General features: G+C 38.4%; 1 protein-coding gene and 1 pseudogene across 1 annotated transcript; one reads left to right on the top strand and one right to left on the bottom strand.

Moving 5' to 3' along the window:
- Nucleotides 1-11,525: 11,525 nt before the first annotated feature.
- Nucleotides 11,526-50,802, top strand: LOC139461629 (adhesive plaque matrix protein 2-like; annotated as a pseudogene).
- Nucleotides 50,803-58,990: 8,188 nt separating this feature from the next.
- Nucleotides 58,991-66,396, bottom strand: LOC139462485 (protein jagged-2-like). Its single transcript, XM_071244244.1, has 9 exons — nt 66,330-66,396; nt 65,933-66,079; nt 65,631-65,645; nt 65,419-65,520; nt 63,873-63,989; nt 62,311-62,427; nt 60,058-60,175; nt 59,373-59,485; nt 58,991-59,168 (listed from the first exon to the last, which is right to left on the bottom strand). The coding sequence occupies exons 1-9, from the start codon at nt 66,394-66,396 to the stop codon at nt 59,086-59,088; spliced, it is 879 nt and encodes a 292-aa protein (XP_071100345.1). The 3' UTR covers nt 58,991-59,085.
- Between the last annotated feature and the right edge of the window lie 5,281 nt (nt 66,397-71,677).

Below are 71,677 nucleotides of genomic sequence, written 5' to 3'. Positions count from 1 at the left end.
GACATTTATTAGTAACATTTAATACTTTATTCGTAACATTTGACTATTATTGCTTATTTTTGTCCTTTATTTTAACTTTGTATTTTTTGACCGAATGGCCGCCCATACATTTACGTGTACCAGTAGGGAACATAATTTCATTAATTGATTAAACATACGTGAAGGAAAGATAGAAAAAGCGAAATAACGACAAATGTTGAGTTTGGTTGACAATAGTTCAATTAATAATGCCATACATTTGTACTGATATATTCACGTGTATGAATTGTGGATATGTATCCGTTGAACTCCACCCAAAGAACACACCGTTTTATCAATTATTATCAGGACATCATGATAAAATATAATCCAAATCCAAAGAGACCTACTTCTCTTTCAACACTGAGCTGCGTGGTTACCAAGGCGTTTTGTGGTAGAAAGGCTGACACACAAGCAAAAGATAATTTGATAACACGAGGCGTGTAGATTACTCAGCCTGCAAGTTTTTATGAATATTTAATTCGGTTTATCTCATTCATGACACATTGCGTGGTACATTTCTGGGGTGTTCCTTCTTGTCCAGTACCTATTGTTATAGGTACAAATTTGCCCGATCGTGGTAATTGGAAAGACAGTAGGGGATTAAGGGGGCATCTCTATGACACGACCGATAAATAAATATCTCACAAAAATAATCGACACATCTAATTGGTGAACTATACTCAACAACAAAAGTTCCTGTGACACCAATATTTTAGTGTATTTTTCAAACAAGTAAAGTTTGGTTTTCAATATTGTAGTACATGTATGTACGGAAGCGTAGAATGGTCTCGGTTTTACCTCAGCCACAGCGATGGACGGATTCGAGTGTACCGACATCGAGGTGAACGTTACGTCAATCATTGTGTTATGGAAGAAGATCGGTTCGGGGGCTTCAGCGTTATTGTATAGACAGAGGACCCGTTTGATAGTGGTAGAGGGAAATCACAATGAACAGCTCTACCGCAACAAGATCATCGGCCCTGCTGATTTTTGCGTCGTCATGGCGTATATGGTCATTGAACGGAAAAACGACGTTATTTGACATCGGAATTTACTGGGAGAGAACGATGTCATCAAGCTCCTCCCTTTCTTGATTGACATTGTCAATCAATCAATTGACATTGTCAATCAAGCAACAGCGTCTACCGGTATTTCTACTTCTCAGATTTCATTGGTCAGTTCTCGCGTGTTAGATTATAGGCCCGCGTTTGACGCTGCACTCGAGGCGCTTAGCGGAAGTATTGAAATCAATCGTTCTGCGCATGCGGATTACTTAATGCCTTGTCCAATTTTCCGTTATGTGCATGCGCGATTTCGCGTATTGACTCCGAGATTTTATGTCACCACTATCTGACAGTCTCGTGAAAGTTCGGAATCGTTCAAGTCCAAACTGGTGATGCCTATTCACTAATGCTTAGTCACTAAAACTGTATAGTTTTGAAAGAAACAAGTAACTCAATTTAAATTGTAGACGAGCCCCAGTGATATGGGAGATTCCGAGATGAACCTATTCTATGGCTATCAAGGCTGCCACCAAAACCGATCCAAACTGTATCGTGATGTCTTCAGAAATACAAATTTCTTTCAATTTATATACTACGAGATAGTAAGGCTAACGCTTACTCACCGGTGGAACGTAGACAAAATCGCTAATACAGATATAACGTATTTGAATGTTAACACTAAAGACAAACACTCATTATTTTTGCAGTGACGATATAACTCTTATACACGTAAATTTGTTTTCACATATACATATAGCAACACCCGACAAGCCTGTTATACATAATTATGAGGCAGATTTCAATCTTGTACTAACTTACTCTGGTGTTCCTGAGCGAAGCTTATTGGTTTGGATGTTACACCCCGTTTTTCTGGTAATCCTATTGTTACTTTATTTTTTATGCGATTACACCTTGCTGTGAGGTTTGATTACACACTTCTACCATGTCGAACATCGTGGATCCTCATTTTGTACCCGCAGATCGAACATCGTGGATCCTCATTTTGTACCCGAAGAGAATCATAGTTCTTTTGCTAATCCAACTGCGAATACCGTCCCGCTCAAGATGACCTTACTTGTTGCTAAATCTATCATCTATACCCCACTCTCACTCTCACCCCACCCCCACCCCCCTCAAAACACCTTAATAACCAGGACAGGAAATACTGCTGATAACCTCGGGTCAACTCAGCCGCGCTACCGCAGAATGTTCATCCAAATATGCAGGGGGCATTCTAGGTGTCTTCAAACACGCTGAAATGTTTTCGCCTTGCATCCAAGATGGTGGACAAGCGTAATCGTATGAAATTTGGCTGTTATAAGTCGCTGTCTCTTTTGTGATTACCCAATAAAGTCAAATCAACATTCAATTTCCGATACAAGTAAATGAATAAGAGTGTTTTACGACACAATCAGTCAAAGACCAACGTTGTCTGGTTTGATGACACACAATCTACCAGGGAACACATTGTGTACACCCTATCCCCATTTAAGTCTCCATTGTGCGTAGTCCTGGTGACGAAAAGGCCCAATGTACCTAGGAATCTCATTAATACATTCATGCGCGGCATTCCCTACAATGTACCTCTAGAAGATTATATAGTTAACATGCTTATCAAACTCGAACTATCATCCCGCTAAAAAGTCCAACAGGCCCCCACATCCACCGCACCACCCCCACCCCCACCCGACAACCCCTCCCCGCACCCACCCCACCCCGCCCCCCAAACACAGAACGGACCTAAATAATCTGGACAGGAAATAGTGCTGATAGCCTCTGGTTAACTCAGCCGCGCTACTGCAGATTGTTCATCCAACTATGCAGGGGGCATTCTCAGTGGCTTCAAATGCCCTGAAATATTTTTGCCTTGCACCCAAGATGGTGGACAAATGAAATCGTATGATATTTTGCTATTTTAGGTCGCGATCTAACCCATGTTTACCCAATAAAGTCAATTCATAGTATACGCTTGTGAAGAAGCTTACAACTTTGCAACACATATTCATCTCATTCCAATAGAGCTACTCGTGCTCACATAAAGTTGTAGTTATTATGTCACTGTTTTATTTCTTTAAAAATATATTACGTGTTCATGAATAACAATTAAGATGAAGATTCAATTTCCGATACAAGTAAATGAATAAGTGTGTTTTACGCCACAATTAGTCAAAGACCAACGTTGTCCGGTTTGATGACAATGTGTACACCCTATCCTCATGTGCGTACTCCTAGTGACGAAAAGGCCCCATGTACCTGGGAATCTCTTTAATGCATTCATGCTCGGCATTCTCTACCTTAAGAAGATCATAGTTAACATGCTTATCCAACTCGAACTACCTTCCCGCCCCAGATGAATTTTGATTTACCAATCCCTGAATTGAGAAGACGTGCATTACGAAGCTTCTCCAAGTCGTCATCAATATCCGTAAATGTCTGTGATATTATTACCCATCCAAAGCCGAATATACATTTATTGTGCTTTCTTGACGACAAATGTCATAATTGGGATAACACTTTCTTAGTAAAGTACAGATTCTCGTACTTTTTTGGGTTGAGTCCCGTCCGGGATTTGAACACACACTGTGAGTGAGCCACCCAATCGCCAGCACACAAAGTCAGCGATCTAACCCATTCTCAGTAAACTACATATTCTCGTATTTTTTAGGGTTGAGATAATAGACTTTGATGGACAAATTAAAGCCAAAACTTAACTTAGTAATGATTGGTAATGGGCAATGGACAATGGGCAAACGGGAGGCCGGGGTTATCAGCGCTAATTATCTGTTGGCTTCCCTTGTTACGTTTCCTTCTTTGCTATCTTTTTACTTTTGTTGTTCTTACAGGTACATATATATGTTCTCTGCCTCATAGCATTTATTCACCCGATGAAGGAGTAAGTATATACTCCGAAACGTTGTGTTCCTCATAATAAAGACGTTGACATTCATATTTTTTCCTTATGTGTATCACTTCTTCATGCCCTTCAAAGCCTCAATCTAGCTTTCTTTTTAAATGTGGAGATATTTGCTTAGAATATAATATGGCCATGCCTATAAACATTTGGGTCTTTGTCTACTTGAGCATTTAGACATAAATTTTATAGCTGATGACATTGCTAAATCTGCAGGAATGCAGTACACGTCATAGCAAGCTGTGATCTTTATTCACACTTTAGATATTCGTAATGGAGATCTGTAAGTTCATCGTAATCTTCCGCAACTCTCACCTCCAGACCAGTTGAACTTCTTAGTGCATTCTGATGCCATTGGAAAATTCCAGGCTGCCCTTCTTTCTGTGATGTTTTGATGAATGAAATCTATTGCGTTATGATAATCTCTGTTTGCTGATATTTAATATGTACATATTGTAAAATATTTACGATATTTTAAACGTGTAATACGATGCATGCAATGCAATGTGAACATGAGTGCGGATGCACTAAGGTGGTTATAGTCATAGTTATAGTGCGATGGATATAGGAGAATGGTAGGAGGGTGTATGTATGTAAGCACGAATACCGATACATGAGGTCGGATATACATTGATATGTATTGTTCGATGGATGTTGGGGAATGGTGGGAGGATGGATTATGTATGTAAGCATGCGCATGGATCCATGATGGCTAACATAGCCTGTTCTGATGTCTTTTGTTTCCCTCACTTGTAGTGTTTGCTCTTATTCCAAAAAATGTTTTACGGATTTTAATGACTGAAAATGTAGTGTCTCAAAGGTCATACTGACCGGGCATTCTACATATCTACCTGAACTACGTAGCCATTTTTATGCTGTACAACTCTTCTACTTCTTCTTCTTCAAACACACACACACGCGCAAGCACACACACACGCACACACACACACACACACACATTCATATTAATTGTTTTATTAAATGTATCATCGAGTATCAGTAAGGAACTAGAAATAACTGCCTTTGTTCCGAAAATATCACCATGTTTCAGCTTTCGCCTCTTCCTTTGTGGAATGAGGTTTCACATTTGTAAAATGATCTCTCTTATCTGTCTGTACCATCAACTTAACTGCCCTCACCCCTGCAGTTTTCCCGTCCCATATTGCCAAGCCAGGTCACCCACAAGAAGGAATACGGCCCTCCCCAAGTCCAGTTATACCGTGCCTAGCCCAATATGTTGTGTTGCCTTGCTGTGGCCAAACATTTTGTAACAATTTGGCAAACTTTGATATGTAAACAGCAAATATAATTCAGTTTTATTTCAACAAAAACGGAAAAGAATCCTACTGATTTTGTGGATACCATAACAATAAATCAAACCAATAGATCGTTTTAGCTAGCATGAATATCAAAGATAATTAGCAAGTCGATAGTCATAATTCCTACTGTTGGTCCCATGTGAAATGTTCTTCATGAATACTGTAAATCATGAAATTAACGCAACAATAAGTCAGCACATTAATGCGAGTATAGAACCCTGGCTTAAAATGCGTCATTACATTTATGAGAGTAGCCTTGCAAAAATCACCGTAGACTCACAATTCAATAATGTAGTATTGGCTGATAGACGTCCGACCGAATAATATCATTTGCTAACTTTAACTGTTCATCTAATTTCCATTAATGTATACATAGTTATTATGTTCACGGGCTTCATCACTGAATGTATAGTGTGGAGGACTACTTCAGTTGAGGATAAATAACATAAATAATGATGTTATTATGATATTATTGTCATTATTATTCCTTCCGATTATTAACAAAAGTTATCACTATTCTTCCTGCTTGTGAGTTCACCTGCCTGATATAATATATAGCACGTTAAATTAAGGCACAACTGCAGTACATTAACGGAGATACATTTAGATTTTGTCTGGTAAGTGCTCGTTCCTCTTCTTGTAAATATGTTCATTTTTTAACGTTATAATTATGAAACAAAACAACTTAATTTCATCCACAAACCTGACAGTCACATGAATCCAATTTTAGATGAAGCGAAAGTGTCCGATATCTTTTACAAATTTTAAGTAGACCTAACAACATATGTTCTAAACTGTCACTTTTCACTTAATTAAGCTGTGATCCTCTCCTGTATGGTACACCCATCCCCTTCTATTCCTGTAATGATAGACCCGTGAAGATTCCGGGGTAGAACAGGTCTTCAGCAACCCATGCTTGCCGTAAAAGGTGACTATGCTTGTCGTAAAAGGCGACTAGCGGGATCGGGTGGTCAAGGCTCGCTGACTTGGTTGATGCATGTCATCGATCCCAATAGGGTGGATCGATGTTCATGATATCAATCACTGGATTGTCTGGTCCAGACTCGATTATTTACAGACCGCCTATTGTTGAACAAGAAATCAATCAATCCATCCTGTAATGATGAGTACAAAATGTATGTGTGTATATAACAGTGTCTCTGATGACTCGGTGGGGAGAAGGTAATATTACTCATATTTTGTTGTAAAAATATCCGCAACGAAGGAATATTAAATAGATGTGTGTGAAATAAATGTGGTAGACAAATGTATCTAATACAAGTTGTGACACTGTTATATACACACATACATTTGGGGAATGGCATAATAATTATAAATAAGAGTTTCATTTGTTGTTTGGGATGTAATATGTAACAACATAGTACGAAATGGCACTTTGCATTCAGGATAATTGATCGGGAATTGTTGGAAATGTAAAATTAAACTTCAAATCCATTTTTTTAACGAACACACTTTATTTAAAGGCCTAGCTATCATTTTGTATTTATTGACTACATGCACATACTGAACTTGGAGTTATGGATAATTACCATGAAAGATAATTACATTTTTTCATTTTCGATCGCGATCGGTGTAATGTGTAATTATCACACACTTTTGCAGTGTTTGTGGTAGCATTGATACATATTGTACTTGGCTCATTTTAACAGCAGCAATTAATACTCTTTGGGGAGGAGCTAGGTTCTTCAATTAGTCACAACTGATAGGTTTGTTCACACTAAGAATTTCCCTGTCTGACTGACTGATATAGGAGATTTAACGTGCGCTTTAATTTCCGACTGTAGCGTATTTCGCACACGGGCCTGGACGGGCCATTTAGTGTATTGCGAAAAGGGTGAAAGTGGTGAGTGCAACCCAAGGGGAGGCTTTTAGGGGTTGCTTATATTGAATTTTTTGAATTTTTAAATTTGGACTAAATGCCGAGGTGTTTGGGGTGGGGTGTGGGTGGGGTGGGGTGGGGTGGGTGGGTGTGGGTGTGGGGTGTGTGGTGTGGTGTGGGGGAGGATTAAGGGGGCCGGGTGAGGTGGGTGTTTGTATGTTTATTTGATTTTGGATTGGTAGATTAATGAATTTTTAGATGCGCTTAGTTAGATCTGTTTTGATTAGGAATACGCCTAGGGCATTGAAGTTTTCTAGTTTATTTTGAGGGTTTAGTATTTCATCTAGGGTAGGAACCTTATTTAGATTGAGGGTAGTTTGTAGTGTGGTTCTGTGTGTTTGGTAGTGGGTGCAGTGGCCATGGATGAGTGCGTGTTCTGTGGTTTCGGGTTGTTTGCAGTGGGGCCAGTTGCCTGTGGTGTGTCTTTTATGTTTTTCTAGGTGGTTATTTAGGTTCCTGTGTCCTGTTTGGAGTTTTGTAATTAATCTGTCAATTTTTTTTAGATGGGTGTAGGATTTTAGGTTTGGCTAGTGGTTTTCTGAGAACTTTTTTTTATTTGGCTATTTGAGGTTTGATATTAATCATGCCATTATTTGTTTATTTTTTGTTTGTTTACACTTTTAATTTCTGATTTTGAGATGGGTAGGTTTAGGCTTATTTCTGTTTTTTTGAGAGATAATTTAGCTGCTTCATCGGCGCTTTCGTTGCCGTAAATTTCTACGTGGGCGGGGATCCACAAGAAGGCTATTTGTTTGCCTGCTTTTGTTAGGTCGTTGGAGCTTTTAAGTATTTGGTTTATTAATGTAGGTCGGTTTTGGGTATTTTTGTTTTGGACGGCTTGTAGTCCACTAAGGGAGTCGGTGAGAATTAGAATTTTATTGTTGTTTTTAGATTGTTGGTTATGCAGGGCTGAGGCCATGCCCATAAGTTCGGCCGTGAATATAGATTGGTTGTTAGGTAGTCGGTAAGATTGTGTGGATATAACTGGTTGTGTGGTATGGACTCCGAAGCCTGTGTGGTTGGAGATCGGGTCTGAAGATCCGTCCGTGTATATAAGACACCAATTTGGCCAATTTTCGTGTATGTATGCAGGTGTGGTGGTTTTAGCTATGTTTGGGTCGGTTTGTTTATTTATTTGGTTAGCTAGCGTTGTGTCTATGTTGGGTATTTTTAGTTTAGGGGTGAAGATATTTGATTTTTTGCAGTTTTGTTTAAGATTTTGAGTTTGGTGTTCATTGAGGTAGTTAGTTATTCTTTGGGATATTGGGGTGAGTAAGGGGCGTTTGCGAGCTAGGGCTTGGTTTCTTGGGGTAATGTTTTGGTTAAATAAGTTATGGATGAGAGGGTTTGTTTGGGACGCGGCCCAGAAATTAAGGCTTAGATGTTCCCTGCGTAGATTTAGTGTCATTTCCCCTGTTGGGTGCGTGTAATTAGTTTAAGGGCTTGGTATTGTATTGAGTCAAGTTTTTTAGATAGAGAGTTGTTTAGGGTATTGTATATGGCGCAGCCGTAGTCTAGTTTTGATCTAATTAGTGCTGTATAGAGTGAGAGGAGGGTATCTTTGGAGGCTCCCCATTTAGAGCCGGTGAGACATCTTAGTGTGTTTAGGTCTTTGCTGCATCTAGTTTTAAGGTTTTGGACGTGAGCCTCCCAGGTGAGGTGTTGATCGAAAATGAGTCCTAAGAATTTGGTTTGTTTTTGGAATTTGATTGTTTGGTTGTTTAGCTGGAGGATTGGGTAGGCAGGTTTCATGTTTTTATGTTTGAAAACTACTCCTGTTTTTTTCTGAGTTAAGGGAGAATCCCCATTTGTCAGCCCATTGCTGTATTTTATTTAGAGATTTTTGGATTAAGTTTTCTGCCATTTTAATGCTTTTAGTGCGGATCCATAGGGCTCCGTCATCCGCGAATTTTGAAGTGCTTAGTTTAGGGATAAGCCTTCGAATAGATCATTTATCATTATATTGAAGAGGGTTGGGCTGAGGATGCTGCCCTGGGGAGTGCCATTTTCTACGGGACACTGGTCCGATAGCGTATGGTCTATACCCACGGTTATTTTGCGATTGTTTAGGAAATCTTGGGTGAAGTTTATTATTTGGCCTTTCAGTCCTATTTTTTTTAGTTTTTGTATTAGCCCGTGGTGCCATACCATGTCAGAGGCTTTAGAGAAGTCGAGGAATATGCCTAAGGTGTATTGCTTGTTTTTTAGTTTTTTAGTTTATCTTGGAATTTCTTACTGAAGTTACTGTTGCTACTAACTTTAGAGAAGTGTATGGCTAGGTTGTTGGCCTTTTGGGTTGGGTTAGTTGAGTTGTTTATATTGGGGCTTTTTTGTGCCGTTTGATGCCTCTGATGGCGTGAATTTTGCGCCACACCTTCCTAGCGTCGGTGTGGTGGTTTAGCTCCTCACAGAATTTTATTCAGTTTTTGGTTTAAGCAGTTTTGACTAGGTTTTGGACTTGGTGGTTAAGTTCATGGGCTGTTTCGAGATGAGAGGGGTCTCGTTTAGCTCTGTTGAAAGCAGATTTGCGTTTTAGTCTAGTTAGCTCTATTTCCTCATTCCACAAAGGGACAGTGGGTTTTCCTGGGTTGGATGATTTGAAGGGGATTGCGGATTTGGCTGCGTTGATTATGAAGTTAGTTAGGTTTTGACAGAATGTTTCGGGGTCTTTTGTTTCTAAATCGTTTAGATTAGCTTGGTTGCATAATTCTTGGAATTTGTCCCAGTTGGCGTATTTGTACTTAAATTTAGGTTCCTGTTTAGGGGTTTGATTTGGTATTTTTAGATTTCCTGGGATTATATTATGGGGTAAAGTGGTCGCTGCTTAGAGGTACTGGGTGGACGTCCCACATCAGACTTTGTGCTAAGTCTGGCGTACATATTGTTAAGTCGATAGCCGGCATGGGGTGGTGGATTTTGTCGTATTTAGTTGGTTGGTTATTGTTTAATAGTATTAGGTCATTTATTTCCGATCCACTCTGATATTAGTTGGTTGTCCATGGTTGTCTAGTTTATCTACAATGCCCCAGGTAGGATGATGGGCATTGAAGTCTCATAGGAAGATGGTTGATTTATTTCATAATTGGTAAATGATGTCTAGGTATGTATCTTTAATTGGTTTCAGTGTTGATTGATAGATGTTAATGATTTATTTTTTTTTGGTTATTGATGGTGACTTGGATTCCATTAGCTTCTAGATTAGGAGTGTTTACTTTAACTTCCTCGTAGTTGATATCCTCTCTAACGTAGATGATTAGACCTCCTCCTGTTCTGCCTGGGATGGTTTTGGACCTGTTGGTTCTTACTGCGTTATAATTTGGTAGGTTGAATTTAGTTTTATGTGAGGATTTGGTTTCTTGAATACAGGCTACATGGGGGCCTTTATCTATTTTGAATTTAGCTTTAAGTTCAGAACCATGGCCGGCGAGGCCTTCCATTGGGAAACTGGGTGGATTTATGTTTGGTTTATGTTTGGTTTAGGTATTTACTGTAGTAGGTCATTAAGGTTGCTGCTGAAACAGTCGAAAGGGTTGGCGACGAGTTTTAGTTTATGTGCTACCCCAAAGAAGGCTTTGGAGCTGGCTTCTGGATTAGACTGCTTTAACATGTAAGCTAGAAGGAGGACTAAGTTGTTTAGTTTTTTTGCTTGCTACGTTCTGGGTGAGTTGTTTTCTGTAGCTTTTGGTTTTGGGGGCTGATAAGGTTAGATCGTTTATTTGCTCTGAGGATGTGTACTCGTCCTCTTCGGTTAAGTTATTTCCCTGTCAATTGACTTTCCGCTAAATAGTGTTGTTGCCCAACACCCACTTCAGAACGGTAGAAATCAACATGTTTCGTTTTCATCCAATGCTCGCTGGTGCAGGTAAGATTTTCTTCAATTAAACAAATTGGCATCCTGGTGCTCATACCGAACATGTATGTAACGTGTATAATAAGTGATGAATGTACAAGACAAGACAAGACAAGACAAGACAAGACAAGACGGCGTTGGAGCTGGCTTCTGGATTAGACTGCTTTATCATGTAAGCTAGTAGGAGGACTAAGTTGTTTAGTTTTTTGCTTGCTACGTTTTGGGTGAGTTTTTTTCTATAGCTTTTGGTTTTGGGGGCTGATAAGGTTAGATCGTTTATTTGCTCTGAGGATGTGTACTCGTCCTCTTCGGTTAAGTTATTTCCCTGTCAACTGACTTTCCGCTAAATAGCGTTGTTGCCAAACACCCGCTTCGAGCTGATTGGACCGGCCCAATCCCCAAATGGCGAGATCCATGCCGTCAGTCGTGTCGACGCTATGATAACAGCTGATATATAACAGATGACATTGTTGTTGAGTTCGTATAGCTGCGCGTTGATTTCAGAACGGTAGAAATCAACATGTTTCGTTTTCATCCAATGCTCGCTGGTGCAGGTAAGATTTTCTTCAATTAAACAAATTGGCATCCTGGTGCTCATACCGAACATGTATGTAACGTGTATAATAAGTGATGACTGTACAAGACAAGACAAGTCAAGAAAGATAAGATTCAAACGTATCATAATATTTTGATATATAAAAGTGGATAACTGCAGACATGGAAAGACTAGCTAGAAGAATGCCAAGATTCTGTTAAACAAAGGCTAAAAGATGTTTTTTTCCAAAAGAATGAACAAATCATTTGCTCAATCTGATACTGATTGTATCTAAACATACCTGAACATATATTAGCAAATTACGAGTGCATTTCATTTTTATATAGAAACTGTTAGTTTTATAAAAAATGATGTAGAAAGTATTATAATTATTTTCCTATTATTGTGATATTGTTAGTTTACGTCATTGTCCACCGTTTACTAATACGAGGGGGAAATATTTACCCAGATATGAATATGTTAATCCACGGACAAACACCATCAAATTGCTTATGAAAATGTCAATGATACTGATATTTACGAAAAATTATTTGTATACCGAAACTGCATGAAGAAGCAATATGTCAGAAAGTGTTAAATGATATCGATAGTCTACCAATGATCAAGACTTTATAGACCTATATCTCGTCTATATGAGTGCGGGGGCACGGGTTGCCCAGTCGTCTAAGGCGCCGTGATTCGCTGTGCAGAGTTGCGTGCCTTGGGCAAGCCAGAAACCTATGATTGTGGGTTCGAATCTCGGTTCGCCCCGATTATGTTTCTAGGTTTGTCAGCACCATACCCGTGCGCGTGGGTTTCACCGAAGTGGTAAACGTCTGAGACCCGCATCACTTGGGGTTTTCCTCCCACATTAAGCCAACACGCCGTGATATAACTGGAATACATGTACTGTTAAGCGGCGTGAAACCCAACTGACTCACTCACTCACTATATGAGGGCTGACATCCGAGATTGGCAACTCCTTTATTTACGATGAATTTATTTTCAAAACTAAACTAAATGAACTCTTTCTGTTAGTCCATAACCTTGAAATAACCCTAACTGATTTGTTGTGGTCACAGTCAACCTGTTGTAGTGGTTTCTCTGACCTAACCATGCCTATTGATCCTCATCTGTCATGCTTTGTCTGGCCATATGTCCACAAAATGAACTGTTCCCGCTTCACAAAACATTACAACAAGACACATACTGTAGTATGAACATATTACGGTTTGTGTTTTTTCAGCTTTGTGACCCTTGTTTATAAGTTCTAACGTTTTGTAGATAGTTGAACAGATGTGCTGTGTCTTAGTAATGATCTTCATTCTTCATTTCCAGGTATTTTTGTGTGCATAGCCTTATGCCAGGGTGCGATTACTGACTGTGTCGACAACAGTAGCTGTAACGGACACGGCACGTGCCCCATGAAGTGTTCAGCTGAGTGTTCGTGCACGGATGGCTACGATGGTTATGACTGTACTATCCGTAAGTGATTAGCATGATGAAAACACACCAGCAGCGTTATCAAATCTTAGAAACAAAGGAAATACAATGAATCATCGTAACCTCAAACTCCAGTCCACGAATGAATGTCAAGCTACCCGAAACAAAGATATCAAAGCATGCTGTTGTTTAAGATTCTACCGGGTCCATCAAATAAAATTATCTTGAACGACATATCTAGATAGTTAATCCATGATAATTAGCGTTCATTTATTTACTCAATAATTATTTACTTAACATTTGAAATCCTAACAAACGTGTGCTTTTGAAGGTTTCAGAACTTTATCACATCATTTATTTTAACAATAAATTGTACTGTAAAAGTTTACGTTTACACTAACTGACTATTTGCTTTTCATACAGCACTACAGTTACAGTCTGCACTACAATATTCACCATAACATTTCATCTCTGTTGGAGTTTGTTCGGGTTAAGTGTACAATTAAATATAAGAGAAATAGTTGAAATATTTGTGTGTGTATTTCTACAGCCCCATCATGCACTATAGGCGGAAAGGAGTGTGGTGCCCATGGCAGCTGTATAGCATCATCCAACACAAACTTCTGCGATTGCACGGACGGATATTCAGGGCGTACGTGTACCATAGGTAAGCAACGATGAATCCTGTCACGATCGGATCAAACGAAAATGGTCATTTCATGTGTGCAGTGAAATATAGTGAATATCACAGTGGCGTTGGAATGGCGTGGAAATGCATTGTGACTTTTTTGTATATGGGTAATTACATAATACTAACTGCCCATCGTGTATATGTCGATTTGTGCATCTGCGATTGTTCTTTTATTATCCAATAAGATTACATTTAGATATATTTATGAAATTAATGATGTGCACACCAATTCCACATCCAAATTGTCGCCTTTGTGGAGATCCTTTAAAGAATGTAGTAAGTCTATTTCCTGTTACACTTTGGGCTTTCCTTTCACATCATGGCCGACAAGCTCTAATTTGGTTAATATACATAATGTGTAAAGCTTTATAACCCAATTAAAGGGACTAAAATCTGGTATCACATCCAACAAAGATATAGTTATGAACTTAATGAAATACACAACATAAGAACATGTCTGTTATATATAGAAAACGATGTTAATATTAAAAACAAAATTGCTAAAATCACTCAGGAATCGAAACCAAACCCGTTGTCCGAAATGCTTTAAAGAATGTACATGCCCTGTTACACTTTGGTCTTTCCAACAACATCCTGGCGGACGCGCCCTGATTTGATGTGTATAATGAAAGTGTAAAAAGCATTACAGCTCAATAATAGGGACTAACATCTAGTATCACATGCAACAAACCTGTGTCTGTACTGATAAATGGCAAGAGTATTCTCTATGTGTTCACCTTTTGGCACCAAGGGCATATTGTCTATGGTCTCGGGTGTACAGCTATTTTGTTAATCATTACAGCCCCAATCTGCACTAGTGGCGGAGCAGAGTGTGGTCCCCATGGCAACTGTACATCATCATCATACGGCCCAAATCGCTGCATATGCACGGACGGATATTCAGGGCCAAGGTGTACCACAGGTAGGTAACGATGAATCCTGTAACGATGGGATCAAACGAAAATGGTCATTTCATGTGTGCATTGAAATATATTGAATATCACAGTAGCGTTGGAATGGTGTGGAAATGCATTGTGACTTTTTGTGTGGGCACTTCAATAACACCTCTGTAAGTCGTGTAGATATCGAGTTGTGCAGCGACAACTGTTCTTTTACAATACAATCTGGAAATTGTTGCATCATGTGTGCAGAGAAATATATTGAATATCACAGTGGCGTTGAAATGGTTTACAAATGTATGTGCAGCTGCGATTATTCCTTTACGATCACACTAAGATTACATGTTATATTTATTAAATTATTATAATAATTGATCTAATTATATAATGAACAACAAAAGTTCCTGTGACATTGAATAAGATTTAATGCAAAGTTATGTTTTTAACCAAATCTGAAACAATTTCGTTTTGCAACAGATATAAGACTCCTGTAAGTGCTCAAATGGTTTAATTTGCCATGCTGACTTAAAAAAATAAGTGATTTCATAAAAAAAACCATGAACATGCCCAAATGTCAATTTACAAATCAATAACGTGTGTGTCCACCTCTGGTTGCGATGCAAACACATCTTCGTCTCATGTAATGGACCAGACGTCACACAAAGTCCTGTGGGATATCTGTCCATATCTGCTGGAGCATGTTTCGAAGTTCTTGGAGTGTCTGTGGAACACGTGGTTGACGTCGAAGGCACCGATCCATCTTATCCCACATGTGCTCGATTGGTGAGAGATCAGGGGATCTCTCATGCCTGGGCCATGACGACGCAAAAAACGGTAGAACAAAAGGGCCGATGATCTCGTCGCGGTTGCGCTGTCCATTGAGTTTTCCCTTTACAAATATCAAATTGGTCCTCTGTCTTGCTATAATCCCCACCCCTGATACCATAACGCTGAAGCCCCCGAACCGATCCTCGTCCATGACACAATGATTGACGTAACGTTCAGCTCGACGTCGGTACACTCGAATCAGTCCATCGCTGTGGCTGAGGTGAAAACGAGACTCGTCAGTGAATATAACTTGTCCCCACTGCTGTCTGCACCTCTGTAGACGTGCTTGACGGTGGTTTCCTGTCAAAATTGGACGTCTGGTGGGTCTTCTGGCGACAATCCCTGCACATCTGAGGTGGCGACGTACGGGTTGTGAAGATATTCGTTGAAGGCCAGTGATGCTTCTTGCAGTCACTGTTGCTGGCTGAAATCGATTTCGTAGGTGTGTTGTTCGAATCTAGTTGTCTTGTCGATTATTGGTTACGCGTAGCCTGCCACTCCGGGGATGGTCTCTGACTGCATTCGTCTGTTGCCAACGTTGCCATAAACACCAAATGGTGTTTCTGTGGACGTTAAATTGTCTGGCAACATCACGTTGACTCGATCCTGCTTCAAGCATACCAATGGCTCGCAGACCCCTCATTTTCGGACAGGCGTGGTATTTCGTAATGTTGAATAATAGCCTAGTTTTGTTATTTTTCTGAGTGGTTGTTGTCAGCACGATGTTAAATAATGCATATGGAATCCCGTTAACGCACATGTTTTATACCCGTTCTTTGGTCGTGAAATGCATGGGGCTTGCATAATAACGGATAAAAGTCAATTTTGCATGGAATGCATGCTTTTCTGTAGCAGTTGCGTTTTTTGTGGCTTGATTCCATACATGTACTTCAATATTGAAAACCAAACTTTACTTGTTTGAAAAATACACTATAATATTGGTGTCAACTTTTGTTGTTGAGTATATTGATATGTTTATTTTGGCTATCACAATTACCACGTCACTTAGGAATAAAACACAAACCCTTTGTCCGAAATGCTTGAAGAATGGAGATCAGCATTATATATTTCAGCCATATAGCGACTAAGGAGACAGTCTGTGTCCCGTTACACGTTGGGCTTTCCAACCACATCAAGCCCACTTGCACTGATATGAGTCACTCTCTGCACCCCTGGACACTCGCCAGCTAAAGATCTTTCTGTTCCGAAAATACTCCTGTATATATTCAAATTCAAATAGCTTTGTCTGTATATTTGTATGTTGTTATGTCTGTCGTAGCACTTTGTACACACATAATGTATGGAATCTAGCACGGTATAAGTACACTTATAAATAGTATATACTGAATCTGTAAAGCATTGATAGATTGAATAAAAGGGACTTAACATCAAGTATCACATGCCGCACATTTGTGTCCCTGTCGATTAGGGGCAGGGATGGATTTCTTATGATTATGAAAGGGTTCTGTTACTTTTACTTGCAGAAAATGGGGCTTCAATTCGATATGTTTCTAAGATAACATATAATCATCATAAATATTACCAAAGCCACAGTTGCGTTTGCCTTAAAGCATATATCTTTTGACTAAAATGCAAACATTAAGATTGGTTGGGATGGGATGAATTAAAATTACCTTAATAGTGGCAAAATGTTCAAGAAATGTGCTGTTTTCATTGCAATATTCCAACTTGTTTTTAACACATCAAACATGACTGGGGCTCAATATAATTTGCTTCCACTTCAGCACAAGCAGTCTGCACAGCAGGAGGGAACGAATGTGGGGCCAAGGGAGGCTGTAACACATGCATGAATCCCTCTGTCTGTCAGTGTTATTTCGGCTATGGCGGAAATACATGCACCATAGGTATGGAGGCACTTTTACTGAAAGGGAATATCAGAGAGGTCAAGGTCCAGTGTCAAGGTCATCACCGGTCACCGTTCCATGTGTGTTGAGGACTGCCCCTGACAACCCCTGTTTTTCGAACCATTCAGAGCACGTGTCACACCCTGCGGAATAGTGGCCCACTCTTTCTGCAATGCTGGAACCAGGCTGTGGTTGTGGTTGTCCTGTCGCAGGCGTCTGTCCATCTCGTCCGATGATGCTTTGGATTTAAGTTCGGCGCTGGGACATCAATGTTGTTGTTGTAAGAAGGCAGCCATTAGTCGTGGTGTGTGAGGCCTAGCGTTTTCGTGCTGGTATACGAGGTTGGCGTTAGCCATAACGGGAACAACGTGTGACTGCAGTATCTGGTCCATATGGCGATGACGCACGTGTTATGATCACATGGTTTGCTCGTGGCTTCGTTTTGGCGAACTTGCACATTTTGTATCTGAATATTCCGACGACTGCGAGGAAATATGAGGGGTCTCCCACATGACATTCGATTAACAAATGCTGTACCACTAAGTGGAATAATTTTACTTTGAATCCCGAATGCATCCCTTTTGCGTTTCTTTGTTTTGAAGAGTTTACATGTACATGCGTCATTGACCTGCTTCTTGGAACCTATGCAATCATAGGAAATGATTGTTACTTTTGTTACGTGCTGAATCTGTCAATACGAATGAAACTCTCTTGCAATGATCTTGCTGAAACACCAAACTCATTACAATATTCATTGCCCTTTACAATCAGTCGTGTTTCGTTTGTGATATTCAGGTGTTCTTGCAACATCCATGTTTTCTCTTCTACTATTATTTAGTATGTTGATGAATTTCAAAGCATGACAAATTACAGTGATCATAACACGAATAACGGTGTGCTTTCATTTGTATATTTGAATCGGAGTGGAATGCTAATAAATGTTGATGCTATATGTTCAAACTGTCTTTGTCTAATTGGAGCTTTATGTGTTGGTGTTTTTTCTTGACACATGCGATATTGTTCCAGCAAATGGCCTTACAGTCTTAAGTGAACGAAAGTATTAATGACGAAACAGATTTAATCAATTAAACCAGGCTCACATGTAAGGTGAAGTTTGATTGTAGTTGTTACGAATGGAATGCTGGTTTACTTGCACACCTCTCCCTGCCCTGTTGTTAGTAGCAAGATTGACATCAACCATAATCTAGCAGATCTAGAATGTTCATGACGTCTAAAATATATTTTGAATGTTAGTCTCATTTAATTGTGTCATTTGATGTCCCAAAATGTTTCTTTAAATACTGCTCCTCTATCTTGCTGCACAATCTAAAGTAGCCCCCAGCATCCCAGTGACGTAGCAGAAAGAACTAGAATCAAACTTCAGTCTACAGGTAAGCCTCGTTTAATTGATTAGTTCTGACCACACCATGAGCATGTCTTTATGAATCACTTTCGACTGAAACTGCTGCCTGCCATCTCAAAGGTTCCCGGACAGTGCAGCCCACGCAACTCCGAGGGTATCCCAAGCGGAGTCAAATGACGTTACTCACTCACGTACACGAGCAGGTAGCCAACCATCACTAAACGAGGTCCATTGGGTAAAGCCACAAAGGACTCAAAAGCGATACATATCACCCCTAGCAAACGAGTATTCCGCCACGGGGTGTTTACGAGTCACAAAATTGTCAGCACATGCCCTCCCACATTAAGCTGACATGCCGTGATATAACTGGAATACTGTTAAAAGCGACGTTAAACCCAACACACTTTTGAACTTTCGTAGAAAGCGAATGGTCGATTGTACCTCAAAAGTTGTGAAATGAAGACACCAAAGCCTGGGGCTACTGGAATATTGCCCGACAAAAAGGGAATGTTGACTGTTAGAAAGTTATCTTGACATACATTCTTGTGGAAATCGTTTATGCTCCTCTTTATTCATAGATATAAATATGAAACGAATATGGCGGTTAATGTTTCATTTATTTCTAGTTCTGGGGGTACGCCAAAAGACGGGAATTGGCTATTTGACCATTATTAAACGATATTGGATCATCGATATACCTGAGGCTTAAGTTAAACTTTTTGGCCATATTCCCTCGTTTTAATTTTGCCACTTATAGCAGAAATTCCTATTCATATGCATAAGGAAACAAAGCAGCAAGAAGGGGGAGCCCAAAACAATCTCATGGGTTCTGAAGGAATCTTCCTGTATTGGTCATTTGCTGTATATATGCTGAATATATACTTATAACGAACTACGGTTATAACGAACAGAAATAAGTGGTCCTTCTGAGTTCGTTATAACCGTAGTTCAATGTCAATGAGAACGAATGTTCTAAGACAGATTACGAATACCAAATTTTGAGTTGATTTTGACTTTATTTCGCCATATAGATTTCCTAGCTCGTTAATCACATTGATACAGCCTTTGCGCTCCTGTCCTACATAGATTGAAGGTTTAGTTGTTATTAAGAGGGAGGTTGAAGGTGTGCGCTTCTGTATACATTCAGGAGTGTTATAGGGATTAATAATGTTATATGCAGATTTCCAAATTGAAACAATATGTTAACCCAGAAATATGTACTTAAAACCAACGAACAACCAACAAATGGTATGCAAACAACAAAGGTATTACAATATTCACTAGGCTTACAAATCAATACAAATTACTGCACATCAATTACAATGACAGTACACACTAGAGTGGTTGTACACTAGTCAATGAGTGTATATAATATGACAGTGGTCAGTATCAAATACAAAATTACAGTGGTAATAGCAAAAGTCACTGATAATAATAATAATAATAATATATATATATATATATATATATATATATATACATATACATATATATATATATATATATATATATATATATATATATATATATATATATATATATATATATATATATAATCGAGCAGCGACAGTTATCAAGCTTCCGAGAAAGGCCCAGGAAGAGAATATTGGATGATGAGTGATCGTCACACGAAAGCTGGTCTTGATGTAATCAGATGTGTGAGAGACACGAGCGGCACTCCCTTGTCCCCTTACATAAGTCTAATTAGACTAACAACGGCCAGGGTAACAAAAAGTCCGCTCTCCAGTATAGGCGAAAGTGCGATAACCTCCTGTGTCGACGCCAGCAGCTGTAACGGACACGGCACGTGCCCCATGAAGTGTTCATCTCACTGTTCGTGCACGGATGGCTACGGTGGTTATGACTGTACTATCCATAAGTGATTAGCATGATGATCGTTACAAAACACAATACAATGACACCTCGTTACCTCAAACTCAAGAGGCCACGAATATATGTCAAGCTACCTGCAGTTCGAAACACAAATAGTAAATATATCAGAAATTCCCGCAGATATAGATGCTACATACATTTAAAACCATAACATTTACTAGTCTTGAACGACATACCTAGATAATTGAGTTCGAGTTAGCGGAGTTTCACATTTATTTACCTGAATTTGTTTAGAGTCATAACCCAAAATTTGAAATCATAGCAAGTACGTACCCTTGAAGGTCGCTTTCAAGACCGCTTCATCACGTCATTGTATTTTAAAAAGCTGTAGATTACACTATAACATGGGTATGATGACATGTTCATTTTTGGTCAGAATCACACAAAATCGCATATGTTACGTGTCTTGCGTTCAATACAAGTTGGTAAGACATCATAAGTGATGAAACCGTGTGAACCTGTATTCTGTGCTTTGTCCTATGATATTGAAACCGTCCGTTTTAAGGGACCGTTTATGCCTAGAATTGTTACGGTGAATTAACTCGGGATCTCCACGCCTTCAAAAACAGACAGAGAGGTTCTCAGGAGCCGTTCTGTCACTTACACGAGTCGATCTTCTGGGTGTCTCCAGGCTGTCTCCCTGACTGACTTACTTACTTACTTACTTTGTAGATTTAACGTGCGCTTTCCGACTGATGCGTATTTCGCACACGGGCCCGGCCAGGCCATTTAATGTGTTTCCGAAAGGGGCGAAAGTGGTGTGTGCAACCCAAGAGGGGGCTTTAGGGGTTGCTTATATAGAATTTGGGAATTTTGAGATTTGGAATAGATGCCGATGGGGTAAGGGAGGAGAACTAAGGGAGCTGGGTATGGTGGATTTTTGTGTGTTTATGTAATTTTGATTTGGTGGATTATAGTGTTTTTAGATGCGTTTTATTAGTTCCGTTTTGATTAAGAATACGCCTAAGGCCTTGAAGTTTTCTAGTTTATTTTGTGGGTTTAGTATTGCTTCTAGAGTGAGAGCCTGGTTTAGATTGAGGGTGGTTTGTAATGCGGTTCGATGTGTTAGGTAGTGTGTGCAGTAGATGAGTGCGTGTTCTGGGGTTTCTAGTTGTTTGCAGTGTGGGCAGTTACCTGTAGTATGTTTTTTTATTTTTTTTAGGTGGTTATTTAGGTTGGTGTGTCCTGTTTGGAGTTTAGTGATTACTCTGTCGATTTTTTTTGATGGATGGTGAATTTTTGGTTTGGTTAGTGGTTTGCTGAGTACTTTTTTGATTTGGCTATTTGAGTTTAGATATAGGTTATGCCATTTTTTGGTGATTTTTTGCTTATTTACACTTTTAATTTCTGATTTTGAGATGGGTAAGTTTAAGCTTATTTCTGGGATTTTGAGGGATAGTTTAGCTGCCTTATCGGCGTTTTCATTACCGTATATTCCTACGTGGGCGGGTATCCACAAGAAAGTTATTTGTTTGCCTGCGTTAGTTAGGTCGTTGGAGCTTTTAAGTATTAGATTTATTAATTTAGGTCGGTTTTTGGTATTTTTGTTTTTGAGGGCTTGCAGTCCACTTAGGGAGTCGGTAAGTATTAGGATTTTATTGTGGTTTTTGGATTCTTGACTATGGAGGGCTGAGGCCATGCCCATTAGTTCTGCCGTGAATATTGATTGGTTGTTTGGGAGTCGGAAGGATTGTGTAGTTTTAGTTGGTTGTGTGGTATGGACTCCGAAACCTGTGTGTTTGGAGGTCGGATCTGAAGATCCGTCCGTGTAAATGTGACACCAATTTGACCAATTTTCGTGTATGTATGCTAGTGTGGTGGTTTTAGCTATGTTTGGGTCGGTTTGTTTATTTATTTGGCTAGCTAGTGTTGTGTCTATTTTGGGTATTTTAAGTTTAGGGGTGAAGATATTTGATTGTTTGCAGTTTTGTTTAAGATTTTTAATTTGGTGTTCATTTAGGTAGTTTGTTATTCTTTGAGATATTGGGGTAAGTAAGGGGTGTTTACGAGCTAGAGCTTGGTTTTTGGGGCTGATATTTTGGTTTATTAGGTTTTGGATGAGAGGGTTTGATTGGGATGCGGCCCAGAAATTTAAGCTTAGCTGTTCCCTGCGTAGACTTAGTGGCATTTCTCCTGTTAAGGCCTGGAGTGAAGTGTAGGAGGTGCCATGTTGGGTGCGTGTAATTAGTTTGAGAGCCTGATATTGTATTGAGTCAAGTTTTTTAGATAGAGAGTTGTTTAGGGTGTTGTATATGGCGCAGCCGTAGTCTAGTTTTGATCTAATTAGTGATATGTAGAGTGAGAGGAGGGTATCTTTGGAGGCTCCCCAGTTTGAGCCAGTGAGGCATCTTAGGGTGTTTAGGTCTTTACTGCATTTAGTTGTTAGGTTTTGGATGTGAGCATCCCAGGTGAGATGTTGATCGAAGATAAGTCCTAAGAATTTGGTTTGTTTTTGAAATTTGATTGTTTGGTTGTTTAGCTGGAGAATTGGGGAGGCGGGTTTCATGTTTTTATGTTTGAATACTATTCCTGTTGTTTTTTCTGAGTTAAGGGAGAAGCCCCATTTGTCAGCCCATTGTTGTATTTTATTAAGAGATTTTTGGAGTAAATTTTGGGCCATATTAATACTTTTTGTGCGGATCCAGAGGGCTCCATCATCCGCGAATTTGGATGTGTTTACTTTAGGGGATAGGCCCTCGAAGAGATCGTTTATCATTATATTAAAGAGTGTGGGGCTGAGGATACTGCCCTGGGGAGTGCCATTTTCTAGGGGACACTGGTCTGATAGAGTATGGTCTATCCCCACTGTTATTTTACGTTCGTTTAGAAAGTCCTGAATGTAGTTTATTATTTGTCCTTTTAGTCCTATTTTTTTAAGTTTTTGTATTAGCCCGTTGTGCCAAACCATGTCGAATGCTTTGGAGAAATCCAGAAAGATGCCTGTTGTGTATTGTTTGTTGAGTTGTCCCGTCTTTATGTCCTGTTCTAGTCGGGCGAGATTATCTAAGGTTGAGCGGCCAGGAGTGAAACCGCTTTGATCTGTGTTTATGATGTTATTTTGAGTTAAGTAGTGTTGTAGTCTATTTTTGGCCATAGATTCCATTACTTTACATAGGTTTGAGGTTAGGGATATTGGTCTATAAGAATTTGCCTGGTTAGTTGGTTTATCGGGTTTAGGGATAGGGATGACTAGTGCCTGTTTCCAGGGAGTTGGTACCTGTCCGTTTTGATAGATTAGGTTATATAGTTTAAGTAGTGCCTGGAGTAGGTTGGGGGGGAGTTTTTTGATTATTTGGTAGGATGTTAGGTCTAGTCCTGGGGCAGTTCCCTTTTTCCTATTTTGGAGTACGTACTGGAGTTCTTCCATTGAGTAAGGTTGGTTTATTTCGAGGTTATCATTATTTGGTACTTTAGTAGGTTTGGCTTCTGCTTTAAGTTTTTGTTGGAATTTTTCGCTGAAGTTATTGTTGCTGCTTATGGCCGAGAAGTGGTTTGCTAGGTTATTTGCCTTTTCGGTAGGGTTGGTTGAATTGTTTATGTTGGGTGTTTTTTTGTGACGTTTTAAGCCTCTAATGGCGTGGATTTTTCGCCAGACTGTTCTGGCATCTGTGCGATTATTTACTCCTTCACAAAATAATTTCCAATCTTTGGTTTTAGCTATTTTGACTAGTTTTTGGACCTTGTGGTTTAGTTCGTGAGCTACCGTTATATGGTTATGGTCGCGTTTGGCTCTATTGAAGGCTGTTTTACGTTTGCGTCTAGTTTGTTCTATTTCCTCGTTCCACCATGGTACCGAGGGTTTGCCTACGTTATTTGTTTTATAAGGTATTGATGCTTTGGCTGCGTTAATTATGTAGTCTGTTAGGTTTTTGCAGTAGATTTCTGGGTCCTTATTTTCTAGTTTGGTTAGGTTGGCTTGGTTGCAGATATCCTGAAATTTGTCCCAGTTAGCTTGGTTATAGTTGAATTTTGGTTCTAGGTTTTCTGTTTGGGTAGGAACGTTTGTATTGCCTATGGTAATGTTTATAGGGAAGTGGTCACTACCTAGTGGGGCGTCGTGAACTTCCCATTGAGTACTTTGGGCCAGATCTGGGGTGCATATGGTTAGGTCGATAGCCGACATTTTATGGTTTTTCTTATCGTATCTAGTTGGTTGGTTATTGTTTAGGAGTACAAGGTTATTTGTTTCTATCCATTCAGAGATTAGTTTGCCATGATTATCTATTTTTTCATCTATGCTCCAGGTGGGGTGGTGAGCGTTAAAGTCTCCTAGGAATATAGTTGATTTATTGCTTATTTGCAGTAATTTGTTTAGGTCCTCAGCTTGAATTTTTTGTTCTGCCCAGTGGTATACGTTAATGATGTTTATTTTTTGGTTTTTGAGAGTTATTTGGATGCCGTTTGCTTCTAGGTTTGGTGTGTTTATTTTGATTTCTTCATAGTTAATGTCTTCTCTGATTAGTATTATTAATCCTCCTGCGGCTCTAGCGGTTTTAGGTTTGGCTCGGTCTGTTCTAACTGAGTTGTAGTTTGGTAGAGTAAATTTAGATTTTTTTGAGAATTTGGTTTCTTGGATACAGGCAATGTGCGGGCCCTTATCTTGTTTAAATTTTGCTTTTAGTTCGTGGCCGTGGGAATTTAGTCCATTGGCATTCCACTGAAATATGTTTAGGCCTTCCATTATTTGGGCTTTTAGTGTTTGGAGGTTAGGTTTTTATTTAGGCTAGGGGTTTTTACTTGGTTGAGGTAGGGCTAACTAATTCGAGGCCTATGCTGAAGAATTCGAAGGTAAGGGTTGTCAGTTTAAGCTTATTTGCTACGGTATAGAAAGCTTTAGTGCTAGCGTTTGGGTTTATTTCCTTTAGCATGTATGCGAGAAGGATGGTTAAGTTGTTTAGTTTGTTGTTTGACATTTGCTGAGGCCTGTGTTTAAAGGTTTTGGTTTTTTGGGGGGTTGAGAGAGTTATTTCGTTTATGTCTTCCTCGGTTGTGCATTCATATTCTTCTGTGTTGTTAAGTTTAGTTTCCTCACATTCCATGGGGGTGGTTTGCGTGCGTGCTTGTGTTTGTGGTCTGGATGTGGTTTCCTTACTGTCTAGGTTTTCGGGTTGTGATTGCTTGGGATCGGTTGTTGTTGCCATAGCGGCTGTGGTTTGTATGGTGCCGGGTTGGGTTGTTGCGGGCGTATTGTTGCTTGTTTTGCGTGCAGGTGTGGATGTTGTGAATGTGCTAGTGGAGGGTTGTGGGATGGACGTGTGGTGGATGTGTGTTTTGGGTGCTGGATGTACTCTTTGCAGGATGCCATCCCATGCCGAGTTTAAGTGTGGGGTGTTGTTTGGTTGTGGTGTGGGTAGCAGAGGTTGTTTTGTATGCTGTGCTTGTCTTTTTGTTTGGAGTTTGGCCGTGTCGATATTGATGTGTTTGTTGGCCTGTTGTGTGAGGGTGTGTCTATGAGGGCAGTGGTTGGATAGTGAGGAATGTTGTATGCTTTTACAGTGTATGCACCAGGGTGTGCATGTCCCTGGGCAGTCAGTTTGGGCGCATTTCCTGCATTTAGTTTTTTGGAATTTACATTCATTGGCTGTGTGGTTGTATTGGAGACAGTTAGAGCATTGTTTAACTTGTTTTATGTATGGTTTGACTTCTAATTTAGTGGTTGCTCCGAAGGAGATAAATTTAGGTGCTTCTGGATATTTAGCTGATTTTTGGAAATTGATTATGACTATTGGTGTGTTTGAGATTTTACCGTTTCTATTTGAAGTTATTCTTCGGGTGCTAGTTATTTTAGGTTGGGGGTACATATCTTGGTTATCGTTAGCGTCTTGTGCGTACATGTCTAAGTCTTCGTTGTTTTCTTTAGGATTTACTCTGATTACGCCCCTAGTGAATAGCTGCCAGTTTGGGGTTTGATGAGTTACTGTGTATTGGAAGATTTGGGTGATTTTTTTGGCTGCGTTTAGGGAGTCCTGGTCTGGGAAAATTATTTGGAAACCTTTGTTAGCCTCTTTAATTTTGTCGAAGTGAACCATGTCAGTCAGGTTTTGTAGAGGGAGGTATTACGTAACGTGTGGCAAGGTCATTGTCCCACGTGTATGTATATACGTAAGATCCGGCGACGTAAGGATTTGTTAATTGAAATTTATAGATAGCGCTGGAGATTAAGGGTCCTGCCCGGAGGGGCTTATTATAAGAGGGCATACGCAGAATGTTTGCTGAATATATTAAACAGATAAAGGGCATAGAATTTCTGTGCACTTGGAAACATATTGAACCAGTTAGGCATTTAGATAAATAAAATGTGAAATAAAAGTATTGAAATGGTTTGCACAATTTTTAATAAAAATATTGAAATGGTTTGCACTATAACAATATGAAAGTGTAACTTAGTTTTATCGCCATATCGCTGGGGTATAAAATCCTGAATATCCAATGAGCTAAATGTCGATTGCACAACATCCAGTCCTTACGACTGTACCTGCAAGAATGAATATTCAGGGCTAACGTGTACCACATGTAGATGATATTAAATCTCATGTCGATCGGATCAAATTAAATTGTTGGTTCATGTATGCAGTGAAATATACTAGTATTGATGTCACAGTGGCGTTGGAAAGGCGTGATAAAGAATTTTATTATGCCTCAAAGAGATTGACAAATCAGACAGCAAAACTACTAACCCCATATGTTCCGGATATGGTGTTACTGACCTAATGTGAGACCGTATACTGTAAGTAACAGCCATTTTGGATTTTCCAACACCCACCTCACATATTCCGCATGAAAAATACCGAAATTTGTTATTCAACACTGTTTTGTGTTTTAATATCATAAATTGTGCTGTGTAAAGACATTTCTTTTTACCGAAACCGAGTTCGTGACTTTAATGATAAAATTATGGAGATAAAAAGCTCACAGCGGACGTCACTGATTTGAAAATAGCAACGTCATAGAACATAATATAGCCTGACGTCACAAACAAGAAATGTGACGCCAATGAATAGATAGCAGCACGTCATTAGGAAAAAGCGGGCTGCTATCAAGTTACAGTGGCCCGCAGATTTCTGATAACATGCGGGCATTTTTATGATAATAATAAATCTATCCATTTCAGCTATAATACTTGTTTAAACATTCACATTTAGAGCATTCCAGTGTTAACGTGTGTGTTTACATTAAAGCGTTGTATCGAAAACATGTACTGATCCTTAGGGGTTATACGGATAGTGTTAACTTTTCGGCGTAATATATTCGTTATGGTGTCTTTAGTTGCCGTATACGATGTCATTTTAGGTTAGAAGAAAACTACTGTGCGAGGCGTGAGGCGTGGTGTCTTAAGTTGCCGTATACAATGTCATATTAGGTTCGAAGAAAACTATTGGGCGAGGCGTGAGGCGTGGTGTCTTTAGTTGCCGTATACAATGTCATATTAGGTTAGAAGAAAACTATTGGGCGAGGCGTGAGGCGTGGTGTCTTTAGTTGCCGTATACAATGTCATATTAGGTTAGAAAAAAACTATTGGGCGAGGCGTGAGGCGTGGTGTCTTTAGCTGCCGTATACAATGTCATATTAGGTTAGAAGAAAACTATTGGGCGAGGCTTGAGGCTTGGTGTCTTTAGTTGCCGTATACGGTGTCAAATTAGGTTACCAGAAAAAAAACATCTTGGGTGAGGTGAATACGGCAACTAAAGACACCATGACTAATAGTATTGTTGATACTATTAATAATAATATTAATCACCCATCTAGTAGACATGGAGCTGTGTATCAACGATGGTGCTTCTCTTATCCAAGCAAATTACATCTTGTTAGATACATATTTTTGTTGGTAATATCAGAGACCATATAATTTTGGTCTCTGGTAATATGCAGAGACATTCTATATTAAAATCTCCCGCTTTGTCAGATCTTAACTGAATACGTTGTTAATTAACAATGCACAATGCCATTGAATAATATATAGATTCACACACGTTCGTGTCCTATGTTATGAATGTGCAGCTTGTTTTCGTCGCTGTATGGCTGAGATATTGTTGACGTGACATTAAATTTGTACTCACTCACTATTAAAGCCAAACGTCTTTAGTCTCCGAGTTGGGTCGCTTTGATTGGTTCGGTTTGATATATTTCATGTCTCAAAGGTAACTCTTTTGACATTCTCTGTCTCGCCCTTTGATGACAGTTGCTATGGTCTTGGGTGAACAGCTGTTACAGGAAAACAGCATATTATATTGTGAGTAAATGCAAGTTGTTGCTTCATGTGTGCAGTGCAAAATTACGAATGATATTGGCTATGTGTTCACCTTTTATCAACACGTGCATTATTTCTATGGTTTGGGATGCACAACAATTATGTTTATTTTTACAGCCCCAGTCTGCACTGCAACCGGAAACCAGTGTGGAACAAATGGCGACTGCACAAGAACAGCCAGCCCATACTACTGTACCTGCAAGAATGGATATTCAGGACCAAAATGTACCAGAGGTAAATGACTGTAAATCTGATCACGAATTATTACAATGCCAGATAGAATATTAAACTACTGCAGTGAAATAAGGGGAATTTTACAGTGGCGTTGGAATGGTGTGAAAACGTATAATAATTGTGATTTTCCACATGGGAAAATAAATACTAGTATTACAAATCATTGTGTAGATTATGAGTTGTACAGCTGTGATTATACATTTCTGGTCCATTAAGATTACACGTTATGTAATGTATGAAAAATATCAACATTGTCCCATTGTGGTAAAGACCAAACGTAAATACTAAAAAAACGGTTTGCTAACATCATTATCACATAACTCAAGAATAAAAATCAAATTGTTTATCCTATCTGCTTTATAGAATATAGACAGTCTATCTCTTTTGCTTTTCTTTTTGATTTGATTATTTACCCAAAGTGAAAAGCGTTATAACTGAATAAAAGGGACTAAAGTTGATGTTCCCAGGTGTGCAGTGCAATATTAGAATGACGTTGTTTATGTTTTAACCTTTTGACAATACGTGCATAATTTCTATGGATTTGGATGCAGAGCAATTACGTTCCTTTTTACAGCCCCAATCTGTATTGCTACCGGAAACCAGTGTGGAGCTAATGGCGACTGCACAACAGGCGTCTGTACCCGCAAGAACGGATATTCAGTACCAACATGTACCACAGGTAGATGAGACTATAATCCTGTCACGATCTTATTACAAAGACAGGTTGAATATTACATTACTGCAGTGAATTGAGAGGAATGTCACAGTGGCGTTGGAATGGTGCGAAAATTATTGTATTTTTCCACATGGGAAAATAAATAATGCAAATTGTCCATTGTGAAGATATAGAGTTGTACAGGTGAGATTATTCATTTCTTGTCCATAAGGATTACATGTTGTGTATTATGTGACAGTTTTGATTTGCACAGCAATTCCTCATCAACATTGACCCATTGTGGTAACAACCAAACGTACATAGTATAAAGAAATTTGCTAACATCATTATCACATCACTCAAGAATAAAAACTAAATCGTTTATCCTATCTGCTTAACGAATATAGACAGTCTGTGTCCTGTAACTCCTTGGGCTTCCCTACAACATCACGCCCTGATTCGATTATATACTGAAAGTGAAAAGCATTATAATGAAATTAAAGGGACTAAAATCTACTGTCACGTGCAACAAAGCTTCATCCGTATTTATTATGTGCATGAATGTCTTTGTTGTATGCCGATAAATCATATCGCATTGTGAGTAAATGAAAGTGATTACTTCATGTGTGCAGTGCAATATTACGAAAGATATTGGCTATGTGTTCACCTTTTATCAACACGTGCATTATTTCATTGGTTTTGGATGTACTGTAGTTATGTTAATGTATTCAGCCCCAATCCGCACTGCTACTGGAAACCAGTGTGGAACTAATGGCGACTGCACAACAACAGGCAGCCCATACCTCTGTACCTGCAAGAACGGATATTCAGGACCAAAATGTACCACAGGTAGGTGACGATTAATTCTATCAAGATCGTTTACAAAGGCGTGCTGAATATTACATTATTGCAGTGAAATGATAGAAATTTCACAGTTAGGTTGGAATGGCGTGAACATGTATTGTTATGTTTCTTATTGGTAATCAATTTATACTCATGACCCATCGCGTAGATATACAGTTATACAGCTGCGATTATTCATTTCTCATCCAATAAGATTACATTGTGTTATATACACAAAGAAAACAGTTAAGCACATCCCTATCACATTGTGAGTAAATGAAAGTGGTTACTTCAGGTTACAGTGCAATCACAGCAAAAAAGTGTAGGTTTCCGTCTTTCGGAAACCTTCCGGATACCTTCCCATTTTGGATCCGGCACGGATACCTTCCGGAAACCTTCAAAATAAAATGTTAAAATTTGGGGGGTGCATTTTGTTCACTTAAGTGTGAAACACATAAAAAAATAGCTTGAAAATACCAAGCAATTTGAAGGTTGCTGAAGGCATCTGGAAGGTTTCCGGAAGGTATCCGGATGCAAATTTTCTTCATGACTTGCTTCTGTTTAATAATGTTAGCCTGTGCATTACAGGTACCTGCTGTAATATTCTGTGTTATTTTAGTTGTAAATATCCTCCTCAATCTGAGATATGTGGGCATGCATTGTTCACAAGTTGTTTTGCGACATGGGTCCAATGTGTGAAGCTTATTGTTGGTGTCCCCCACCATGATATTGTTGCAACATTGCTAAAAGTGGCAAAAACAGCATTCTCACTCAGAAGAAAATGGAAAGTCATTGGCTATGTGCTTTGGCATTTGGCCCTGGTGAGATTAACAGATTAGTTTGGAACGGTATCAGTACTTGTTATATCGGAACAGTGTAGTTTCATGGGAATATAAAACAGAATACAATTGTCCCAAATTGGTGCATAAGACTAATGGCATCCATAGAAAACACCTAAATAAAGTACAGAAAAAATATCAATGTCATTTGTCTACTAAGGTGGAACTACAACTTTTGTTAAGTGAGCTGTATTTATAGTAGGAAAACATACAGGGCATTAGTACATTTTATATTTGTTCAGCACCTATGTTATGGCTGATCAGTATTATATTTCTTTAAGCTAATGAAGCAAAACAAATCATGTTTTTGGAAAAAAATCTTATTTATTGATTATATGGCATTTCATTGGTACATATCACACATTTAAATTCGATCAAGCAAGACGAGGAACTAGCATAAAGTAACCAGTGGTGTTTGCAAGGCCTTACAGAACAGACGCTTCAATGCCATTTTCTAAATAAACAAATTAGTCAAATCTCAGAAGAATTTTATTGAAGAAGAATATCTAAAGTGAATTATGTTTCTGCAGTAAACCACAAACGTCATTCAGATTTGTATAGTCAGCATCGGTGTACACAAACTGGACATAGTCACAGTGCTTTGGCATAAATTCATTCAGACTTCATTAGTGTCATAATAAAACCACCTACAGTAACACTGATGTGGCATTATTCATTCAGAATCCTCATTTTCTGAGGTGAATCTGTTGGTTGTTATCAGGAGTACTGTTCATCATCCGGCGAGTCCCTTGTCTGAATTGTGTGAGCAAGATCTTCTTAAATGTAGCTGGTGTCAGATTGTGAAAGGTACCTGAAACATTTCATAACATCTTTAGAAACTTGTTAGTCAAAAGTTATGAAACACACACATATTTACAAATGTTTAAAGTTGTTTTCTCGAACAGTGAGGTATTGACAATTTATCTTGCAACTGATATTTAACTAATCTTTGGACATGTAAATAAGCCATTGCAAACAGAAAAGTGTTCAGAAAATATACAAATGTATCCGGTCTTCTAAAACAATACCACAAGGTTCACCTGAATTTTGCTTGAATGTTTGCATTACATCAAAATGTAAGGAAGGGTAAACAAGACTATGCAAAACTAAGTTACATAGGTTCTTATACATAAATACATAAATTCAACTATTGATAATTATCAAAACACATGTCATGTAAGTGATCTCAAAATACAACATAATGAGCGAGTGAGTTGGTATAGTTTCATGCAGCTTGTTAGCAATATTCCAGCTATGGGCTTCACACATTGTACCCATGTGGTGAATTGAACCCGGGTTTCAGAGACTGTTTCACCCACTAGGCTACCCTTGCACACCAAATACAAAAGAAAGTATATTAGGAATTCAGACAATAGATATTCTCACCAAATTCATTAATTCATTAATGGAAGCTATATTGAAATTCAAATTAGGATGAGACTGTAGAAGCATTTATCTAAGTTATTATGGATAATTAATATCTACCGTTAATTGGTAGTTCATCATAGACAGTGATAAGAAATTCAACTGAAAAGTACAACCTGAACCATCAACTTAAAACTATGTATATTACATTAAAGGGGCCGGTCATGTATAACGGTATGTTCTCATTAATTTTTGACACAACCCTCCCTGAAAGAAAATGCAAAGCACTTTATATTTTATTGTCCATTTTGTCAAAAGCCTCTCCTAGAGACTCTCACATTTTGGGTTGACCCTCCCTGTTTGTTCTGATCTGAATTCAAATATTCATGACTCATTATCATATTTTATCATTTATCCTATCTTTTTTGAAAATTAACTAAATGAAGATTAACAATAACATGCAAATCTGCCAAAATATTGGCCTGGCAAAGTTTAAATTAATCATAATTACTGTTATAAAGTTTTGGATCCATCGTCTGTTTCTAAATACAGTGAAACCCAACTTTGACTTGTGTGGCATTGTTGAATCATCTACCCGGTCTCCTCCCATTAGTAAGACAGCCCAGTTGTTAGACACCTTAAACAACAGTGTCATACCTGGTTGCACATGTTAATCAGGCAATTAACCCCTATCATGAAAATGGACTTGTCTTATTGTAGACAAAAGAAATGACTCAAGATGCTTGATACCCTCTTTTACTTTATTTCATTCAACATTTTCATTCATCCATCCCTTAAATCCATTGTTTTAACATATTCGCCACTTAGAGTTGAGTTAAAGTTAATATCACAGTTCACATCACAGTTCACATCGAAGTTGTCACACTGACACAACCTTAATCCATCTTCAGAAGTTTGCCACCAGCATCCAAGAACTGGAGTGGTGTCTTGACACCCTGGGATAGCTGATCCTTCAGTCTGGAAAATCGATTGTCAATCTCCTTGTACACACGCTTTCTTGCTGGTTGAGCTGCACCTAGATCTGTACATGGCGCTGCCGACTGAGCTGAAGGAGGGAAATATAGCTGCAGCCTCCGGATCATGTCTCAAGACCTAGTCGTTGTAGGGGGCTGGCATAGGAGTGGTTGGTTCTTCTCTTGCTCTCTTCCTTAAGCTGCCAAGGAACTGGATTCTGCTGGTGTCTTCTGGTGGGTGGTTGTGTACAGTGAAATTTCTAACAAAATTTCCAACTGTTGTACATTTGCCAATGCAGGTCTTAACGGTACATCGCCAATGAGTACCAGTTTGTCTTACTTTGTTCTTGTAGTGGAGATATCACTGAAAGAGGACCTGGAGAGTACCTCTTTGACTGGTAATGAACTCAACCTGCTGCAAACCTGCCATGATTGCGCATGAAATGTTCACAGACTAGGGGGGATTTATATGTGTAATAAATAAGTTTTAAAACATGCATCTCAACTTTTTGAGTAAGCTCATACTAGCTCCTAACTCATTTATTTCCTGAGAAATTTCAAACAGAATTACTGGCCTACTCTTATCAATAAATCCGCTAATCATGGGCTGTGACCATTGTTAAGTGGGTAGACTGGCTGTGTTTGGTTAATTAATCCCACCTACTCCACTGTCTTACAATGGGTGTACTAATGGGATGTAACCATCTACCCAATGTTCTTTATGCATTGATATGCATCTGCACAGAGTGGTCAAAGTCTGTGTCTGACACATAGTGTGCTACAAGGGAGACATCAGTTTGTGTCTAGCCAAACTGTCTGATAATCTCAAGGGCTGCATTGGTAGCATCAAGGGATGTAGCTAATCCTAAATAAACATAAAACAAGTGACATCATCTTTTCTACAGAACACATGATCAAAGCCTGCCCCACCTTTGATGTTGATTACCTTGCTACTCTAAAAACAGCTAATTAGCAAAATGAACTCAATGTCAACTCATTGTGGACTAGGGATTAACAGGGCAATTAGAGTCGGGTGGGTATTAGTACTTGCAATAGTCTGTTAATTACTTAATTGACGGCTTAGTCAGTTGTGCCTTTACAACCACGCTGACTGCTATTCAACTTATCGGGTCAGTTTACTATGTAACATGCTTCTTGGGACCAAGGAAATGTATCTTGCTGGATAACATTTTTTTTCTAATTTATCAGTGATCAGAAATAATAATAATGACGTTTTTGATGTGCATTTCTTTGTTGTGTTCACTAGGATGATTAGTAGTGATGGTGTTTGAATTATTAGACACTATTTACTCCAAAAGAGGAATAGGGTTGGTGAAGAGGCAAAGCTTATTTGAACAACATATACATTGAATAAACAGAAACTGTACAAAAAACAGATTAACTGTATCTACAGTTGAAACTATCATGATGCAAATTTTCACTGAATCAAAGTCATATCTTTTCAAGACTCTGATCAGGTTGTAGTGATTGAAGGTCACATAAAACTTGCTAATTTCAAATCACTCATCCTGCACTTATGATTTGGTTTGTTTGTTTTATGCCGCACTCAAGCAATATTCCGGCTATATGTAAATAATCGAGTCTGGACCAGACAGTCCAGTGATTGACATCATGAGCATCGACCCATACAATTGGGATCAATGACATGCATCAACCAAGTCACCGAGCCTGATCGACACCTGATGGCGTTAGTCAACTCTTTAGACAAGCATTATCGCCCGTTACAGAAAGTATTGGGTTACTTTATATTTGTGTGTCCCAATTACGCCATTATTAGAAATAAAATGTATCATACACATGAATATGATATAAAAATGGCAAATATGGTTAACAATATGAGCATTGATCTAAGCATTTGGAGCAGAATTGTGAATATTCACCTAATGAAGGAGTAAGTACATACCTCGAAATGTTGTGATCATCATAATAAAGAAGTTGACATCAATACATTCTCCACCTTTAAGTCCTTATGAGTATAACTTGTAAATAACTTTCATAGACTTCAGGAGTTTATCTGTGATATATGTGTGCACTTAAATAAATCACTGCATCCTTACCTGAGGCAGGAATAGATAATAGGCAGGAACAGCAGGAACAGAAAAAAATAGTCAAAGTTATAGCCAAATACAGGTATTTGAAGATTTTCAGTTGTGGCGACACTTTCAGTGAAACCCATACAGTATTTGATTTGTAGTAGTTAACGGTTCTGGTATTTTCTGTCTGTAACTGTAAAGAAGTTCCGAAATTGTAGTGAGCAACTGCCCAGACATAAGGAGGAACAAGATGACATAGATATTAACCCATTTGTAAACTGTACAGCCTGAAGTATGTTTGTTGCCACATAGCAATAAAAGAGTTCCATATTGCCTGATTTATTTGTTGTAATGTAAGGGCAGAAATAGCATCAGTTATTACTGACAAATATCCCTTGTAAAACCTTTCAACATGTTCAAATGACACATCGAAAGGCTATTGTGAAAAATTGTAATCTGACAGCTTACTTACTTTGGAGATTTAACGTGCGCTTTCCGACTGATGCGTATTTCGCACACGGGCCCGGCCAGGCCATTTAATGTGTTTCCGAAAGGGGCGAAGGTGGCCTGTGCAACCCTAAGAGGGGACTTTAGGGGTTACTTATATATAATTGGGGAATTTTGAGATTTGGAATAGATGCCGATGGGGTTGGGGAGGAGAACTAAGGGAGCTGGGTATGGTGGATGTTTGTTTGTTTATGTGATTTTGATTTGGTAGGTTATTATGTTTTTAGATGCGTTTTATTAGTTCCGTTTTGATTAAGAATACGCCTAAGACCTTGAAGTTTTCTAGTTTATTTTGTGGGTTTAGTATTGCTTCTACTTACTTACTTACTTTGGAGATTTAACGTGCGCTTTCCGACTGATGCGTATTTCGCACACGGGCCCGGCCAGGCCATTTAATGTGTTTCCGAAAGGGGCGAAGGTGGCCTGTGCAACCCTAAGAGGGGGCTTTAGGGGTTGCTTATATAAAATTGGGGAATTTTGAGATTTGGAATAGATGCCGATGGGGTTGGGGAGGAGAACTAAGGGAGCTGGGTATGGTGGATGTTTGTTTGTTTATGTGATTTTGATTTGGTAGGTTATTATGTTTTTAGATGCGTTTTATTAGTTCCGTTTTGATTAAGAATACGCCTAAGGCCTTGAAGTTTTCTAGTTTATTTTGTGGGTTTAGTTTTGATTCTAGAGTGAGAGCCTTGTCTAGATTGAGGGTGGTTTGTAATGCGGTTCGATGTGTTAGGTAGTGTGTGCAGTGGATGAGTGCGTGTTCTGGGGTTTCTAGTTGTTTGCAATGTGGGCAGTTACCTGTAGTGTGTTTTTTTATATTTTTAGGTGGTTATTTAGGTTGGTGTGTCATGTTTGGAGTTTAGTGATTACTCTGTCGATTTTTTTTTTTATGGATGGAGAATTTTTGGTTTGGTTAGTGGTTTGCTGAGCACATTTTTGATTTGGCTATTTGAGTTTAGATTAAGGTTATTGCCATTTTTTGGTGATTCTTTGCTTGTTTACACTTTTAATTTCTGATTTTGAGATGGGTAAGTTTAAGCTTATTTCTGGGATTTTGAGGGATAGTTTAGCTGCTTTATCGGCGTTTTCATTACCGTATATTCCTATGTGGGCGGGGATCCACAAGAAGGTTATTTGTTTGCTTGCCTTAGTTAGGTCGTTGGAGCTTTTAAGTATTTGATTTATTAATTTAGGTCGGTTTTTGGTATTTTTGTTTTGGAGGGCTTGCAGTCCACTTAGGGAGTCGGTAAGTATTAGGATTTTTTTTGTGGTTTTTGGATTCTTGATTATGGAGGGCTGAGGCCATGCCCATTAGTTCTGCCGTGAAAATTGATTGGTTGTTTGGGAGTCGGAAGGATTGTGTGGTTTTAGTTGGTTGTGTGGTATGGACTCCGAAACCTGTGTGTTTGGAGGTCGGATCTGAGGATCCGTCCGTGTAAATGTGACACCAATTTGGCCAATTTTCGTGTATGTATGCTAGTGTGGTAGTTTTAGCTATGTTTGGGTTGGTTTGTTTATTCATTTGGCTAGCTAGTGTTGTGTCTATTTTGGGTATTTTAAGTTTAGGGGTGAAGATATTTAATTGTTTGCAGTTTTGTTTAAGATTTTTAATTTGGTGTTCATTTAGGTAGTTTGTTATTTTTTGGGATATTGGGGTAAGTAAGGGGTGTTTACGAGCTAGAGCTTGGTTTTTAGGGCTGATGATTTGGTTTATTAAGTTTTGGATGAGAGGGTTTGATTGGGACGCGGCCCAGAAATTTAAGCTTAGCTGTTCCCTGCGTAGACTTAGTGGCATCTCTCCTGTTAGGGCCTGAAGTGAGGTGTAGGAGGTGCCATGTTGGGTGCGTGTAATTAGTTTGAGAGCCTGATATTGTATTGAGTCAAGTTTTTTATATGTATTGCTTCTAGAGTGAGAGCCTTGTTTAGATTGAGGGTGGTTTGTATTGCGGTTCGATGTGTGAGGTAGTGTGTGCAGTGGATGAGTGCGTGTTCTGGGGTTTCTAGTTGTTTGAAATGTGGGCAGTTACCTGTAGTGTGTTTTTTTATTTTTTTTAGGTGGTTATTTAGGTTGGTGTGTCATGTTTGGAGTTTAGTGATTACTCTGTCGATTTTTTTTTTTATGGATGGAGAATTTTTGGTTTGGTTAGTGGTTTGCTGAGCACTTTTTTGATTTGGCTATTTGAGTTTAGAAATAGGTTATGCCATTTTTTGGTGATTTTTTGCTTGTTTACACTTTTAATTTCTGATTTTGAGATGGGTAAGTTTAAGCTTATTTCTGGGATTTTGAGGGATAGTTCAGCTGCTATCTGACAGCACCATGTTAGGATTCTTAAATACAGTTTCAGCTTGACATTGAGTACTTTAAACTTTAAAGTGAAAAATACATTCACAACAAGTGAGCTGTGTCTGCCAATCAGAGTCGGTGAGTAAATTGGACTAGGGGACTAATTTCGAAGGTAAACTTGTTTCAACGTTTAACAACTACATGTATTTGTGTTTGTATGAGACGATGTGTGTTTAATTCCACATATTTTACTTCAAAGCATGTTATCACAATAAATTGAGTCGGGTATAGGATAAGTTGGAGTAGAGGCTAATTTCTAATGTAAACTTGTTTTAACATTTCACAATTATTGGTCTTTGCAAGTTATCAATCCAAGTTTAATTTCATTTATTTTTACCAAGGTAAAAAAAAAATAAGGTGTCATTTTCGTCAAGTAATAATCGCCGTTTTCGCTTTCGGCGAGTATTTCGCCAGTCAGTGCTGTTTTGCTAAGGTGTCGTTTCAGCTATAACCCGCTTATTGCACATTATAAGCTTCAATTTATATTTATAATCATTTTAACCACTGTAATAAGTAAAAAATGAAATAAAAGCATATAGAAAATAAACAAGCACTTATAAATTGTGCATCGCAGGCAATATTTATAAGATAATCCTGCATGTAGCTGTGGCCATCACACTGAAGATGCACTTCACTTCTTTCTCATATGCCCAAATTACAATGATTTAAGACAGAATATGTACTATTACGTAAGGGATATGATCTAAATTCAATTCTATTAGGTAATCCTGAAAGGACGTCAAAAATAAACTTAGAAATTCTTAAATCAGTACAAGACTACATTCAGTTATCCAATAGGTTTTGTGATTTTACATAGCATCTTAAATTTATAAAACTATTCCTTGCCGTATATTGCAGTACACTATTACTACTAAAATGCGACCTGACAGCGCCGACAACGTAGTTTCTATAATAAGAACATGTATATAATTGTATTCCTTGACTGTACTTTTGTCATATCATATTGTATTCTAATTCTTGAGCGGTATTCAAATAAGTTTTTGCTTGTTTACCCATCCAGTTCACAAGTTGTGAAATCAATATGTTTAAAACAATATTTAATAAACAAATAATTAAAACTTATGCAACAACATAGCGTGTGGAGACGATAGACCACTGAAAAGAGCATATATATGCACATCCAATGACCCCTGACATCACAAGGCATTGTTTTGCCAGTGTGTCAGGCAACAGAATACTACGAATTACATCACAGGGTACTGTGACTGTGTTTGAAAAGTTAGGTACTGTATTCTAAAGGTAGGCCCAAGATTCTAGACAATCCAGTGATTGATATTGTGAACATCAATCCACACTGTTATATTTAGATGCCATGAACCAGGTCACCGAGCCTGATCACCTGATCTATTAGGTTATCTCTTATGGGTGAGGCTAAAACGGCACCTCAGCAAAATGTCACTGATTTCTCGGACAAAAACAGCACCTTGTTTTGGCAGAAAGGGCTACTAATTGTTGTCTGTTATCTGGAGAGACATGTTGATTGCTGGCCGAAAGATATATAAATGAAATTTCTATAAAATTATTATTTATTTCCTACTTACTAAAATAAATATGACATATATAATATATCTGTTGTCCAGTTTCTTGACATTTTCGCCAGACTCAGTTTCAACTTGACATTGAGCTAATCTGAGTAAAGCTACTTAAAACTTCAAAGCATGTGATCTTTCAATGATAAGTTTAGTTGCACCTCCCAATCAGAATCATGAGTAAATTTGAGCAGAGGCTAATTTCTAATGTAAACTATTTTTAGGTGATTAACATTTAACAATTATTTGTGTTTGCAAGTTTAATTGCATTTATTTTACTTCAAAGAAATCAAAGCATATCATATTTTCACAATATGTTTAGTTGCAACTCCAAATCAGAGTCGGCGAGAAGATGCTAGTTTTTAATGTAAACCTTTTTGAACATTTCTCAGTTATTTGTGTTTACAAGTGACCATGCAAGTTTAATTTCATGTATTCGGGCATATTCAGACCCAAAGTAAAAAAAATAACAAGGTGCTGTTTTCACCAGGCAATAGTAGGCGAGGTGCTATTTCCCTTTTTAGTATAACCCTCTCTTACAACTAGCATAGGTTGATGGGGACCAATTCCAACCCCCACATGAGTGGGTATGGTTTTACGCTGTTTTTAGCAATACCACAGCAAGGGACACCTGACATAGACTTCACACATTGTACCCATGACAAGAATCGAACCTTGGTCTTCAGAATTTCAACCACTAGGCTACCCCACCACCAAAATTCCCAATACGATAAAGTTGTCATCACGGTATTCTTCAACAAGTTCAAGTGAAAATATCCATACCTTTCAAATGTCTTATCTTCCACTTCACAATGTTCACTGTTGCAAAACTCCTGTCATTTAATTTGTTCTTGATTCTTCACACCTGCAAAAGTAGGTTTAGTCGGTACGGTATGAACTAAAAAATGAGTCACTTTAGAGTATCTAGATAAAGGAATATAAGTAAGGAAACATATTTCTACATCATATACATTAGCAAGGATTAACATAAGTTAGGTAGATTGCTTATCCTACAAAAATTAAATGACACATTTACTAACATATATAAAACAGAATAAGTGGCTTACAGAAGATGAATAACTTTATACGTGATCAATATTATTAACATATTCCTTACCTGAATCAGAGACCATATAACAGTCTATGTATTATGGTCTCTGTCTGAATATGTCACGTCTTCAGCTCCCTGCAATCGAGGTTGTGAAACATTTCTGCTGTAAGAATATTACATCCGCTGGGATATCCCTTGTCACACTGCCTGGCATGGTAGGCAAACGCATATTCCATACACCACATAGATATACTTCCTAATACACACTGTCGAAATCCCCGCGGCTCCCAATATGGCCTGTATAAACTGTAATCGGCCGACCTCGTCTCTTTCCGTAAATGCTGCAGAAATGACCGCTCGTCATTCGTGACCAACTCGTGTTATTCCGGGACAAGCAAGTCTACCCATAATTCCCGGGACTTTTAAGTGTCGTGTCCTTATTCTCAACATAACGCTGGGATTTGATGATGAGGGTTAGTTACCAAGGGTATAAATCTGGCAAAGTGCATGTCAAATCATGTGTTGCCACCTGAACCACCTGAAAGTGAGATATGGATTACAATGAATAATGACAGCTTATCAATCTTTAACAAATTCACACTGAAACATTGAAAGGCTAAAGACAAGTTAGTTGTTTTCTGTTTCAGCATGTTCAGGGTTTGTGGGGAGGTTCACAGACATCCTCAGGGAGGATACCAAGTATTGAGTGAGTATTTTTTGTGTGATAAATACAAACTACATGTATTCATCATGGTATATTTCAATGCAATGTGAAACATCACACTCACAATAGTCCAGCTCTGTGATGGCAGCCTGTAAATAATTGAACATGGACCAGGTAATCTAGTGATTGTTATTATCAGCAAAGATCCATGCCCTCAGAGTATGATGACAACCTAGTCTGACCACCCAATTCATTAGTTGATTAGTGTTTGCAGCGGTAGAAACTAACACTTTTTGTCCACTAGTCCTAAAATGATAGCATATAGCAAAACCTTTAAAATGTCAAAATGACTAGTGCCAATTTCTAACCCTGGTGTTTGAATGTTGTGTTTGTGTGTGTATGTATGAGTGTATTTAGGTTGATTTGTTGTTTGCTGAGTAACGCCGCACTCAGCAATATTCTAGCTATATGACGGCGGTCTGTAAATAATCGAGTCTGGACCAGACAACCCAGTGATTGATATCATGAGCATCGAGCCACGGAATTGAGATCAATGACATGCATCAACCAAGTCAGCGAGCCTGACCACCCGATCCCGTTAGTCGCCTTTTACGACAATCATAATGGTCCTTTTACGACAAGCATGGGTTGCTGAAGACCTATTCTACCCCGGAATCTTCACGGGTCGAGTGTATTTAACTTAAATCATGAATCTTATACTTGTTTCTCTGTGCTTTTACAATGTAACCCAAATTTTCTCGGGAATAATAAAGTATTCTCTATTTATATCATTTCTGAACAAAGTGTCATATTTAGGTTAGATCTCTGTCAAAACAGTGCCATGGAAAAGCCAAACAAATAGCCTAGAAATAAAAGTACACACTGCATTGCATTAATCTGCATTTCAAGAACATTTGGCAATAATTCATGGAATGATATTCACCTCGGTGAGGATCTCTCTGCATTGTCGAACAAGTTATTTCCTTTGTAATGTATGTGTTGAATGACCCTGACTTTGTTGTCAAAATATTGTTTTGACATTTGTTAAATATGGGGATAAATGTCATCTCTGAATGTTTGACATGAATTATTATGATTAGGGTAGTTCTAAGTCGGAATCACAACCGGGGTCTTTTCATTTGAATCAAATGTACAACATGTACAGTTTGGTAATTTTTGTGATGTGAATGCTACTTATGTTTGTAGAATGTCTGGATGAATAAAAGAGACAGTCATCTGTGCAGCATCAATGCAAAGAAAGACCATAGAAGAGCAACAGTGAGTGGTAAATATTTTGAAATTATTCTGTTTGGTTCATCTGGTTATTTTGCAAATATGTCTTCAGTTTGTTCCTTATCGCTGTGGGCACGGATGTCCTATTATCTAAGGCACTACAATTTTCTGTGCAGAGTTGCATCTGTTGGGCTTAGCAGAAACCTATAGTCATGGGTTCAAATCCTGGTTCTCTCCGATTATGTTGCTAGGTTTGTCAGCATTATACACATGCTCGTGGGATTCATCAAAGACCTGCATCACTTAGGGCTTTCTTCCCACATCAAGCTAACATGCGGTGATATATTTGGAATACTGTTCAAAGCAGTGTTAAAGCCAACTCATTTATTTAACACTGCATCCAGCAATAGTTTGGCTATATGACAAGGATTGTAAATATATATTTTTCCATGTTGATGAGTTGAAACAATCACTAAATGACATCTCTTAAAAAGATTCCCAGCATTCCAAGCCTAATTAATAGATAAGAAAGTGATTGAGTAGGCTCATTGATCGCATGTAATCATACCACAGTGATGTGGGATATTGTCCATAATAGTTATCATCGATTTGTCTGGACCGAGTTCATAACATTAGTCACTGGTTTGTCTGGTTGAGATTTGAGATGTGATTATCTTAAATGTTTAGCATATAACAAGACTCACATATGACAACTTAAGTGATTTTGCTGCCTTCTATCTGTAAGTACATGTGGCAACAATTCTTTTTGATTGCTAAACTCTTTTTACATAATGCTGCAGAAACTGAAGTCCTGCTTGAGATCCCTGGATGAGTACTCCAGGTTGACAATCTGGAAGGACCAGACAAGGGAGTCCTAAACAGAGGCTGCACCCCTTCAGATATCAGAGGTGATTTGCAGACAGCGATGACGAGGGTCCTGTTATTTCAATGGAGGCCGACCGAGAAGTTGTATGCCAAATGGTACTGGGACACACAAAGGCTGGTCTGGCTAATGTGAGAAGATCAACCAATGCCAAGCTGGAGTGGAATTCTTCAGGGACATTCAGGAAATTCTTGTCTTGAGCCATATGGTAAACACTTGAAAGGAATGATAAATGGGATTTATTGTCTTTAAATGTGGACCCAAACACCAAATGGAAAGTTCACAATTCTACTAACACAAGGCAGCAGAGATAGAGTCCAACTGGTATCCCCTCATCCTGGTTCCTGTTCATACATGGCAATATAGAAAGAAAAGGAGGATTGAGTGAAAGTAAGTTCTCTGAACTGGTGAACATAATCCGTAGGTACTGTCAAGCGAACAGTTATCACACTCTGTTATGAGTATTGAAGAATAGGATGAAATTGCATACTGCATCAGGAACCATCATGTGAACACTGTTCAATGTGCGATATACGATAGGCATATGAATAAAAGAAATTGATAATTTGATTGTTGCTTATGTTTCATTTGCCAGCTGTGTAAATGGGGATGTTTCATGATTTTGCCTCAGTTTAATAGCCACATTTATCTTATGAAACCATTGCTTGGGCATCTCAAGATAAATAACACATGTTTCCTTTGCTCTGAAAACGTCTGATGACACATTGATCTGTTATGTCAAAGGTCAAAGTCACAACCAGACAAAAAGTTTGTTTGTGGTCTAACTCTTCCTTTGGGCAGGGGTCGAAGTTGGAAAAAGGTCGTGTGTGATCTATATATACTACATTTTCCCCTAAGTTGCCTTTTCTGCAGAAGTCTTAGTAACTCTTATACATATACTGGTTACATTACTTCCATATTTTGGTCAATGATATGTTGAATTCTACCAAAGGACTGCATATTTGGTTTATGTGCTGGATAGCTCTTTGAAATGTTTTTGAAATATTTATCACTGATATTGAAGGTCAAATTCACACTCAAAAGTGATAACTCATGAAGGGTTGAAGTGTAAGATCAAGGCAATAGTGAAGGGGTCATTCATAAAGTATTTCTGCAATTATAACTAAAATGCCTATTTCTGGAGATATTTGTGAAGTATTAAGCACATAGTTGTTATATTATTTGAATACACATATATGTGCAGTGGTTACAACTCCAGTGTCAAATTAACTCTCAATCCCTTTTAATAAAAGAATTCACGGTAACTGAGGAAGAGCTTACTGTAGTACCATAAAACTAGGGTGAGGCAAATTTCAATGAAGTTAGTATTTCGGATATAACAAGTACATGTACCGTTACAAATAGTCTTATTATCATCTCACTAGGACCAAAGGCCCAAGTGAGCACATTGTCAATGACTTTTTCTTTTTCTCAGTACAAACTGGAAGTCTGGACATGAAATTTAAGGATATCATTATACGAGAACTGATGTTTGTTCATTAAATACCATTAACATCTGAAATGGACAATATATAAAATTAAACAATTGTCTTCTCCAAAAATGTTTTAGGAGGATATTTACCATTAAAGTAACCCAGAATATTACAACAGCTACCTGTAATGCACAGGCTAACAATTTTTACCAGAAGCAAGTCATGAAGAAAATTTGCATCCGGATACCTTCCGGAAACCTTCCGGAAACCTTCCAGATGCCTTCAGCAACCTTCAAATTGCTTGGTATTTTCAAGTTAATTTTTTTGTGTGTTTCACACTTAAGTGAACAAAATGCACCCCCCAAATTTTGACATTTGTTTTGGAAGGTTTCCGGAAGGTTTCCGAAAGACGGAAACCTACACTTTTTTTGCTGTGAATATTACCAATAATATTTGCTATGTGTTAACCATTTGACCACACGTGCATAATTTGTATTGTTTTGAAAGTACAGAATAATGTTAATTCTTACAGCCAAATCTGCACTGCGTCCGGAAACCAGTGTGGAACTAATTATAATGGCGACTGCATAACAACAGGCACTGTATACTCCTGTAGGTGCAAGAACGGATATTCAGGGCCCAAATGTACCACATGTAGGTGACGATTAATCCTATCACGATCTTATTTCAATGACAGGTTAAATATTACATTACTGCACTGAAATGAGAGGAATTCCACAGTTGCGTTGGAATGTTGTGAAAACGTATTGTATTTTTTATATTGGAAATTGAATAGTAGCAAAATCGCCGATCGCGTAAGTAAAGAGTAGTACAGTTGTGATTATTCATTTCTTATCCAACAATATTACATGTTGTGTTATATACAAAATTATTGATATGCACGGCAATTCCACTTTTTGGTAACGACCAAACGTTATTAATTTAAAAACGTTTGCTGACATCATTATCACATTACACAAGAATCAAAATCAAAACGTTTATCCTATCTGCTTTAAAGAATAATATTAAAAACAGACAACTTTATGGATGAAAACGTCTGGTATATTGACAAAAAAGACGTTTCGATGTGGATTCGTACACCGTTATCAAGCTGGAGTGACTACAAGCAAGTAATGAAAGATATATGTAGTTACTCCATGAAAACGGTGTGAAAATCTTCATCGAAACGTTGCTATGTGCTGTACATCAGAAGTTGTCATCAACAAAGTTTTATATTTTCTTATTTACTCACCAATTTCTAGTCTATGTCTGCTACTTCTTGGGCTTTCCTTCCACATTACGCCATGATTAGATTAAAGACTGACAGCGGAAAGAGTTACATGTATAACTGAACTAAACGGACTAAAAACTACTGTCACATGCAACAAGGTTATATCCGTATTGATTATATGCATGAATGTCTTTGATGTATAACGATAAATCAGATTACATTCTGAGTAAATGAAAGTGGTTGCTTCAGGTGGGCACTGAAATATTACGATATACTTTGGCTGTGTTTTCACCTTTCGACAACAGGTACATAATGTCTATGTCTTTTTATGTACAACATTTATGTTAATGTGTTACAGCCCCAATCTGCACTGCTGCCAGAAACCAGTGCGGAACTAATGGCGACTGCATAACAAGATTCTGAAGCTGCAAGAACAGATATTCAGGGCCAAAGTGTACCATAGGTAGATGACGATTAATCTTATCACGATTTTGCAATCACAGGCTGAATATTACATTACTGCAGTGAAATGGACATTTCACAGTGGCTTGGGAATGGTGTGAAACCTATTGTGATGTTTCATATTGGTAAATAACTGATGCTATTTTATAGGGCCATCGCGTAGATATTTAGTTGTGCAGCTGTGATTATTCATTTCCTATCCAATAAGATTATATGTTGCTTTTTTCTGAATTTATTGATATGCACAGTAATTCCACATAAACAGTGTCCCATTGTGGTAACTACCAAACGTTAGTAGTATAAAGAAGTTCGCTAAATCATTTTCACATTACATTACTCAAGAATAGATAAAGGATGGTATACCCTATCTGTTTTAAAGAATGTAGAGAGTATGTGTCCTGTAACTCCTGGGGCTTTTCTACATAAGTACACACTGACTTGATTATACATGTATACTGAAACTGCAATGCATTATGAAATTCAACTAAGGGGACTAAAATCTACTGTCACATGCAACAAAGCTGCATCCGTATTGATTATGTGCATTTATATATTTGTTGTATGCCGAAAAATCATATCACATTGTGAGTAAATGTAAGTGGTTGCTCCAGGGTGTGCAGTGCAGTAATACGAATGTCTTTGTTTATGTGTTTATCTTTATCTAACAGGCGCATCATTTCTGCGGTTTGGGATGCAGAGCAATTATGTTCATTTTTACAGACCCATTCTGCACTGCGTCCGGAAACCAGTGTGGAGCTAATGGCGACTGCATAACAATATTCTCTCCATATAACTGCAAGAACGGATATTCAGGGCCCCAATGTACCACAGGTAGGTGACGATTAATCCTATCACGATCTTATTTCAATGACAGGCTGAGTATTAGATTAATGCACTGAAAAGAGAGGAATTTCTCAGTGGCGTTGGAATGGCGTGGAAACGTATTGTTATAATCATATTGAAAATTAAATAATACAAATTGTCCATCGCGTAAATATAGAGTGGTGTATTTGTCGTGTGCCGAAAAGTAATATCACATTGTGAGTAAATGAAAGTGATTACTTCAGGTGCGCAGTGCAATATTAAGAAAGATATTGGCTATGTGTTCACCTTTTATAACGCGTGCATTATTTCATTGGTTTTGGGTGTACTGTAATTATGATAATTTATATAGCCCCAATCTGCACTGCTACTGAAAAGCAGTGTGGAACTAATGGCGACTGCACAACAACAGGCAGCGAATACATCTGTACCTGCAAGAACGGATAGTCAGGACCAAAATGTACCACAGGTAGGTGACGATTAATTCTATCATGATCTTTTACAATGACGTGCTGAATAATACATTACTGCAGTAAAATGATAGAAATTTCACAGTTGCGTTTGAATGGCGTGAAACGGATGTTTCTTATTGGTAAATAACTGATACTCATGACCGATCGCGTAGATTTATAGTTATACAGCTTTCATCCTTTCATTCATATAAAGAATGTAGAGTATGTATGTCCTGTAACTCCTTGGGCTTTTCTACAACATTACACACTGACTTGATTGTACATGTATACTGAAACTGCAATGTATTGTGACACTCATTTAAAGGGACTAAAATCTCCTGTCACATGCAACAAAACTTCATCCGTTATGATTATGTGCATTGATGTTTTATTGTATGCCGAACAGTCATATCACATTGTGAGTAATCGAAAGTGGTAACTTCAGGAGTGCAGTGCAATATTACGAAAGATATTGGCTACACGTTCACCTTTTGACAACACGTGCATAATTTCAGTGGTTTGGGATGTAGAGTAATTGGGATTTTTCATTTGGGTAAGTAAATAATACAAATCTTTCTTTCATTCTAAACTTTCTTATGCTATGATATTACATTTTTTTATAAGTACGAAGTTATTCATGTGCACAAAAATTCTACAAAACAATTTGTGGTCATTATGAAACGTTATTAAAATAAAGAATGTTGCTAACATAATCACATCACTCAATAATCAAAATCAAATCTGTTATTCCATCTGCTTAAAGACTGCAGATGCCCACCGTATGCCCTGTTTTCACGGAGGGCTTTCCTACAACATTACGACCGCATGCCCTGCTTGGATATGTACTGGTATACTAACAGTGTAACTATTAGTTATTAAACTAAAATAAGGACTAACAGTAAGTGTCAGAAGAAGCTAATTTGTTTCCCCATTAATTAGGGGCAGGAATGGATTTCTTCTCAATATGGAAAGGGCTTTGCCACATTGTTTTGTAGGATATAGCGCTTCATTTCGATGTGTAGATATGCTTCTCAGATAACATGATAAGTGCGAACATGATCACAAAAATGCCAACGTTCAAAATTGGTTGAGATGAATAAAAAATTCTTGACTTGTGGCAAAATGTTCAAGATATTTGCTGTTTTCATACTAATATTCCAGCATAATAATGACATGTTTTTGTAAACGCATCAATATTACATCAAACACGTCCAGCGTTCAAAATGAGATTTTCTGCTTTCTTTTCAGCACCAGTATGCACAGATACAGGAAACCAGTGCGGGACCGAGGGAGGCTGTAACATTTGCACGAGCACCCACAGGTGTCAGTGTTGTTCTGGCTATGGCGGAAACACCTCTGCTACAGGTATGTAGCCATTTATGCTGAATTGAAAACTTATTACTTGAGAGATAAAGTGAAATAGAGCTCAGGTAGATAAGCGGTGAATGTTTATACACACTCATCAATATATGTTTGAAAAAGAAAACACACCAAGTTCTGCTTTTAACATATACAATATATACACTCTACATCTGAACATAACGGAAACACACAACATTTCATTTTAAGATAACACAGACAACTTAACATCTAAATATAACAAACACAGAGAGGTCTGTATTCGAACTCAGCAAACACAGACAGATATATGTTTGATACAAAACACAGTCAGCTCTATATTATAACACACATAACTCTTTATCTAAATATACCACGTACACAGATATGTGTTTTCACAAGAAACACACAAAGCTTTATATTCTAACGTAACTCACACATCCCACAAAAAGCTCTTTGTCTGAATATTAATCCCCCCCCCCCCCCCCCCCCCCACACACACACACACACAAAAACACATATATTTAATAAATAAAGGCGAAGAAATCACTGCTAAATTCAGGAAGCTGATCACGAAAAATTCACCATGTAAAACATAAAAAGATGTAATCACCGGACACTATTTTCCAGCTCCCCCGTGCACCCCCAACGGAAGTAAGTGTAAGAACGGAGGATCGTGTGACACATCCACATTCCCCTACAAGTGTACCTGCCCCTCGGGTCTCACAGGAGCCAGTTGTCGTTACTAAATGACTGAAATACTGCCGAGGTGCCGTTAAATTTTAACTCACTCATGTGCTACGTTTATCCAAATTCAAGTTACATACAAGACAAATTGACTATGACTTCTTTTATCAAAAGACGTATACTCAAAACAGTTTGAAAGAGTCATCTACCATTGGAGTACAAGCTCAATTTGACCTAACGGACAGATATTTTCACTGATACTAAAACCACGCCTGTTCCACATCTTTTTCAGAAGGTACTGGCAGTCAGGTGACCTTCTTCATGGTCACGCTCATCGTCTCTGCATTGTCGAGTCTGTCGGTTCTAATCGTCGCGTGGTTTAAATACTGTAATGGCAAATGGACTATCTAAATTGACAAGGTATTTTGGAAAATATTCATTGAATGTTTTTCGTTTGTCTACTTCAAAGATCGTTACTATGTCACTGGCTTGCTTCATGTAACCATAGCACCCATTGGAATTAGTCAAGTGATGTTTCTGTCGTAATTCCGTCCTGATTAATATGAAAGAAACTGCTGCCTTACTTGATCTCCTCCCTTGTCCAATACCCCGATGACGTGTAGAGTTACTGATGTAAGTCGGTTGTTCCACTGTAATAAAAGGTACGGTTCAAGACCAATTGCATAGGTGTGGTGTGTTTTGATCATATAACACCCAATGCCGCTTTCAGCAGTATATCAGTTATATAAAGAACTATATCTCTCAATTGATTTTGTCCTATGTTTGATTTTCAAGTCTCAATTAGCGATATTAGATGAATAAATGAACTGTACTGGCGCATTCAGCATTCAAAGAATAACTGTTTCATTGGCATTCTAGAAGTTGGTGAGTAAGTACGAAAACGTACAACTTTATGTATAACAACTTCTGGTTTATTACATATATCTACTTTTCGATGTAGATTCTTACACCATTATCAAGCTGCTGCTATTAGAAACATACTTCTCTGCCCTTGATTTGCATGCGCTGAGCGGCGGAATTTCAGGCGAACATAACTCCCGTCGCATACAGGCTCCAGTCGCTTACAACAAAGTATCTTATGGTCAGAATAGAGCTTTATGGATGTTCATTCAAGCAACCTATCTGTCTGTTTGTCTTCCAAAATTGCAGCTTAAAACAACAAAATGGTCCAGAACAAGCTAATCCCTTGCCACTTCTACTCACTAAAATGCTTGTTTAATGCATGTTTCTTCTCTTTAAATCTGGTAATGGAAATTATCATGCCGGCACAACGAGAGGTTACCATTGTATAACTTGCTTACATATGTTTAACACAAAATGCTTGCGCATTTTATGATGAAAAGATCGAGCAATGTAATATCTATGTTTGACAACTTAAGATGATGGACAATATCAAACATATTCCAGCATTCTGTGCTGAGCTAAACCATATTTGGTAACACGTCTCGTCTTTGAGTTCACTATAACACTCAACTTGCAATATGTTCTTATGTGAATTGTATATTGCTTTAAAATCCAAGCATGTTCAAGCAGTGCCTTGGAATCTCCGTTCAACACAGTTCTAAAAGAAACAATGGTGTATTACGAGCTCCCGAACAGAAAAAACCAAACATTTTGCCATATCCAGATCATTTCCAGGTGAATAGTTTAGTGTACTACTACATAGCAGAAGACAGTTGTCTCTTATTATTTTATAATAGGAGTGTTCTCCTGACAAAACTTTTTACTTTGTCATTTCGTGTATTATCACATATAAAACATAAATAAATTAGTAATTTAAGTATTGGAAATCATTAATGTATTGTCAGGTGTCTGCAGACATGAATATTAAAGAATTTTCAAATCTAAAAGCAAAATGCACACCAATTTACTTGCATAAATGATCACAAAAGACAAACTGTAATCAACCAGCTTTTGGGGTCTGTTCACATTCTAGAAAGATTATCTTCGAATACTTATCTAAGTTAAGGAAAGATCCACAGCTCTCGTTTCCTAATGGAAATATAAACTCAGAAAGCATCACTACATTACGAGGAGATAGTTTGGGATCGTTATATGCAACCGTAAAAATGCGTTCCCTAAATTTTGCACCACTGAGTGACCCGTGCGCGCGCCATGTGTGTGTGTGTGTGTGTGTGTGTGTGTGTGTGTGTGTGTGTGTGTGTGTGTGTGTGTGGTTGCTTTATTCGACCACTCACCACCTCTCAACCATTCTCCACGGCAATGCACCGCACTGATGTGAACCTGTCATCAACTGTAGTCAAGAATTCAAAATGTGCCCTCCACTCCCACCCAAACCTCTCCCGCACCTATCTCACCTTTCATACAGAAAGGCAAAATATACAAAAAGAAACAATACGTAAAACATTATGCTGTGTCCTTAACGCATCAAACTCATGCGGATGTGACATTGCTGACAAACAGGTTGTGAGGTAGTTTTATGTTTTGGTTTTGTTACATATATTATGATTTCCATGGAGGTAATCACATCTCTTTAGTAAACAGTTAATAGGAATAGAAAATTGTATTTGTCAAGTATTAAATTAAAATCATAGAGTCGCACTTACTAGATTGAGATTACCATCTCATTCCCTCTGAATTGAAACTGGGAGACATGGTAGTAATAGGTTTCCCCGAGGGGAGAAAATGAATCTTTCAAATTAAGGAACAACAATTAAGTTAAATATCTATTTTTTCATTCTCGACGAAGATCTGAACTGTATTAAGTACTAATAATAATGTATTGTAATTATATTATGTCCATTACGCCAAACATCATTATGTATCTTGTGTACATTGCCAGGGGCCAAATATGTCTCGAGTCAAAACAAAGTCTGTCTTTCTGTCTTCTGTCTTTGACGGGTATTCAGTTATATCACGCCGTGTCAGCTTGATGTGAGAGAAAATTTCTTAGTGACGTAAGCATATCATTTAACCGTCATTCTAATATCCTTACTTACATAAGTAATAATGATAATTATACAAACAGTTCTATATTTCAGATATATATGGTTTAAGTAGACAGTCACGACAGGGGTATTGTGTGGTAGATACATAAATCCTTTTGGAGCATATACGAGTCCCGCGATTTTAAAGTGTTTGTCATCATCTATCTGCTGAGTGCATGGGATTTCATGAAAACGAGCCATGTTGAGATCATCCGTTCTGATCCGAATCAACCCGCAAATATATCACAACGTCTTCTCTTTTATGCCAACTGTTACCATAGCTGCCTTTAGTGTTGTAGCAACTTACTCCATGGTCAGTACAGCTGATGCTGCACCATAAGCCCTGTATCCTTGGCGACCTGTAGTTAACAAGGTAACACTTCTGTCGACATCAGCCGTTTTGACACATGGCAATTGGACCAGTCCAATGAGCTCGAAGCCGTTGTTTGGCAACAACGCTATTTAGCCGCCAGACAAACGACAGGGAAGTTTTATACAATAAAAAACTGTCAGTTTTCCTGATTCAATAACCTAGATCCGCCCAAATCATGTGCTGGTAAAATCGAGTCAAGTGCAATATCCAGCAATGCCACGGAATCTAATGATAAAACACTGGACAAAGGAGATAGGAGTGTTGCATAAGATATCAATGTTGTTGTAGGAAAACATATAAGTGACACTCGAGTGTTTTCTGAAGAGCATTTTGGAACATGACAAGAGAGTTAACACATACATGGTGTTCCTAGTAACAAAACCCCGCTGTGACCCCCTCAAATGTCTAAGAAATTATTTCAAGACGCGTAAACTCATGTACATTTATTATTGCATATCAATATTGTGCAATGTTTTATTCCTGATGTCAGGCGCTTTGTAACATGCGTATTTCTAGAAAGCGTAATGGTCTGTTGTGTATGTGTTATCTAATGCACTTATGTAGTGACAAGAGCCGAACTGATGTCCTTTTCTTCACATGAATTCAGAAACAAATAATTGTTTGCGTTTCGAAGGCAACACGACCATATGTTCAAATGAGATTGGGGTTATTTCCACAGCTTAAAACATAAGCTCTTCAATATTACACGTGAAACACATAAGTGCTGTACTGGTGCCTTTCGTTATTGATGATGGGGGGTCATTTCCGGCCCTTCAAACAATTCAGTATACTGGAGATCGGACTTCTTGTTACCCTGGCCGTTCTTGTTAGGCTAGTTAGACTGTATGTAAGGGGACAAGAGCGTGCCGCTCGTATCTCTCACACATTTGATAACATCAAGACCAGCTTTTGTATGAAGATCACTCATCATCCAATATTCTCTTCCTGTGCCTTTCACGGAAGCTTGATCACTGTCACTGCTCGATGAATATATATATTATTATCAGTGACTTTTGCTATTACCACAGTGACTGTAATTTTGTATTTGATACTGACCACTGTCATATTATATACATTCATTGACTAGTGTACAACCACTCTAGTGTGTACTGTCATAGTAATTGATGTGCAGTAATTTGCATTGATTTGTAAGCCTAGTGAATATTGTAATACCATTGTTGACTGTATACCATTTGTTGGTTGTTCGTTGGTTTTAAGTTCATATTTCTGGGTTAACATAATGTTTCAATTGGGAGTCTACATGTAACATTATCAATCCCTATAACACTCCTGAATGTATACAGAAGCGCACACCTTCAACCTCCCTCTTAATAACAACTAAACCTTCAATATATGCAGGACAGGAGCGCAAAGGCTGTATCAATGTGATTAACGAGCTAGGACATCTATATGGCAAAATAAAGTAAAAATTTGGTATTCGTAATCTGTCTTGGAACATTCGTTCTCTTTGACATTGAACTACGGTTAAAACGAACTCAAAAGGACCACTTATTTCAGTTCGTTATAACCGTAGTTCGTTATAAGTATATATTCAGCATATATACAGCAAATGGCCGGGACCAAAATATGCTTTGGCTATATCTGTCAGTTCGTTATAAACGTATTTTACTGTACCTATATGTTTATTTATCATATCCGAAAGAAAGACAAATGTTGCCATGTTAGTGTCAATTACAAAGGAAGATTCCTTCAGAGCCCATAAGATTGTTTTGGGCTCCCCCTTCTTGCTGCTTTGTTTCCTTATGCATATGAATAGGAATTTCTGCTATAAGTGGCAAAATTAAAACGAGGGAATATGGCCAAAAAGTTTAACTTAAGCCTCAGGTATATCGATGATCCAATATCGTTCAATAATGGTCAAATAGCCAATGGTCTTCTGTAGTACCCCCAGAACTAGAAATAAATGAAACATTAACCGCCACATTTGTTTCATATTTATATCCATGAATAAAGAGGGGCATAAATAATTTCCACAAGAACGTATGTCAAGATAACTTTCAACAGTCAACATTCCCGTTTTGTCGGGAAATATTCCAGCAGCTCATGGTTTTGGTGCCATCATTTCACAACTTTTGAGGTACAATCGACCATGCGCTTTCTACGAAAACTTCAAAAGTGTTTTTAGGTTTACCACATTCCAGGCATCATAAAGCTTTCAAACCGTATCATTGTAGTGAGTGAGTGTGTTGGGTTTAACGCCGCTTTTAACAGTATTCCAGTTATATCACGGCATATCAGCTTAATGTGGGAGGAAAGCCCAAAGTGATGCAGGTTTCCGACGTTTACCACTTAGGTGAAACCCACGAGCACGGGTACGGTGCTGACAAACCTAGAAACATAATCGGGGCGAACCGGGATTCGAACCCACAATCATAGGTTTCTGGTGTGCCCAAGGGACGACACTCTGCACAGCGAATCGCGTCGCCTCAGACGACTGGGTCACCCATCCACCCTTATCATTGTAGACATGTGGAGGATATTTCCAAATTTGAAGTATCAGTGACAAAAACCGATGTCCGATGCAATTGCCTATTTGGAGTTATAACGTATACAAGATACCCTCGCCTTTGGCGAAGACCTGGTATTATCACTATTTGAAAGTGATAAATAAAGACATGCTCATGGTGTGGTCAGAATCGTACGATGGACACTGCATTTTGGAGATATTTCTTATGATAAATGGAGTTTATATTTACATATAGGGTGATTTTCCGACTCATTGTAAGTGACGTGGTTTTGTTAAACGGCCTTAAACGCTCTGTTGTGGTTTGCCACTTGGTGTTTTTCAGGAACCGGCGCTTTCAGGAACCGGCACTCATGAAGATTAGAGTAAGAGTAGACTAAATAATATTGGGTGGGGATCAGGCGCTTTGACCCGATGGCGTGGTTCGTTCATTGCTTACAGTGTGCTTTTGTAGAACAGAACAGAACAGAACAATGTTTATTTCTCAAATGTCACTCAGTGATGTAGAGAACATACATTTTACAGATAATCAAATACAAATATTATATACACGGTGGAATAAATATGATACTGAATATATACATCGGTGGGCGGTATACCTACATACATTTGGATCGAATTTCTACATTTTTACTGGTCAGTCGCCTCGCTACAAGCTCTGGTAAAATTTTATTTGAAAGGATCCTAAAAACGTAAGGAAATTAACATAAGGCTTGATCATTTCGGGTCCTAAAATCATAGTCAATGTCCTTACAATAAAACGGTCACCTCGCTGGATCTCCGGAGGATTCGAATAGGCGTATTTCATCATCCACGAGGCACGCGTCAAGTCGGCCATATAGGTCCTACACAAGGTATACGACGTACCTACTCTTAATCACATATATTTAAACTCATTTGCGATACATCCTCATCACACCATGACAAAATTAGTTGTCACACTAATACAAATAGTCTCCATGAAATCAAACGAATTAAATCAGGAGTGAAAACGAACGCTGTGCTCTGAGAATGTGCATGGGGGGAATACTGAAGCAAGAATTGGGGAATTAAGCAAATACATATTACAATAATTTGGTAAATTCAACACAAATGTCACACTTTCAGTCCTCGTTTCAGATGCAACATCATTACTACGACGACGGTATTGTCGAGTTCTCCAATAAAGACACCAGTCTTCATAGGCTTCATGATCATTTTAATGTTAACTAGCGTCGGCATTGCATTGTACAAATGTCAACATGTGCTTATGACTAAGGGAGCTAATTCACTCTCACCCAGTTGCATACCGCTAAATACCTATACGCTAAAATAAGCTAACTCCACAGGTATGCGCCTACATTTCTGATCATTTCTCTTGTTTTCAATGGAAAACGGCAAAACAAATGATGTTTTAAACTGACTTAGCATTCAATCACTTTCGCTATGTTGTAGAGTTTAACTTATTATCCGAAGAAACCATGCATATGGCTTGCCATTCGTCTCATGTATTGTCCCGCAATGGTGACCTTTTCTTCAAAGCAACAATTCCCCATCCTTCTATATTGTTAGATGACGATGTTTGAGTGACAAAATAAATGCAGAATACTTTCTCCGTGCATTTTCACGGTATACATTGAGACATTCGACTCCAAGTCTGGGAGAGTTAAATGTTTACTCGATTCATATATAATGTGAAGTTGTAGTCCAAGGGAGGCAACTTCACATAGTGGATTCAAGGTTCAACTATCACCATTCTGGTCACGATTTTCAAGGGGGATAACCCTTGTGTAATCTCATGAATTCTGACACAGCAGCAACGCTGGCACATTATTACATAAAACACATAAAGCTTGTTCCAATTCAAAACATTTTGAGTTAGACAAAGATAGTTTGAACATATAGCATCAACATTTATTAGCATTCCCCTCCGATTCAAATATACAAATGAAAGCATACCGTTATTCGTGTTATGATCACTATAAAACGCATTGTGTAATTTGTCATGCTTTGAAATTCATCAACATACTAAATAGAAGAGAAAACAAGGATGTTGCAAGAACACCTGAATATCACAAACGAAACACGACTGATTGTGAAGGGCAATGAATATTGTAATGAGTTTGGTGTTTCAGCATGGTCATTGCAGGAGGGTTTCATTCGTATTGGCTGATCCAGCAAGTAACAAAAGTAACAATCATTTCCTATGATTGCATAGGTTCCAAGAAGCAGGTCAATGACGCATGTACATGTAAACTCTTCCAAACAAAGAAACGCAAAAGGGATGCATTCAGGATTCAAAATAAAATTATTCCACTTAGTTGTACAGTATTTGTTAATAGAATGTCATGTGGGAAACCCCTCATATTTCCTCGCAGTCGTCGGAAAATTCACGATACACGATACTGAAACCCAAAACATCATCGGACAGGACAACCACAGCCACAGCCTGGTTCCAGCATTGAAGAAGAGTGGGCCACTATTCCGCAGGGTGTGACACGTGCTCTGAATGGTTCGAAAGACAGGAGATGTCAGGTAGTCCTCAACACACAGGGAGCGGTGACCGGTGAGGACCTTGACACTGGACCTTGACATTTTAGCAACATTGACTGGAGTCAGCTGTGGACTTCTTTAAAAATGTTAACATTATCTGACGTACCAATCAACAATCAACAAGTCTTCGTTTCAATAGCATCAACATGTGGTTTTGCGTTTCTTGATTTTATGAGTGCATTATATTTCCATTCATATTCTACAACCATTGGCAATAGTAAGATTTAGATTAGAGACCACTAGCACATTCTTTGAAGCATACAAATATATTCCTAGAAATAGTTCCTCAATTTTGACGGTCAATTTATCATGACATTATTTAAGCCATATGGTGATTAGAACTGCACGAAGAACAAACTCGCCAATGCAGAGATGATGAGCGTGGCCATGAAGTAAGAAACCCGACTCCCAGCACCTTCTGAAAGAGACGAAGAACAGGCGCGGTTTTAGCGTCAGTCAACACATTCATTTAATCACTGCCCGTTTGGTCTAAATTCGCTAGTGATGCCATGACCAACGTTTTATGTAAACTGTTTTGAGTTCATGTGCTTTCATAAAATCAGTAATAGGCAGTTTGCTTTTTTTTATGTAACTTGAGTTTAAAAAGAAGCAAGCGACTTACGACATGTGGGTCCACTATAACCTTGATAACAGTAACACTTGTAGGGGAATGCTGATGTGTCACACAGTCCTCCGTTCTTACACTCGCTTCCGTTTGGGGTGCACGGTGGAGCTGGAAAATAGTGTCCATTGATTACATCTGTATATATTTTTTATGCTTAGCATCGTCAACTTCTAAAATGTATTTGTTATTCTTTATTAGTAAAAATAGTATTAAATAGCATTATAGTTTGTATTTAAACATGCTCTAAATAGAAATAACATTTTGGTAAATTAATTTCCAAGACTTAGTGATTTCTGATACGTATTGCTCGTCGGGTGGTTGCAATCTGGAACTGTGTGAATTCATAATATTAAGATACAGTGTTTTGTGTGTGGGTTGTGGGTTATGTTAAACTATAAACATGTTGACATATAGAACTGTCTGCGTTTGTTATATTTAGAAAAGGAGTTGTGTCTGTTATCTTAACAGGATACAAAGTTATGTCTCTTCGTGTTCAAAATACGAGCTTATTGAATGTAGATGAGCTGAGTGTATGTTTCATGTTAACATTGGAGCTATGTTAGTGTGTGTGTTTCCAAACGTATATTGATGAGTGTGTAGAAACATTCCGAGCCTTTATGCCTCTGCTCTCTTTTACTTTGTCTCTCTAATATTCCCTTTCAGTACAAGTGCCTCCATAACTATGGTGCATGTATTTCCGCCATAGCCGAAACAACACTGACAGACAGAGGGATTCATGCATGTGCTACAGCCTCCCTTGGCCCCACATTCGTTCCCTCCTGCTGTGCAGACTGTTGGTGCTGAAGTGGAAGCGGAACCAAATTATACTGAGCGCCAGTCATGTTTGATGTGTTAAAAACAAGTTGGAATATTGCTATGAAAACAACAAATTTCATGAACATTTTGACACTAATAAGGTAATTTTAATTCATCCCAACCAATCTTAAAGTTTGCATTTTAGTCAAAAGATATATACTTTAAGGCAAACGTAACTGTGGTTATGGTATTATTTGTCATGATTGTGTTATCTGAGAAACACATAGAATTGAAGCCCCCATATACTATAAATAAAAGTAACAAAACTCATCTTAAGAAATCCACCCTGCCCCTAATCGACAGGGACACAAATGTGCGGCATGTGGTACTTGATGTTAAGTCCCTTTAATTCATTTTATTAATGCTTTACACTTTCAGTATATACTATTAAAATTTATACCGTGCTAAATTCCAAACATTATGTGTGTACAAAGAAAAAACCGTTCTACGATAGACATAAATATATACAAATATACAGACAAAGCTATTTGAATTTGAATATATACAGTAGTATTTTCGGATCAGAAAGATCTTTAGCTGGCTCTTGAGAGAGTCCGGGGGTGCAGAGAGTGACTCATATCAGAGCAGGTCGGCTTGCTGTGGTTGGAAAACCCAACGTGTAACGGGACATAGAAAGTCCAAAGTGTAACGGGACATAGACTGTCTCCTTTGTCCTAAATGGCTGAAATAACTCAGAAAAACAACACAATTACGCAATTATTCAACATTACGAAATGAGCGTCTGCGAGCCATTGGTATGCTTGAAGCAGGATCGAGTCAACGTAACAATTTAACGTCCACAGAAACACCATTTGGTATTTATGGCAACGTTGGCAACAGACGAATGCAGTAAGAGACCACCCTCGGAATGGCAGGCCACGCGTAACCAATTATCGACAAAACAACTGGATTCGAACAACACACCTACGGATTCGATTCCAGCCAGCAACAGTGACTGCAAGAAGCATCCCTGGCCTTCAACGAATCTCTTCACAAACCGTATGTCGTCGCCTCAGATGTGTAGGGATTGTCGCCATAAGACCCATCAGACGTCCAATTTTGACAGGAAACCACCGTCAAGCATGTCTACAGTGGTGCAGACAGCGTCTACGCTGGGCGGCCTTGCAGTCGGAACAAGTTCTATTCACTGACGAGTCTCGTTTTCATCTCAGCCACAGTGGTGAACGGATTCGAGTGTACCGACGTCGAGGTGAACGTTACGTCGATCATTGTATCATGGATGAAGATCGGTTCGGGGGCGGCAGCGTTATGGTATGGGGTGGGATTACAGCAAGACAGGGGACCCGTTTGATAGTGTTAGAGGGAAATCTCAAATGACAGCGCTACCGCGACGAGATCATCGGCCCTGTTGTTCTACAGTTAATGCGTCGTCATGGCCCAGACATTACCTATCAATATGACAACGCCCGGCCTCATATTGCTCGACTTGTTCAGGATTCTCTTCAACAAAACAACGTGAATGCCGTCCCCTGGCTGGCTCGCTCACCAATCGAGCACATGTGGGATGAGATGGATCGGCGCCTTCGACGTCAACCATGTGTTCCACAGACACTCCAGGAACTTCGAAACATGCTCCAGCAGATATTGACAGATATCCCACAGGACTTTGTACGACGCCTGGTCCATTCCATGAGACGAGGATCTGTTGCTTGCGTCGCAACCAGATGTAGACACACACGCTATTGATTTGTAAATTGACATTTTGGCATGTTCATGTTTTTTTATGAAATCACGCATTTTCTGAAGTCAGGGTGGCAAATTAAACAATTTGAACACTTACATGAGTCTTTTATCTGTTGCAAACCGACATTGTTTCAGATTTGGTAAAAAACATAACTTTGCATTAAATCTTATTCAATGTCACATGAACTTTTGTTGTTCAGTATAGTTTCATGAATATAGCATGTAATCGTATTGGTTAAGAAAAGAATAATCGCAGATGCACAACTTCATCTATACAAGATGGTCGATTTGTATTCTATAATCACAATGCCTTTGTGAACCATTTCAACGCCCCTGTGATATTCAATTATATTTCTCTGCACACATACAACAATTTCCATTTCATCAGATCGTGATAGGATTTATCGTCATCTACCTGTGGTACACGTTGGCCCTGAATATCCGTCCGTGCATGTGCAGTAGTATGGGCTGGATGATGTTGTACAGCTGACATGGGCACCACACTGCGCTCCGCCACAAGTGCAGACTGGGGCTGTAAAGAGTAACAGAATACCGGTACACCCGAGACCGTAGAAAATATGCCCGTTGTGTCAATAGGTGAACACATAGAGAATATCATGGGAGTAACTTTTGAGGCATGAAATATATTAACTCGAGCCCCACAAATTGACATAACTCTCAGACTAGAAAAAAATGTACTAACTTTCATCGGAGATTTGATAGTGAATATATTCAAAAGTTAACGTCACGTCAGCAATATCTCAGCCATATAGCGACGAAAACATGTTACACATTCTATATTATAGGACTCAAGTGAGTGAATCTATTCGTTATACAATTGCATTGTGCACCGTTAATTAACTTACATATGTATTCAATTTAGAAGATCTGACAAACGACTTAATTTTCATTCTTCAGTTATATGACATTGATGCTGCGGAATACCTGTGCATATCAAACCTTTCATAAATTTGACATGATGTAATCTTATTGGATAGGAGAAGTACCATTGTGGCTGCAGGGCTCAATTCCTATTCGATGTACATGAAATGTATTTCACGCCATTCAATCGCCACTGAATCTGTCAATGTACGGGCTACAATTGGTCTTCAGCAACCCATGAGTGGTTCAAGAGGCGACTAAAGGTATCGGGTGGTCAGACTGGCTGACTTGGTTAATGCATGGCATTGTATCCCAACCACTGGATTGTCTGGTCCATCCTCGATTAGTGACAGACCGCCGTCATATAGCTGGAATAATGCTGAGTGTGGCGTTAAACAACAAACAAACAAATCCAACGCCACTGTGATATTCATATCTTACAGCACTCGTAAATTTCATTTGATCCGATCGTTATAGGATTCATCACCATACTACAACAACAAAACAACAACAACAACAACAACAATAACAACAACAACAACACACGTGTCCCTAATCATTCAGAGCGCAGTTTTACTGCAAGTGATGATTATTTTGTGTTCCTATAATTGAGTTATAATGTTTTACACTTTCAGTATATTAATCAAATCAGGGCTTGTTGAATTGATGTGGTAGAAAGACCAATAGTGTAACAGATTTTGACTGTCAACCTTCTTTAAAGCATATCTGACAAAGGGTTTGGTTTTGAATTCCTGAATGATCTGATAATGGCGGTGTTAGCATTTATTAAAGATTTTAATATCGTTTGATAATTACCTCAAGGGGGGAGTTCGGAACTGGGTTTGCTGTGCATATAATTAACTACATAAATATAACAAATTGTAATTCACCTTAATGAATAAGTAAAGAACAATTGCGCTGCACAACTCGATATCTACACGACTGATGGTCAGTATTATTGTAGTACCCACAGAAAAAGTCACAATGCATTTCCACGCCATTCCAATGCCACCGTGATAGTCAACATATTTCACTGCACACATGAAATGACCATTTGCGTTTGATCCGATCGTGACAGGATTCATCGTCACTAACCTGTTGTACACGTTGGCCCTGAATATCCGTCCGTGCATGTGCAGTAGTATGGGCTGGATGATGTTGTACAGCTGACATGGGCACCACACTGCGCTCCGCCACTAGTGAAGACTGGGGCTGTAATGAATAACAGAATAACTGTACACCCGAGACCATAGAAAATTAGCCCGTTGTGTCAATAGGTGAACACATAGAGAATATCATCGGATTTATTTTTGAGGCATGAAATATATTAACTCGAGCCCCACAAATTGACATAACTCTCAGACTAGAAAAAAATGTACTAACTTCTTTCGTCGATATGACAGTGAGTATATTCAAAAGTTAACGTCACGTCAGCAATATCTCAGCCATATAGCGACGAAAAAATTTACACATTCTATATTATAGGACTCAAGTGAGTGAATCTATTCATTATACAATTGCATTGTGCACCGTTAATTAGCTTACATATGTATTCTATTTAGAAAATCTGACAAACGACTTAATTTTCATTCTCCAGTTATATGACAGTGATGCTGCGGAACAGCTGTGCATATTAAACCTTTCATAAATTTGACATGAAGTAATCTTATTGGATAGGAGAAGTCTCATCCTGGCTGCACGGTTCAATTCCTATTCGATGTACATGAAATGTATTTCTCGCCATTCAATCGCCACTGAATCTGTCAATGTACGGGCTACAATTGGTCTTCAGCAACCCATGAGTGGTGTAAGAGGCGACTAAAGGTATCGGGTGGTCAGACTGGCTGACTTGGTTAATGCATGGCATTGTATTCCAACCATTGCATTGTCTGGCCCATCCTCGATTAGTGACAGACCGCCGTCATATAGCTGGAATAATGCTGAGTGTGGCGTTAAACAACAAACAAACAAATCCAACGCCACTGTGATATTCATATCTTACAGCACTCGTAAATTTCATTTGATCCGATCGTTATAGGATTCATCACCATACTACAACAACAAAACAACAACAACAACAACAACAACACACGTGTCCCTAATAATTCAGGGCGTAGTTTTGCTGCAACTGATGGATTATTTTGAGTCCCTATAATTGAGTTATAATGTTTTACACTTTCAGTATATTAATCAAATCAGGGCTTGTTGAATTGATGTGGTAGGAAGACCAATAGTGTAACAGATTCTGGCTGTCAACCTTCTTTAAAGCATATCGGACAAAGGGTTTGGTTTTGAATTCCTGAATGATCTGATAATGGCGGTGTTAGCATTTATTAAAGATTTTAATATCGTTTGATAATTACCACAGGGGGGAGTTAGGAACTGGGTTTGCTGTGCATATAATTAACTACATAAATATAACAAATTGTAATTCACCTTAATGAATAAGTAAAGAACAATTGCGCTGCACAACTCGATATCTACACGACTGATGGTCAGTATTATTGTAGCACCCACAGAAAAAGTCACAATGCATTTCCACGCCATTCCAATGTCACTGTGATAGTCAATATATTTCACTGCACACATGAAATGACCATTTGCGTTTGATCCGATCGTGATAGGATTCTTCGTCACCTACCTGTGGAACACGTTGGTCTGGAATATCCGTCCGTGCATGTGCATAAGTGTGGGCTGTATGATGTTGAACAGCTGCCATGGGCACCACACTCCGTTCCGCCAAATAGTGCAGAACGGGGCTGTAGGAATACACAAAATCTATTTAGTTTTACACTAAACTCAAACAATCTGCAACAGAGATAAAATGTAATGGTGAATATTATATTCAAGCAGTAGTGCAGACTGGTGCTGTATGAAAGGCAAATAGTCAGTTCGTGTAAATAATTATTGAGTAAATAAATGATCGCTAATTATCATAGATTAACTTTCTAGATATATCGTTTAAAATATTTTTATTTTATGCACCCGGGAGAATCTTAAACAACAGAATGCTCAGATATCTTCATCGTATTTGTTTCGGGGAGCTTGACATTCATTCGTGGGCTCATGAGGATGATTCATTGTATTTCCCTTGTTTCTAAGATTTGATAACGCTGCTTGTGTGTTTTGTAACGATCATCATGCTAATCACTTACCGATAGTACAGTCATAACCACTGTAGCCATCCGTGCACGAACACTGAGGTGAACAAGGGGTGGGGCACGTGCCGTGTCCGTTACAGCTACTGGCGTCGACACAGGAGGTAATCGCACTTTCGCATAGGGCTATGTATAACATAATAGCTGGAAATGTTACGACGACACATCATTCTGTTTCACCATCTACATAACGTGGGATTCTTTACATGACAACTTACCATAACCCCCATGCTGCACAACACATTACAACAATGTTGTATTTATACCTTCGCATGTCCTGTTATAATGTTTCTTAAGGCTGTATGTTTTTAGTTAAATATTTGCAACAGAAATATTAAGAGACCATATGGTCGGTATGAGCACCTGGATGTCAGTTTGAATACCAATGCCTTACCTGTTACAGCGAGCACTGGATGAAAACGAGACATTTTAACTTCCACCGCTCTGAACAGAATAACCATGCAGCTATACAAACTCTAAAACAACGTCTTCCCGGCTATGTCAGCGGTTACCGCAAATTGTAGCAACTTACTCTAAGGCAAGTACAACTGACGCTGATTCATATATTCTGTATCCTTGGCGACATGAACTAAAGAAGGCAACACCACTGTCGACATCGGCCGTTTTGTCACATGGTAATTGGCCCGGTCCAATGAGCTCGAAGCGGGTGTTCGGAAACAACGCTATTAAGCGGCCAAACAAGCGACAGGAAAGTTTTATAGAGTTGCTTGTAAAATGAGTCAAGTACTAATGCCATCAATATACACTGCAAACGGGCGCCTAAGCACAACACACTGGACAAAGAAGAAAGGAATGTTGCATATGACATAAATGTTATTGCATGAAAACATATAAGTGGCACTCATGTGTTTTCTGAAGAGCATTTGGTAACATGAAAAGAGACTCAATACGTACATGGTGTTCATAGTAAGCCCACTGGGACCCCCTATAACGTGTAGGAAATTAGTTCAATATGCGTACATTCATGTACATTTAATATTGCATATCAATACTGTGCAATGTTTTATTCCTGACAAGCTCATTGTAACACGCATATGTCTAGAAAATGCCTGGTAATGGTCATTTGTATATGTGTTACCTAATGGAAGTATGTTGTGATAAGAGTAGAGGTAATTTCCCCACATTAATAATAACATTTCTTTCTCACAGCCACTCTTGCGAGAAAATAAGCATTGCGTTTTGCCACCTTGTTGTTGCCTCGCATCAAGGTTTTCCTGCTTGAGCTTGTACTTACTTTTCAATGCAGGATACAGCACTCACCATAAATCTTCGAAGAACGTCGTGTGGGTATTTATTTCGAGAGGTCCTTACACCTTGGGTTTTTGGAAGGCAGGCGTTTTGTATCACGTGGTTTGCTAACATTGTTTAAGTCGGCGTTTATTCTAAGATTTAAAAGAGGTAAAGAATTGGGCAGGGTTCGCTCCGGAACCATATTAACGTGAAACTTCTGTTTCATACACACCCGGGTTGAGTGTTGAAAGTGTCTTATGATGTTCAGGATTTTAAAAAGTTGAAGTTTTAGCGTTTCCAAAGTGGCAAGATGGACTCATGTGGAAATGGAGGTTGCATAATTCATGAGCTGTTAAATATTTATTATGAAATTTTGTATAAAAATAAAAAAATATTGTTTTTATATGCTTCCCTGGCAAAATTTCACCAAGACATGTAAGATCTGTTATTTTATATCTTCACATTGTATAATTCGACTCAAGTCTAAACAAGATTGCTTTTGTGTTTATACAATAATATATAAGGTTCCCATGACTGCTTAGGTAGTTTTAACCAATTCACTTCACCTTCACTTTCCACCGATTGAGACGGCGCCTATATTAAGGTCGAATGTTATTAACCTACTACATAGTGAAGTGTTGTCAAAAACTAAGAAAGTTTTTCTTTCAATGTTCTCTAAACGTTTTTCCACAGTATAATTATACTGATGCCTAGATATAACTAGAATTCCAAGACACCAAGGTCTGGCGACAGAGCGTCTGTCCGGAGTGAGAACCTGCCCGAAAAAGCAGGCTCAAATCAATCCCTTAAAAAATTACTCTAGGCAAGGCTGAAGTCACTCCCTTTTATTGGACCCACAACACTCACACAAGGCTCAGATTAATCCCTGTTGGGTTCAATTCAAATTCCCTATTCTATTTCTGTTCATATTGGTGTACAGTGCTGAACTTTCAGATGTTGATGTGAAATCCACGCCCCCTACCTTCTCAAATAAATGGTTTAACGCAAACTAAGATCCAAGCTGTATGGAGATATTAATTTATTGAGGTACATTAATGACAAAATAAATAGTACATTATTATCACCAGATTCGACTTATTGTTTCTGAGTAGGCACATACATAACACAGTATGACAAATTAACACATTTTCGTCATATTATAAGCTGAGGAACAAAAGAAACTATAGCTCTCCCGATAAGTATCAATGTATCAATGTCTTCAATTGCCACTTGAAAATATCGTAAATGAGTTTGGTATCTTAGATATCTTATCTTTGGAATTCAATAAATTTCATTTTTTGTGGCACACGTGTACAACATTTCCAACATGGTAGGTGTATTGTGGTTGCAAAATTCATTTCTTTTCCCACTCTTCATTGAACCGATTTATCATTACACACACTTTAGCTATCCGCAGAATACTTCTCTACAATCTGTAGCAGGAATGAGTGATGGTTAAATAGACATAATCAAATTTAACAACAGTCATTTCAATTACATAAACAAATATCGGTATAATTTCTATTGCCCCTTAGTATATATACATGTACCTCACGTACCCTCGGAACAAGTAAAATACACACAACGACACCATATAAATATCCATGAATGACAAGCAGACATATTATTTTCGCCAAAAGCACATTCAGTAAATTGTTGGGAAAGCCTGATCGCATAATGAATCAAAATCTGCACCAAAATATTCCAGGACATGATAATTAGATACAGAAAACATTTAAGTTCAATAGAGCAACAATGAATGAATATGTGTGTAGTACAGTGCTTATTTGTTTTGTTACTTGTTGAACCTCTTTTTCTTTTGCCGAGTCACGATTGTTTTTACATCAAAATTCCATGACGTTTATCAAACCTGCAACCTCACATATCGTGCTTAGTATTGAAACTCTAAGAGGCCCCAGGACAGGCGATGAAAGGGTATTCAATCTTACATGTGACTGACTTCAGTTGGCCGCTTGCTGAAATCAAATTCATTTCATACCACGACTACGCTATTGTTTCACTATGAGGTATCCCAGTGTGTTTTAATCGTTCTGGTATAGCTTGCCTTTATACAGTATATACGTTAAAACACCTCCGAAATATGTGACCGACCACCTAATGGGTGAAAAAATCACCGTTTGGCTTTTCATTATATTTTAAAACTGCAGCATTTTCGGCACACAAAAAAACAATTCACAAGCTTTAATTCAAATTTATTACAGAGATACAGTACGTCAAACATTTTGACTCACTTTCCGACTTATAACTGTCTACGTAATAATTACACTTTTTAGACATACATTCTGATGAATTGAAAAAAGATATCTATGCTGAACGGTTTTTAAATGATGTTTTTTATTACATTACGAACTGACAAGGGTAAAAAATAAGATATTTTGTACAGTCCGCACACATGGCGATCTACACTGAAGTAAGTTGACGTCAAACGTCTTTAAGACGTCACAGCAGAATTGTATCCTAGCACCCATAAGATTCTCATTTCTCCTGGTGGGTCACATATACTATAGAAAAGGTGAATTTTGTCAAATTTTGCACCAGGTCCACTCTCCTACCCTGTGTTACTTGCGGTAAACTTTTTGCGTAGCGCTGTTTTACGTCACCCATCGAATGTCGCTGCACGTTAGAAATTGTCGGAAGTACGTAATTGCTCACGTTTTGATCCATTTGCTTAACAAGTGCACACTAACATAGATAATGATTGATGTTTCCTTATGGAATAACGATTTATAAACATATTGTTGAAATATTTATCATAAAAAGTTAAATAAGTTAAATACTATTATATATATAATAATTTATTCTACTTTTATGCAAACCAGTTTATGAGGTGTTTCCCTGTATGCCTCTGTAGGAAAGTGTATAAAATATGGCGCGGTTGTTAACAAGTGAGACATGCACAATCAAATTCGCGTTGACCCCCTTCTTTCACAAAGATATCACACAAAAATATCTCAGAAAAAGTTGAATACTCTTATGACAGATAAGCAGATATTTATTAATACACACATTGTCTTAGCCTAGCCCTGTTTTCGTGTCTTACTGCTCTGGTGCAGTACTGTCGTATTGCTGGGTATCGTAGTATCGTTTTCCGGTATGCGCACAATGGCACTGCGTTTGTGTGCTTCATGTGGTGCATCTCCGAAACGAGACAATATTTAATAGTAATCTAATTGGCCACAAAAGAGGCGCTTGAGCAACCTTAGTATTACTCTAGTGTTGGTTTACTGCACACATCGCACAGCCAGTTCATATTCTTTCAGGATAATATTAGATATATAACGTACTTAATGAGTGAGTGAGTGAGTTGGGTTTAACGCCGCTTTTAACAGTATTCCAGTTATATCACTGCGTGTAAGCTTAATGTGGGAGGAAAGCCCGAAGTGATGCAGGTCTCAGACGTTTACCACTTCGGTGAAACCCACGAGCACGGGTATGGTGCTGACAAACCTAGAAACATAATCGGGGCGAACCGGGATTCGAACCCACAATCATAGGTTTCTGGCGTGCCCAAGGGACGCAACTCTGCTTTTTAGCTCAATTTGTCAGTTGTTTACAAGGAAAACAGTGAAATATTCATCACGACAAGAGATGCCACGTATGTCAGAAAATTACAGGTGAGCATTTGGTGAGAGAGTGAGTTGAAATAAATATTCATATAGCCAATATATTTCAGCCAATAAGATATGCATAAGAATACATTATTATAAAACGGGCCATAGATCACCAGCAACCAAAGTTAGGCCCCCATACTAGGAACCGCGGGAACACAATGCCTCTACTTTCTGCATGGTACCCAAGAGAGCAGTTGGAATGCGGGAACATCACAACGGAAAGTGACATTCCTGTTCAGGTTGACGGGTGGGGCAGGATAAGCTCAGCTTTCGCGGACACCTGGAATCATCACTATATGATATATGAAATAATGCTTATGATATCATCGAAATCGTTCAATGGAGATTATGGAAATTGTTTTTGCCGCTTCTCTTAATGGAAAGTGGTGTTACAGATTTGTTGAGTCTTGCCTTTGCTGCAGCATTAGCCATTTTGTTACCTACCATACCACCTTGACTGGGCAACCAGAGAAAGGCGATGTCGTTATGCAATTGTAAGATCATTGTCTGAAATACGTGCAATTGGAGTTTCAGTGCCTAAAGCCAAGAAAAATCCAAACCTTGATTCGAGTGTCATCTAGAACAAGTTCGCGGAAATATTTATGACATGCTAGTGTGCTTAAATTCCACACGATAGCCTCACACGATGCATAAATTGCAAGGTCACAGCTGTCGAGTCATGACATACGATTAGGTTATAAGGTGTTGTAAGACTGAATGTGAGAACACCATGCTCGGTGTACTGACTGTGCGACAGAGAAAGGATCGGTTAAGATTATTTACACCCCATGTAAGCAGGCAGTGCAGAGTGTATCTTACGATAGTGAACATAGTTCCATAAGCCAGTGGCTATAATGGA

This window comes from Haliotis cracherodii, unplaced genomic scaffold (assembly GCF_022045235.1).
Source record: "Haliotis cracherodii isolate W230 unplaced genomic scaffold, xgHalCrac1.p SCAF_15, whole genome shotgun sequence".
Classification (NCBI taxonomy): Eukaryota; Metazoa; Mollusca; class Gastropoda; order Lepetellida; family Haliotidae; genus Haliotis; species Haliotis cracherodii.
This window is presented reverse-complemented; position numbering and strand designations above follow the sequence as displayed.

Excerpts from the sequence above, each read along its gene's own strand:
- LOC139462485 (XM_071244244.1), bottom strand. The coding sequence starts at position 66,396 with ATGGTTATTCTGTTCAGAGCGGTGGAAGTTAAAATGTCTCGTTTTCAT. Across the intron at positions 62,428-63,872 it reads AGGGCCAACGTGTACAACAG|CCCCAGTCTGCACTTGTGGC; the intron begins GTTAGTGACGAT and ends TACTCTTTACAG. Across the intron at positions 59,169-59,372 it reads TTATAGTGGACCCACATGTC|AAGGTGCTGGGAGTCGGGTT; the intron begins GTAAGTCGCTTG and ends CGTCTCTTTCAG.